This window comes from Equus asinus, chromosome 1 (assembly GCF_041296235.1).
Source record: "Equus asinus isolate D_3611 breed Donkey chromosome 1, EquAss-T2T_v2, whole genome shotgun sequence".
NCBI lineage: Eukaryota > Metazoa > Chordata > Mammalia > Perissodactyla > Equidae > Equus > Equus asinus.
In genome coordinates this window covers 134,023,067-134,095,155 of record NC_091790.1, presented here as the reverse complement: position 1 = coordinate 134,095,155, position 72,089 = coordinate 134,023,067, and the positions used below count along the sequence as shown (strand labels likewise).

The 72,089-nt window shown below is 38.1% G+C and overlaps 2 protein-coding genes across 7 annotated transcripts; both read right to left on the bottom strand.

Annotated features, from left to right (window-relative positions):
* Nucleotides 1-26,846: 26,846 nt before the first annotated feature.
* CLDN12 (claudin 12) lies at nucleotides 26,847-41,501 on the bottom strand. Of its 5 annotated transcripts, XR_001398355.3 has the most exons (5): nucleotides 41,361-41,499; nucleotides 39,831-39,920; nucleotides 31,010-31,166; nucleotides 28,976-29,037; nucleotides 26,847-28,455 (listed from the first exon to the last, which is right to left on the bottom strand). XR_001398355.3 is itself a non-coding variant. In XM_044767554.2 (4 exons), exon 4 carries the CDS (start codon nucleotides 34,672-34,674, stop codon nucleotides 33,940-33,942), a length of 735 nt encoding a protein of 244 aa, XP_044623489.1. In that variant the 5' UTR covers nucleotides 34,675-34,707; nucleotides 37,120-37,371; nucleotides 39,831-39,920; nucleotides 41,361-41,499; the 3' UTR covers nucleotides 31,397-33,939. The 5 variants fall into 5 exon arrangements, 4 of the variants coding, with proteins under 4 accessions (XP_044623489.1, XP_044623488.1, XP_014698406.1 ...); XM_044767554.2 differs by lacking the exons at nucleotides 26,847-28,455; nucleotides 28,976-29,037; nucleotides 31,010-31,166 and adding exons at nucleotides 31,397-34,707; nucleotides 37,120-37,371; XM_044767553.2 differs by lacking the exons at nucleotides 26,847-28,455; nucleotides 28,976-29,037; nucleotides 31,010-31,166 and adding exons at nucleotides 31,397-34,707; nucleotides 40,723-40,910 and having other exon boundaries at nucleotides 41,361-41,487.
* Nucleotides 41,502-49,578: 8,077 nt separating this feature from the next.
* On the bottom strand, nucleotides 49,579-71,621 carry GTPBP10 (GTP binding protein 10). 2 transcript variants are annotated; one of them, XM_014842917.3, is made up of 10 exons: nucleotides 71,443-71,621; nucleotides 68,574-68,767; nucleotides 65,185-65,276; nucleotides 64,344-64,488; nucleotides 59,920-59,993; nucleotides 58,340-58,392; nucleotides 56,246-56,353; nucleotides 55,610-55,687; nucleotides 53,344-53,467; nucleotides 49,579-51,004 (listed from the first exon to the last, which is right to left on the bottom strand). In XM_014842917.3, the coding sequence occupies exons 1-10, from the start codon at nucleotides 71,473-71,475 to the stop codon at nucleotides 50,745-50,747; spliced, it is 1,161 nt and encodes a 386-aa protein (XP_014698403.3). In that variant the 5' UTR covers nucleotides 71,476-71,621; the 3' UTR covers nucleotides 49,579-50,744. The 2 variants fall into 2 exon arrangements, with proteins under 2 accessions (XP_014698403.3, XP_070364230.1); XM_070508129.1 differs by having other exon boundaries at nucleotides 64,344-64,485; nucleotides 71,443-71,593.
* Between the last annotated feature and the right edge of the window lie 468 nt (nucleotides 71,622-72,089).

The window sequence follows — 72,089 nt, the reverse complement described above, 5'->3', positions numbered from 1 at the left end:
AATATTACTCAGCCATAAAAAAGACAAAATCTTACCATTTGTGACAACAGGGATGGACCTTGTGGGTATTACACTAAGGGAGATAAGTCAGATGGAGAAAGGCAAATATCATACCATACCACATATAATTTCACTCATATGTGGAAGATAAACACAGATAAGGAGAACAGATTGATGGTTACCAGAAGGGAAAGGGCTGGGGGGAGGGCAAAAGGGGTACAGGGGCTTGAGTAAAGCAATGGATGGAAACTAGACTTTTGGTGGTGAACTGACGCAGTCTATACAGAAGCTGAAATATAATAATGTACACCTTAAATTTACACAACATTATAAACCAATGTGATGTCAATAAAATAATTTTTAAAAAAAGAAAGAAAGAAACTCTATCCTGATGTGAAGGTTAAATGCAAGCACAAAGAGGAAACTGCCCCAGGCTAGCAAGCAAACCCTCAAGGGAGGCCCAGGACAGGCTGTACCAGGCTTTACCTCACAAAGGGAAGCTGTTTCCCTCAGAAACTTGACCAGGGTTGTTCAGCCCTAGAACTGAGCTACCTAGAATCAGACACTTCAGTCTTTGAAGACCAGACTACGTTATTCATGATTCTTGATTTGTTTTGTTTACTCCCTTTTTGTTCTTCCTCAGCATTTTAAGGAAGTCTTTTGAAAAATTCCAGTTGACTCCTATTTGCTAGGGAACAAAGAGAAGGATTTGTTTCTCTGCCTGGCCTGTTTTTAGGCACTGTTTGTCGGGAGAACAGGGTGGGGATGGTACTAGACACTGTTCCTCTGGAGTATGTATGGGGATGACCAAGAGGTAAAGAAAGAGAGAAATCTATGGGAAAGATGAAACCAAAGGAAACAAGCTAGGCTTTTTGATTCAGCCTCTCCCCACCTCCCATCCTCTCAAGGGAGTCTCTCATTTCAGGGCAAAGCCGAGAGCTTTGGGTTTGGTTTTAGTAAGGAAAATTTATTCCCTTACAGATACAAACATTCTTTTAGACTCCAGAAACCAAACAGCAGTAACTATTCTTATAGTCTTAATAAAAAATGGTAATCTTGGCTTTACAGGGCATTTGCCAGGTAATTCAAATCCTGTCCTTATTCTATCTATACATTCTAATTTATGATACTAAAAATCTTATTTCTTGTTCAAAACCCTATTCAACTCTGCATGACTTTTAATGTTTTAAAATTTCTTCAGTTGGGGAGGGGAACCAAAGGAAGTCTCCAAACAAAAGTAGTAAATTTCTTAAGACCCAAATTAAGCAATTTATTAACTAAGACCTTACAACACTAAGAAAGACTAGCTATGGCCATTGAGTGGAGTCTGATTAGAACAAACCCAACAGCTTATTCACAGCATAAAGCTTTTATGCTATAGGTTATGCAAAAAGTCAGGGAGGGGAAACACAGTTTCCCAAATTTAAAATTGTTTTAATCCACTTATCACATTTCAGATAAAGCAAATTAATTCAAGACTAATTTACATGGATTTCACCAAAAATGTCAAGAGCCTTTAAAAATGTCTTCCCTCTAACACCAAACAGCAACTTTAGAGATGAAAATCTCAGCCTGCCAGGGTGGCACAACCAAAAGGGAATACAGCCAGCAGAGGCACGTGTTGGGCACCAGCCTCTGGGCTAAGGATGGCTCACCATCATCTACAGATTTTGTTCTCTGCTTCGCCGTGTAGCTGGAGATTTGGGAAAAACCATTCTCTGAGAAGCTGATAAGCAGTTGGATAAGAAAGAGGGAGAGGAAAACTGGCAGGAGGATTTGGCCCAATGCCCGCAGCCAGCACATCGCTCCTCAGGTCTGGGTTCCAACGGGTCCTGGCCCGTGGGACCGTGGCAGGCACCAGGTACAGAGTTGGATAGGCAGACCGTGTTCAGGGACTAAGACCTGTCCTAGTCACAGCCCCTTTCCAGGCCTGGGGCCCAGCATAATTCACAGAACCTTAGAACTCCTAATGTTCCGGCCAGAACATGGAATGCTCACGATGCAATCCCAGTCCACCCTGGGTGGGGCTTCCTAGGCTCCTGACTACCCAGGTTCAGCCCCTGGACTTGAAAGATCCCTGCTACACCACTGTTTTAGGAGAAAGGCCTGGATTCTAATTTCTACCACTCAATAGCATGTAACACAGTTGCACCTTTCTGTGCTGCTTTCCTCAGAAGAGAAACAACCTACTGTTCACTCCACCCATGGGGGTTGTTGTGCCGTTAAGTGGTGAGGTCCTGAAACTCACAGCCCTGTAAATCCTTGATCTCCTTGAGTAGTCTGTGACTCTTGAGCATGTTCCCAAAGTATGGTGTATTTTAAGTGGTATGCAAATGAATATCTTTTATTTCCATAGTTATGCATTTATTTTCAATGTGTCTCAGAAAAATATAGCTAGTAATTATAATGATATAATGGCAACAATATAAACTTTCTTTTAAAATAAATCTATGTTAAAATGTCAAGTTTTAGAAATATAAATAGTAGTACATGATTTAAGGGATATGGCAAAATTGTGAAGGTGGTTCCAGAATAACTGAAATTTGAGCAATATTGCCCCAATGTATGTGAGGTGGAAGGGCATAGGGACCAGACATGGAAATTTGACCTTGACCAGGGTCTATCTTGTTTTGTTTTTCAAAACTGAAATATATGCTGGAGTTATCCCACAGCATTCCTGGCATATTGATCTACACTGCACCCTGAGGACTATGCATCCAGTATAAAGATGAAGTAGGGCAAGACATGTGCACACTTCCACACTGCTTTTTCTTTGTCCATTTGCAATGTAGAGGACAGACTAACACCATATTAGCTACAATATAAAAAGTGCTCTTACAGACTGACAAGAAAAGGAAAAAAAAGGAAAATGGACAAAGGATGTGAAGAGTCCATCTACAGAAAAGCAAATCCAAGTAGCCAACGAATTTGTGAAAAAAAATATTTTAAAATACGCTAGTACTAGGAAATTGTAAATTGAAGTAATAATGAGCTAGCTCTTTGTATCCATCAGGTTGGCAAAAATTTTAAAACAAAGCTAACATACATTACTAGCAAAGATGTAGAGAATTTGTACCCTTATATCTTTTGGTGGAACTGTGAATTGTTATAATGTCTTTGGAAAGCAATCTGGCAACAGCCGTTAAAACTGAGAATACATATATTCTTTATGTGCATGTTTCTGTTTGGGAATCTGCCCCTCACTGCTTCTCAGGTCTCATGCTATAGGTGGGGCTCCAATACCTATCCTGGGAGTGGAGCACGAAAACTAGACCTGAACAAATCAGAACATGGCATTTCCCTGGCCACCATGACTGGCTCAGAAGTGGGCAGATGACCTAAGCTGGTCCAATTCAAGCCAGTCTCAGGCTTTTGTTAGGAATGCTGGGACAAATAGGCTTATCTTTCTCTGGATGCAAACTTGGAAGGATTTAATCCCCATAGCTGCTAAAAGCCAAATTGAAACCATGCAGAGTATGGCCATGCAAATGCCCTGCTCAGAGCATAATTGACTGATGGCCTCAGCTGTTGTCCCTCAGATTCCCCCCTCATATTTGTGCCAAGGTCATGCTTCCTACATGCTTCTCCCAGGCAACACTAAACATCGCAGGAACACTAGTGCAGAATGCCTCCAATGGAAGATTTTGGCTTGAGGACTCCCCATCAATCTGGTTGAAACTTTCTTAAAATCAGGCTGTACTCTGAAACTCTACCAAACAAATCCTTCTTCCTTCCCCTTTTCTTTACAGGTGTCATACCTGTATCACTATTTGAAGGTTCTCCTCACCTTCACCAGCTCCCTCCCCTTTATCTTTCCCAACTGTTTCCCCAGTAAACTTCTTGCACTTCTAATCCCATCTTGGCAGCTGATTCTTGAAGGACACAAACTAACACAAATTCTACTGTAAGTGTTCTGAGAAAACAAGTGGTAAGATAAAGCTTTGAGACTGGTTCACTTTCTATCCAATGAGTAAAGAAGATGCCATCTGGAGCAGTACGTGGCATATGGATAGTCCCTGAAAGAGATGACAGCTGAATTACTAAAAATTTCACTGGTGGTGAAACGTTTTCCACCTGGGAAATGAACTGGTGGAGGGGAATGCCCTGGTAGGTGTAATAATTCAATCATTTGAAAGACACAAGGGAGCAGTGCCTACAGGGACAGCAGAAATGGTTGGTTATAGAGTTGTTCGGATACCCTGCAGAAGGATAATGAGAAACCAAGTGCCATTGACTAGCAGTTAAAGACTAAGTGTGAAAGCCAGAGGACCCCTTTGGTAGCCCTTATCCATTGTAGTAGAAGAGGGGACACAGGTTAGCAGCAGACTGAGGACCTGATAGTTACAGAGCTCCAGTGACATTTACTTGCTCAGCCAGGCAGGTCTCACGCTAAGCCCAGAGCTCTGGCTGGGGAAAGCTGGGACCCTACAACATATCTTTGGTATTTAAGTGCCACCACCTGGCCTCTATTACTCTGGGAACCTCATTATTCCTGTGGATATTAATGAACCTAACTCTGTGACTGCCTTTACTGTCAGTTTTGGCCTATGGATGAGAGATACTGAACTTCTTAGTGATACTGGTGTCCCTTTTAGCACATTCCTGATGGCCTTGGTGTACGGATGGATGCTCCTAAGCATGTGATATTGACTCTGCAGGTCTCCCTGAAATCTCAGAGCCTGCAGAGGTGGCCTCCTCATGTGCTAGAAAACAAGGATCTCTCAATGGGTGCCCTCACAGGAGCTCCACTCTGCCTCATCCCCTGGCTGATAAGCCAATAACTAGAGTTAAATCCCAGTAGAATCCAGCTGGGGACATGCTGAGCCTGATAATACAGGAAATAAATTATATTCCAAAGTATAATTAGCTTATATTGGCAGGACCCAATGAGTACCACTAACAGTGAATTTTGAGGGTGCTTTATCAAGGGGCTAGAATGGTAAACTGGATAAGCAAGAGTTCATCGACTTGGGGGTACTTTCATAGGAGATGAGACAATATCATGGCAAGACTCTAGGGGATGGGGCAAACTCATTGTTAGAGTGGCTCTTAGAAGCCTGAAGAAAGTGATGGCCAACACCAAGGAAAGTGGAAATGCCTGAGTTTCCCAGGCAGAAAGAAGTGGAAGAAATAAAAAGGCTGAGAGAATTAGGCTTACTGAAGTAGATATATTATGTGAGTGCAGAAAAACCACCAGATGATTATGATCCAGGAGAGGGTCCAGAGAAAACACCGTTCACCAAGGCCAACAGGAATGTGCTGGTAAGAAGGGCACCAGCATCACTAAGAAGTTCAGTGATGGCTCTCCAACGCAGGCCAAGACTGATAGTAGAAGCATTTGTGGAGCTGGGCTTCCTAATACCCAATGGGAATGATGGAGCCCCTGAGGTAATAATGGCGAACTTGTAGTGCTTAAATGCAAGAAGCCAGAAGACCACAATTACTATAACACCTGCCAAAGTCAGACAGGCAGCCATTGAGGGTTTGTCCTACAGGGGCTTATAGAGATAGTTAACAGAGTATGGCATCCTTAGAGGCAAAATAGAGGGGCCGTCAGCAAGGGTGTTGCTTAACATCCACAACCAGAAATGGGAAAGCATGGAGGAGTAAGAAGCTGAGAGCATTAGCTCCAATAAAGAGTCATGACCCTTTGCTCAGTTCCCAAACTTGAGCCAATTTTCAGATCCAGAACCCACTGACTGAAGAGTTGTCTAAGTTCTAGAAGGGACTCCACCACACTGCACCAAAAACATACCGTAATAATTCTCCTGGTCCTTCCCCAAAGTGACCTACAACCATTTACTAGGGTGATTGTACACTGGGAAAAGAGGAACACCTGACATCTTGAGGACTTTTGGACACAGGGCCTGAGTTGACATTGATACATGGAGAACCAAATCATCACCCTGTCTAATCCTGTCCTGGCATCTGCTTCTCAGAGGATTCCACCTCATACGCGAACAGCAAGCACAAGAATGGAGTCATTTCAGAACAAGAAACAGGTTCCCGCTGATCCATCTGGACACTGGATCAGACAGTCCTTGGAGTCAAATTCTTTTATTATCCAAGTCAATAATCCCCCTTTTGCTTAAGCCAGTTTGAGTTATGTTTTCTATTTATTGACAGCAACATATCAAGACTCCTCAGAGGAAGGAAAAATGGTGATAACAGGTTTTTGATTATTATTCTTAAGCAAGGTCCCTGTGCTCCTTCCCAGAGTTGATCTGAATACCTGCAATGAGGAAGGGGAATACATAAGTCTACAAATCCCATTTATAAAGCTCCTTTTGTTCATAAATCAAGCCTGCTCTCTTGCTTTTTCTACCTTTATATACATTTCCATATACTTATGTGTATATATATATATATATAAAATATATACATACACAAAATTTAAAAAAATTATCTATCCAAATAAAAGATAAAGGGAAAAATTTTTTTATCTTGTCCCAAATTAAGAACAGAAGATTGTGATTAGGGTCTGCTACGAGACTCTTAATATCCAGGGCAGAACAGTAGCAGAGGTCAGAACACTCCCCCGCTCAGAGCATCAGTCTGCTGTGCCCACCCATGCCTACCGTAACCCAAATGTGTACCTCACAAGCTCTGAGTCCCTGAATCTGTTTAGATAATTGCAACATCCCACCTCAGGCAGAGGGCTGAGAAAGTGATGTTACCACCCCTCCTTGGACTGACCTCAATCATGAGTGAAGTTTCATTGCCTCATCAAAAGTAACATCCTGCCCAGAGAGGTAGCCCCAATTCTGGCTGACTTGGAACCAGTAATCTCATATGCTCCAGACATAACAACTGCCACTTATTCATCACCCTCCCAAACCACTCTTAGCTGATGACCTTGTTTACTACCTCACAGAGAAAACAGAGCCAGTCAGAAAGAAATTTACCTAGATTCTGCCTCCACACTTACCTCAGGGTCTGCACTCACATTCTCAGCTTCCCTGCCTGTTACTACAGAGGAATTATTCATGCTCCTATTCAAAGCCAAACCTGCTCCAAGGTCGCTAGATCTCACCCTCCTCATCTCTCCAACAGCATCACTGCAGCAACTTTCCTCTTGTTCTTCTTCATGTGTTTTTCAGTTTCTATTGGATCATTCTCAATAGTATATCAACATGCTATTATTGATCCTGTCTTTAAAAACACAAACAAACCTTGTTCTAACTCCATTTCCTTAACTAGCTATCACCTCATTGTTCCCCTTGGCAGAAAATTTCTCTAGTAGTCTATACTCATTGACTTCAATTCTCACCCAATTGTCTCTTAAACTGTCTGTAACCAGACTCCCCAGTCCCTATTCCAAAATGGCTCTTGTCAAGGATACTAATGACCTCCATGTGCTAAATCCAATGATCAAATCTCAGCTCTCATCTTCCTTGATTTATTACCAACATTTGGCACTGTTGATCACACCATCTCCCTTGATATCCTTTTTTGCTTGGCTTCCAGTTAACCATGCTTTCACCATGCACCATCACATCTTGAATGTCCCCCTACCTCTCAGGTTGTTCCCGCTGAGTCTTCTTTTTTGGATGCTACTTTTCTCCAAGACCTCTTAATATTGGAGCAGTCCAGTCTGAATCCTTGGTTTTCTTTTCTAGGTACATTTATTCTCTTGGTAATCTCATCCAGTCATATGGCTTTAAATATCATCCGTGTGCTGCTGACTCGTAAATCTCTATCTCCAGCTTGGACTCCTCTCCCAAACTCCAATCAAATATATCAAAATGCCTACTTAATATCTTCAAATGATGCAAACAAACATCTCATCTCTACATGTTCAAAACTTATGATCTTCCCTTCCACCCATTTTCCTATCCTCCTGGTTTTTCAGTCCTCAAAACTTGAGGTCATGCTTGACTCCATTTATCCTCTGAAACTCCACATCCAATTCATTAGCAAATCACCTCTACCTTCACGTTAGCAAACTTCTACCTCCTTGTGTGTAACTGCAATAGCTCCCTAACTGGTCTCTCTGCTCCCACCCTTGTCCTGCCCTACTCTCACAGCCTATTGTTAACACGGCAGCTAGCAATTATTTAAAATAAAAATCAGACTACCTCTACTCAGAACCTTCCATTCACTCAGAGTAATAACCCAAGCTCCTTATGAAAAGCTGACACCTATGTGATCTGACACTTCCCCACCTTGCCTCTCCGGCATCATCTGCTATTACGCTCCTCTTGTGTGATTAGACTATAGCCATGCTGGTATCTTTGCTGTTTCTCAAATACACCAGGCATGCTGTCACCTCAGGGCCTTTGCAGCGGCTGTTTCCTCTGCCTGGAACACACTTCCTTCAGATAGCCCCATGGTTAACTCCCTCAGCTCCTTCAAGTCTTTGCTTAAATACCATCTTCTCAATGAGGCTTAACCTGAACCACCTCGGAGAATATTGCAACCCGCAGCCCCTCATATCAGCACTCTCAGTCCCCTTGGGAGCTCTTTTGTTCCCAGGCATTGGATTACCTTCTAAAGTACTGTATAATTTACTTGTTATGTTGTTGCTTTTTTCCTTTCTCCTGTTCACTAGAATACAAGCTCACCGAGTAGAGACTTTTCTCTCTTTGGTTACTGATGTAACCCAAGCATTGGTGCTCAATAAATATTTTTGAAAATTGAATCTATATCCCCAAATCATTTATCACCTTAGTTCTGGTCTTATATTGCAAGTTCTTTCTAGAAATCTCTACTTGAATGTCCTTCAGGTACTTCAAACTCAGTATACCCAAAATCAGGCTCATCTTCCCTATCAAATTTGTTCTTAATCCTGTTTTCCTAATTTGATTCATAGCAGCAATATCCATCAAGTCACCTAAATGAGAAGCCTCAGAGTCATTCTTCATTTTAAGTTTTGGAACAAATTCCTAGCCCTCTCCTCAAGCTAACCGGCATTAATGATATTAATTATGATCCTTTAGCCACACACACAAACATTTTTTTCACTGCCTCAGTCACTTGCCCTAGTCTTTTGTGGATTATTGTCTATTGGTTAGTGCATAAATCTGTTCCGGCTGCCGTGACAAAATACCACAGACTGTTGGCTTAACAACAGAAGTGTATTTCTCACAGTTCTGGAGGCTGGAAGTCCAAGCTCGATGGCTGGTTTCTCCTGAGGCTACTCTCTTTGGCTTGTAGACAGCTACCTTCTGACTGTGTCCTCACATGGCCTTTCTTCTGGGGTGCACACTCCTAGTGTCTCTTCCTCTTCCCATAAGGACACCAGTCATAATGAATTAGGCCTCCACCTTTATGACCTCTTTTAACCTAAATTACCACCCCAAAGGCCCTATCTTCATATACAGTCACATTAAGTGTTAGAGCTACAACATATGAATTTTGGGTGGGGGGGGACAATTCAGTCCCTAATAGTCAGGCATACTGCTTTTCCCTTATTGCGTGACTCACTCTTTGTCCTTCAGAATTATTCCTGTGGAAAATTCACTCCTTGTGTATATGCAAACTTTGTTCTTTTCTATTTTGCATTTTTTCCAAATCATCTTTACTCCTGCTTTCATCAATAACAAATGCGTGCGTATTAAAATAGTTTTTTCAACACTTTCACTGCTTTTGCATTTATCAGGTGGATAGAGCTAATGTTTGTGAAACATTTTAAATGTAGAAAAAATAGCTCTTTTAGGTTTTGGTCATCAATTTCAACATGAGAAGGGATTCCCCCCCACCAAACAATGCTCTGGACACCAGCTGGGTGTCCTATAATTCAATTCAATTCTGATGCTATCTACCCAGAGACAGCATCAGATCCCATAGGTTAAGCGTTCAGTCCTACAAGACTGCCTCCCACCCCACTTCAGATACCAGTTGCAGCCCAGATTATCACCCGTGCATCTGACCAACCAGCTATAAATGAGAGGTTTCCAAGACCCCCTCCTTGGGTTCGATTAATTTGCTAAGCAGCTCACATAACTCAGAGAAATATTTTACTTATTAGATCACTGATTTATTATAAAAGGATACAACTTAGGAACAGCCAAATGGAAGAGATGCATACGGCAAGGTACGGGGGAAAGAGTGGAGCTTCCATGTCCTGTCCAGGGGAACTACTCTCCCTGAATTTCCACATGTGCACCAACTCGGAAGCTCTCTGAACCCAGTCCTTTTTGGTTTTTATGGAGGCTTCATTACATAGGCAAGCTTGGTGAAGTCTCTGGCCATTGTCAATTTATTCAAATTTCAGCCCCTCCACCTTCGCTGGAGGTCGAGGGGTAGGACTAAAAGTTCCAACCTTCTAATCACATGTTTGGTTCTCCTGGCAACCAGCCCCCATTCCGGGGTGGTAAGTCATGTCATTAACATAACAAAAGACACTTTTATAGCTCTCCTTGCTTAAGAAATTCCTTTTAGGAGCTCTGTGCCAGAAACAAGATGAAGACCAAGTATATATTTCGTACTATAAATCACAATAGCCAACAGACTCAAGACAAGAACAATGCACGGTCCTAAATGACTGACATGACTGCTAATGCTCTCTCTGTTGGTGGCAACAGAAACGACGTGTTTTTAGTCGGTCAGTAGCTTCGCTTAGATCTATGAAAGTGTATATGTTGAACATTTGAAGGTAAACGAACCTCAGTACTATCCTTCTGACCCGCTGTATTCGTCTCTGTGTAGTCAAGGGCCCAAGGGGAGGGTTAAGTGAAGAGGATTCAATGAAGAGACTAAATACAGAGGCACGGGTGGGAGAAATAAGAACAAACAAAGGATGGTGAAGCACCCAGGAAATAAGGACCAAGGGAAGCTATTACCAGCCCTGGAACTAAAGGCACAGAGTGGGACCAGAGAGGCTGAAATCCAGAGAGAACTGGAGAGGGGCAGCCTGATAGGAGCTGTGGTCATAAGATAGAGAAAATATAGTTTGGCTGAGGGAGTAGGGGGAATAAATACCCTGACTTCTCTCTTCTCCTACTACTATCCATCCTCCCAAAGCCAGAGGGGCAAAGAGGGGCAGGCAATACAACCTGTAGAGGCCACGGCAGTGCAGAGAAGGATGAAGAATGGATGTAGAGGGTTGGCTGGTGAATAACCAGCATACCTTTCCTTCACAAAACCAATTGCCCTCTCTTCTGATTTATACATTTATACATAAATAATCACCTTGTATTGTGGATATTTATTTTATGTATTTGGCTCCCTATATTAATCCAAGATTGAGTTCTTACAAGTCTCATTCATGGTGGTTAAGTATTCCAGTACTCATCATAGAAGAAACACATAAATAAATACTTTTTGAATACATACATGAATGAGTGAATACTCATTATTTGTCCCCACGACTTAAAATCTTGCTGGGGGAAAAAAGGGCACATGTGCCCTGTTTTATAATATGTCTTAATGTCCAGTGAATTCCATCTGGTTCCTGAATACAATAAAGACATCAATAAAGGAAACTGGATAATTTTTCTGGATGGTTGGTTATAAGTTTATGTGAGAAACAAATAGTAGAGTCTAAGAGAGTTTCTTCCATGGTTAGACTTTTAAAAATAAAATTTGCAGTATATTTTAAAAATAAGACTAACTCACTTATCTTTGCTGCTGGCTTTAAAAGTCCACACTTTTAAACGGAAGTGGAGAATCGAGTTTATCTCCAAAAGAAGCACTAAAATCAACATTTAAAGCATTCGGATGTAGTCTAACAGCTGAATTTTAATAATTTAACAGCCTGTTGAAGGAAAGCAGATGGAAAGTCTCCAGAATACTACCAATTAATTAGTGAGCACTGTTAAAGCCAGGGCCTCTGCCCCCTTGCCCCAAATACACAGAGAAATTACGTCTATGGTGACCGATATTCCTTTTTTCTGACCATTGTACCTGTCGATCTCTGAGCTGTGGAAGTGTCTGATATGACATTTAAGACAAACATGTGAGTGTGCTCATCACTTGCTGTCTAATTACTACAGTGAGCTTAATGACAGAGTTGCAGCAATTTTTCAGTAGGACTATAGCAGTAGAGCAGATAGTTTTCTAAATGTCATATTCCCTTTTACACGCCCAACCAGGGGAAAGAGAGCATGGTGGAGATTGTTTTCTTGGTATTCTGTTGTTACAGAAAAAGGAATGTTTATAATCTTTTAGACATTTTTGAGGGTACATATAACATGAAGAGGACGTTTCAATGAAAAATGTATATTCTGGTTGGTTATCGTTGTTAAGCGCATTGTTCAGCAAATGTTCTGCTATATTGAGTTTCAGGCATCAGTTGAATTATATTATGCTGAACTTTGTGATGAAGGCAAGCTAACTCAAAATGACAAGCCAAGGGCTTTTAAAACCCACATTTCAATGAAACCTGGCAGCACAAAAACAGCTGCTCTAAGTCCACTCTTCTAATATTTCAAAGGAAGACTAGCAATGGATTTCTGATACCATATGTGCCAACTGCAGAAATTCTAGAACAGCCTGAAAGACCCTGGGTGAAAGGTCGCACTCTACCTTATACAGATGGCACGTTTAATTATTAAACAGCAATTTTAATCATTTAATCATTTCAGACGCTGAAATGAAAGGTCTTCTCGGGTAGCTTGAAGCTCGTTGCAACCTAAACTCTGCTATCAAACTTGTGTGGAGCCAGAAAGCAGCATATGTGACTTCATATCCTAACTTGATTTACATTCTCATGTGAATTGAATTTTTTTGCAGGCTCTAAAAGACATTTCTTGGAAAATAAACATTTGAAGGTCATGTCTTTGGCAGAGAATTCACCTACCCTTAGCAAGAAAATTAAATCTAAATCCTTGCTTCAGACTTAAATCAGGCTCAAATTTCTCAGGATGGCTGAATGGCCCCTTTTTTCAGCAGAATTGTTTGCAGTTCTGCTGTAAAACTTTGCATCTAGCCTCAAAAAATTTTTCAGAAAAGTCTCCTTAGCTTTTGTTCATTACAAAAAATAAACAACTCCAGCAAAGTGTCTGGTAGGTAATGTTCATAAATGTTAGGCCCTCCTCTCATCCTCTCATCAACTGTGTGCATGCACACATTTGTACACATACACTGGAATTCAAGTTTATGTAATTTGGCAAGAACTATGGACTAAAATCAAGGGTAATTCCACCAATATTTAAAGGCAAAATCAAATGCAAATCTCAAATTAGTATGTCTATTAGATGAAGAAAATGATACTATTACTGAGCCAATAATAATAGCAAATATTTACTGATAACTTATTCTGTGTTAGGCACTGTGCTATGCCCTTTACGTGTTAATACTCATAACAGTTTGATGGAAAGGTGCTATAATTATCTTCATTTTACAAACGAGGAAACTGAGGCATAGAAAGGTTAAGATACTTGTAAGTTATACAGCCAGTAAGTGGTGGAGCTGGAACGCCAAACCAGGTCACTGAAATTTCAAAACCCATAATTGTGTCAATACCCTCCAGGTAAAGACCACCAGGAACACACCTCTAGATGAACAAGTTGGGTTTATTTCTTTTTACAGGGAAGGAGGATGTGTGGCATGGGGAAATGTGGGGTGTCTGAATAAAAGGGTGTTTGAAAGGGCTTATGAAAGGATTTGGTCTCACGTGAGGTGACTTTGGAAGGGCTTCTCTCTGGATGGGATGCTATTGGGAAATGGGGGTAACTGCGTGATTGGGTAACAATAAATCTTACTTAGAAGGAGGGAATATTAAAAAACAGTAAGTGGTAAAGCAGCAGCAGTCACTCATATTAGCCAGGAGAGGGCTTAGAGGGTCACCCAGAAAGTAGACAGAAGAGACAGGATTTGAACCCAGGTGGTCCATTCTGGAGTCCGTACATTTACCTGCTCTACAGGCAAAAGCAACAGGAGCAGAAGCAGAAGGAAAACAAGGATGGTGGGAGAGAAGTTTTAGAATATCTTGGCTATGTAGTACAAAGAAACCTTGGCTATGCGGGGCCAGCCCAGTGGTGTAGTGGTTAGGTTTGCACACTCTGCTTCGGCAGCCCAGGGTTTGCTGGTTTGGATACCAGGCGTGGACCTATGCACCATTTATCCACCCATGCTGTGGTAGGCATCCCACATATAAAATAGAGGAAGATGGGCACAGATGTTAGCTCAGGCCTAATCTTCCTCAAAACAGAAAACAAAACCTTAGCTACGTAGTCAAGCCAAGATATCAAAATGGGAGACAGGTACCATAGATGTCTCCTGGAGGAGCTAACTCCTCTAGCAATAGTCTGAAGTTTAAAAAAGAAAAAGTCCCTTTAGGGCACCTTTCTGCTTTCCTGGAAGGCTTCTAGGTCAGCCTACCCATAAGAACCCATCAAACAGACTCTTCTCAGTTTTAAAAGTCTCAGCTCCATTATTCATGTGTGTGAGAAAGCTACTTTCTTCAGGAGGACTCAGGCCATGCTCACAGCCTGAGGTCCCCAGTGGACTTGATGGAGGCCCCCTCCCAGAATTCTCAAGCCTGCTTTCATAGGAGTCACCCACTCTGGGGTCCTAGACCCCTGATTTCCCTTGAGAGCTTCCCCTCCCCAGCACATATAGTCCTGGAAAGACATGGAAATGAAGGTGCCCTCTCTGCTGGCCCCCTTCAGCCCACCAACACGCATACCAAGGAGAGCCCACCTGGCACCAGTCATGCAAATCAGTCTTTCTCTTCCAGGAGTCTGGGTCTTGAGTGGAGTGACGTAGACAGGAATATGTGTAGAGCTGACATGTGGCAGTTCTCTGCAGAGGCTATCCATTCGTTCCCGTTACCCAGATCCCCAGAGCTGCCTTCATCCCCTTCCTTCCTGAGGCCAAATTGTTTAACATTTCCTTTGACTCTCTGAGCTACCTAGAATATTTCCCATAAGTTTTTTGCTTAAGTTAGTCAGTTCCTATTATTTGCATCCAAAGAACCCTAATTGACACATAGAGTTATTTGATTATGTCTTCTATTGAGCAGAGTTTGGGGAAAATGTCCTTTAATGATGTCAGTTCAAAGTAATGAGAAAGGACATCCAGTTAAAGCTCTGACTTCCAGTTCACATGGCAACCAGACTATGCTCTCCCAGCAGACTCTTCTTTTATTAAGACTACTAGTCTTTTTGCCCAGCACTGATAGGTGGACAGAATAAATGGCCCCAAATTAATGGGTCATTGACCTTGATTTTCATTATGTGACTCTTTACTTTTCTTCTCAGTGGTAATAGAAGATGTTGAATTTTCAGCTCTTCTCCAACTTGTTTTTATTTTATTTTTTATTTTTTTAAAGACTGACCCTGCCAATCTTTTTTTTTTTCTTTCTGCTTTATCTCCCCCAACCCCCGCTGTACATAGTTGTATATCTTAGCTGCAGATCCTTCTAGTTGTGGGATGTGGGACGCTGCCTCAACGTGGCCTGACGAGCAGTCCCATGTCCGCGCCCAGGATCCGAACCCCGGGCCGCCGCAGCAGAGCGCGCGAACTTAACCACTCGGCCCCGGAGCCGGCCCCAACTTGTTTTCATTGCCAAACAAAAATAGAACACCTTTGTTTCATTCTATTTACAGAGAAGTGTGATTAGGAGCTTCCTAAATCTAAAGACTATTTCTCCAAGAAGTCCACTGTTGTATAAAATCACAAGCCTTCTTAAGAGGAATACTATGCCTTTCCTGAAATAGAAGCCACTCTTTTGCTTCCAGTTCTTTGGTGCTCCATTTGAAATCACATCAAGTAATAGTCTTTGGGTAACAGAGCAAGAAAAAACATGGTTTTAACTATACCTCTTGAAAAACATTCAGGATGGGGATTGGAAGGCACTTCCTGAATATCTGCATTGGAACATAGGCCCTGCAGATATTGGAGAATGATTTTATTTTAGAAAGCAGATATCCTGGGAGCTTTTTATTCTGTAAAACATGTCACTGAGAAATTCGATCATTCTAAAAATGCTTGCCTATTCTTATTTTCAGATGATTGCCCACATGGAAAATCCACGCTATGAGAATTAAGAAATGAGTTCAAAAATTTTTCTTGATTCCAAATCAATCGAGTTCTCATATACTAGTCATAACCAATTAGAAATGTAATTGAAATGAAGATTCCATCCACAATATTACAAAAGCTAAAGGTATAAATCTATTAGCTCTAAATATCAACATAAATTCCAAAACTACATTAAGCGTAAAAAAACAAATTTGCAGGGGGCTGGCCTCATGGCTGAGTGGTTAAGTTTGCATGCTCCGCTTCAGCAGCCCAGGGTTTCGTGGGTTCGGATCCAGGGCATGGACCCAGCACTGTTCATTGAACCACGCTGAGGCAGTGTCCCACGTAGCAGAGCCAGAAGGACCTACAACTAGAATATACACCTATGTACTGGGGGGCTTTGGGGAGAAGAAGAAACAAAAACAACAACAAAAAAGAGGATTGGAAACAGGTGTTAGCTCAGGTGCCAATCTTTAAGGAAAAAAAAAATTGCAGAATGGTAGATACGATATTTGTATACATGATAAATTTATCTTTTATATAAATACAAAAAAATCTTGTATTTAAAAATTTTTAAATGCTAACGTACTATTTAAACATTTATAGATTAACATATAAAATTTAGGTTGCTGGTTATCTCTGGGCAGTGCAAGAAAAGAATGGGATTGGGGAAACATTCACTGGGGAAACAGTAAGAAAAAATCTGAGCAAACATATGGCAAAAGAGTAAGGAGTGTTGTAGCTGGGTGGTGATTATCATTACTATTTTCTTCAAAGGATCATCATTATTCTTCATAACTTTATTTATAGTTCATAATAAAACATTTTAAAATACTATTGTAATTGTGAGGAATAAGACAGAAATTTTCCGTATTGTTCTCTTATGCCAAGTAGAGAATCTGAGAATGAAATAAGAATCCATCTGAATATGTGAATGGTTTTGTTTTTCTTGGGAAACTTCACCAACAATTTAGCCAGCAGGTGAAGTTATGCATGAAACAAGCTGGAACAAACCTACATGACCAGAGTTGATGCTCCTTAGATAAACAACCTTCTATGTCTCCCCTTATGGACAAAACTATCCTCAAGCTTCTATAAAACAGAGGTGGTTATAGTGGCCCTGGACTAAAGGAAAACACGTCTTGAGTCTTGGTGCCAATTTCACCACTACTTCATGACTTCGAAGAAGTTACTTTCTCTTTTCCTCAGTTTCTTCATTTGTAAAATGTGTGTTCACTGTGCCCCTTTTTCACGGGTTTGTTGTGCAGAGTAAATGAGGGAATATAAATGCAAGACTGTTTATTATTATAGAAATGTTGGAGGATTCTGTGTACAGAGTTTTCCCTGATTTTCAGATTGAATTTCAAGAAAAGCCAAACATAGTTAAGAAGTCAGGGAGTGCAATCACTTTTTGGGGAAAAAGAGTAAACACCTAATATTGAAAGCTGGATATCAAGAGAAGGCTAATGTGCGAACAGGACTGAATCCCAAGGATTCTCTTTAGAAGAAAGTGTACAGAGATGTTATTTTAGTGGTTTTTTCCTAAGTTACTAGAGGACTTTATTTGAAGAACTTCATTCTTCTCTTATCAGACTGAGATGTTTGAAAGAAATTAAGATGCCTTAGGTTATTTTTGTTGGGATAAGGGCTATCCTCTGGGATTTACTTTAACTGGAAAGAGAATGACAACTATTTTCTTATTTTTATCCACAGATGTAGAAATGCAGTGGTTAAAAGCACAGACTCAGTAGTTCCACTGTCTGGGTTTGAATCCAGACTTTGCCACTTGTAACCTCTCTTTGCCCCAATCTCTTCTTAAGTAAAATGAGGAGGATAACGGTACCTCCCTTTAGGCTACTGGGGTTTTAGGAAGGCAATCAATCATACTTCTCTCCAGAAGTGGACCTAGGTTTTGTGGGGTCTGAAAGTTATGTTTTTGAGGGGTCTCTTTAAGAGAAAGAATATAAAATTATAAATACAAAATAAGTTATAAGGCCATAGAAGGAGCCCTGAAGCTTCAGCTTTTTACCTTCATGGTACATCTATATCTGCCTTCTTCCACTCTGCCAGGCAGAAAGAGTGAGACACAGAGAAAGGAGACATGGGAGTCAGACAGTTGGAGATGAAATATAGCCAAACAATCCTTTATCTACAATTAAAATCCGAAAAGTTCTAAAAACTTAATGTGTTTTTGTAACTCATTTGGCAGCAAAATTCAACATCATCTGAACTCATTTGACAGTAAAATCTGATCTGAATTGAAGTGATATAGTCTTAATTTATCCCACTCAGTATGAATATTCATACCTTTTATTGTAGAAGTAATAATGTGTTTGATGATAGGGAGTTGTCCCAGACCCTGTAAATGAACCATATAACCTTTCTAAAATCTAAAAATATCTGAAGTTTGAAATCCACCTGGTCCCAGGAGTTTCAGATGAGGGATTGTGGACAGTGTTAGGTTTATTACTGATAAAGCTGAATTGAGGAGCACATCAGAATCCCAGAAATGCAGGGGCAGAGCTTTCCAGAGCAAGCTTGGTACACAGAGGGGCAGAGAATCCCCTGGGCTGGGGAACAAGCCTCCTGGGGTAAGGAGCTACAGCTGTTCTCCCTTCTCTCAAACTCATCAACTCTCCCAAACTTGTCCTGAGGAGGAACAAGTTGCATAAAGGGGCAGATTTGAGAGACCCAAAGGGTCACTCCCAAATGTTTCCCTCCTTGGAGTCGAGTGGAAACATGGGAAGCAGGAATAAATGTTCCCCACTAACAATGGGGTTATTGTGAAGTTTAAATAAAACCATGATTTAAAGAGCTTAGCCTTGTTCCTGACCCATAGGAAGCCTCAATAGATGCTGCTGTCCTTGTTACTGTCACACATAAACTTCATGCATGGGAGTACTTTCCCTCCGGCCTCAATCTCAGGCCAGTTTGACCCTCCCCAACTCTTGTCTCCTTCTTAGGGGGTGAAGGGGCTACTTAGAAGAGTCAGATCGCCCTCAAGAAGAGTGCTGGCCCTTAAAGGATAGATTTCATCTTCTTATTCCATTTTCTCTCTCCTCTCACATTTTCTTTGTCCTAATTTGTTCACCAACTTATTTTACTTTTACTTACCTGGTTTATTTATTCCTAAACTTTGTGTTTTTACTAACTACTTTAAATCCTTTCTGGAACAAGGCTGAGTATAATTACATAAATAATTTTAAAAGAATTCAAAGAATGTCAGAAGCGTTTGCTACTTATTCCACATAAAATTTAGATGAAATCAGTCAAGTATGGGAGAGAAATCCAAGGATTAAGAGGTCTTGCATGACTGAAATGTGGTGGAAGAAATAACCTTCATGTCAGATATTTTTGTATCCAATTATCTTGTGGCTCCATGAACCAGAAATTTTTCCTTTTAACAGTATTAATGAAGTATATCACCTTATTTTATAAGAAATGCCTGATGAATCAAACTTTTAAGAATGAAATAGGTCACCAGAGTGGGGAAGAGGGAGAAAGGCAGTGCTGGCCTTTGGGTAAGTAAAAGATAAGCTACATGAAATTACAGTTAAAGTATCTTACAGAGATCTACATGCAGGAATTAATCAACTCTGATACAATTTTTTTTAATTTTATCATCACAAAAGTAAGATATGTCTATTGTAAAGTGTTTAGAAAATAAAGATTAGTACAAAAGAAAATGATAAAAATTACCCAAATCTTTCAACTCTGCGATCATTGCTAATATTCTGGTGTATATCCATCCAGTCCTTTTTCTTTGCACAGATAATTTTTTTTATTTTCTAAAGTGAGATATTTTATTTATTGTTTTATAACTTGCTTTTTCAGTTAATTACGGATCCTAGATATCTTCCCATGCTACTAAAATATTTCTTTAAAATAATTTTTATGACATAAGTAACACATGTTCATAATAATACATTCAAATAATAGAGAATTTTAGAGACAAAAGTAAACTTCTGCTTATCTCACCAATGTCCCACATGTACTCTCTAGAAGTGTCCACTGTTAACAGTTATGTGTGTGTGCATATGTGTGTGTGCATGGGTCCTTTCAGATAGTTTCTGTGCTTTGCAGGGGAATAATTTTTCAACATAAATGGAATCATATTATCAGTGTTCTCCTACTCTTTGCATATTTTTGACATCTTTTCTTATTAGTATAAATACTTATCTCAATCTTTTTAATAGATACACTTAGATTTACCAATCTCCTTTACACTGTTAGGGGGAAAATGAAGTTGGATCCCTACCTTACTCAGTTTACTAAAATACCAGATTGATGAAAGGCTTAAATGCAAAAGATAAAACTACAAATAACATACATGATTATATACACAAATAAACGTACATGATTTTTAATTTTTATCCTCTGGGAGAGGAGATGGCCACTTTAAAGATAAAATAAAACTAAAATTATAAAGGAAAAAGCTGGTATACCTGACTACATAAAAATTAAATATTTGCAAAGCAAAAAACAATCACAAAGTATAAACAATAAATGACAAACTAGGAAAGATATTTTCAACGCAAATGACAGATAAATGACTAATTTCCTCAATATGCAAAAACCTTTTACAGATAAAAAAAGCTCAAGAACCAGTAAATTTTTTAAAATGGGATAAAGATGTCACTGATAAAGAAATATAGGGGCCAGCCCCATGGCTCAGTGGTTGGGTTCGCGCACTCTGCTTCAGCAGCCCGGGGTTTTGCCAGTTCAGACCTGGGCATGGACCTGACCACTCGCCAGGCCATGCTGAGGCGGTGTCCCACACAGCACAACCAGAGGCACTCACAACTATAATACACAGCTGTGTACTGGGACTTTGGGGAGAAAATAAAAAGAGGAAGATTGGCAACAGATGTTAGCTCAGGGCCGATCTTCCTCACCAAAAAAAAAAAAGCATAAAAAAAAAGAAATACAAGTGGCCAACAAACACACAAAAAAAACCAAAAGGAAAATAAAATTTTAAAAAAGCATAAGAAAATGAACTGCTCTATTCATAACGAAATTAAAATTAAAACAAAAATGAACATATTTGGTAATATTCATTGTCGGGATGATGTGAAGAACTGTTCTCAGTCACAGTGGAAGCATAAACTGTGCAACCTTCTTTGGAGGGTGAATTGGCAATATCAACATTCTAAAAACACATGCCCTTTCATTCAGGAATTCTACTACTTGGACTTTATTCCATAGAATTAAATATGTAAAGAGATATATACAAGGATATTTGTTACAGTATCGTTTGAATAGCAAGTTCTCATATTTAAATGAATTTAAGGAAGGAAAGTAGCACGTAAAATTATTCCTTGGAATTTCTTAGATTAACCACTAGATGTCATAAGTGTTCTACAAAAATAAAGCTATAGCCTTGTAGATAATTGAATATGAAGGTTAGAAAGAACTTTCCATATGTACTCTTTCACTTTAAAATAATTGGTACATGTCACCCAGTGCAAGTCTAAGACAAGGACAATTTTCCATATCACAAACTACTTTGCAAAACAGAGCATTTCACAAAGTGATCTGCAAATTGTCTTTCAAAAAATATTTTTTCTTATAAAGCAGTCTCAATAGGTTTTTATATGCTTTTACAAGGCTTTAGCCTAAAATGCGCTAAACTTGGGGCAGCTCATATGGTATGATTTGGGAGTTTCCAGGAGGAACTCAGGCTTCAAGAAATTTCACCTCTAACATGCATAATACCTAAAATTTCACTGTTGAAGATTAATTTTGAGAAATTTAAGAGTTTACAATCTTTAGGAGCGGCACCTCTGGATTGTAAAATACCTCTGGATGGAGTGACCCTTCAAGCACTACTGCTGAATAGTTTTAAAGATTCATTGGGTTTTGCCTGGGAAAAGAGATGCGGTGGGGGTGACAGCACACTACAAAGAGGTGGCTCCCAGCCTGGGCTCCGCATGTCCAACTCGTTTGTCCTTTATGCTAAATGCGACACAATTCCGTGTGATCTTACTACTGAGAAGTATGAATACATTGGGAAACCTAAGACCTTAGACAACATTCAGCTAACCAAAATCCATATTGTCACAGGTATTTCCTAATACTCTTATATTGAGCTGCACACTTTATGTTGATCTAAAATAAATAAGCACAAATACATTAGGAAACAGATGTCATTTGTTTCTACACTCATAAACTAATTGCCAAGGCAAATATTGAAACCAAATCCACATTTAGTTTCTGATTATAGAGTTCTGAGTATAAGAATTGCACATAGACATAGGGCTAAATAGACGTTTGGTTTTAGAATACGAATTTCTTCATCAAAGAAAGAAGCGGGAGATGCAAATTAAAGAGGAAAGAATCAATAGTGTTAGGTGCTAACTTTTAGAAATATCTGCTTGTTAATTTAGTTTTATATCAAATATAAAATAAAATAATAATGAAAATGACTGAGAAGACCTCATCTTGGCAAAACAAAATGTGGAATACCAAACCTGAAGACACAGCTGCTTTTTACACATCTTTTATTTGAAAGGAATTATGTTAACAAAGTGATATTTGTAAGTACGTATAAGATTCCAGTCAATTCCTAATACTTTCTGTTCATAGTGCATTCTACAATTTTCAAAGCAGGTTTTATTTGATTTGATTTTCTCCTGAAGAATTACTTTTTTTTGCATTGATATAAAAAAATACTAAAAGCCTATTATCAATTTTCTCTAGGCAATCTATAGGTTCAACTAAATTAAATATCTTTAACCTTAGGCACTTCAAAAAGAGGAAAGTTCACCTACTGAGTTTGCACAAATTTTAAAAAGCTAGAAATGACATCAGTGCCAGTCCCCTAGCCGCCCCTGACCTCAGAGCAGAACCCACTCACAGTTCTGGCTCATGTCTCCCTCGGATGGACATGTCTTACAACTACTGAAATAGGAAGGCCTCTACCTGGACCATGACGGTATGTTCCATATTTCCTGCCCTAGAAATACAAGATTAGGGCTTAGGGCTGTGTCTTTATCCCAACATGATGGAAGAACAGTGTAGTAGCTCTAAATTGGCCAAGGCTGGGTCTTTCATTTTTTAAATTTTTCTTCTAAGTCATATTATTGGAGAACTGTGCAATACAGACCCTTGTCTCTTTTAGACCACAAGTCTCCTAAGTGGGATGCACACATAATGATCCACCAGGGCAGGGGTCTGCAAACTCTAGGCCAGCCAAGTCCAGCTCACCACTCGTTTTTCATTTTTTGTTTTTTCTAATTTCTTTTTATTTTGGTAAAATACACATAACATAAAATTTACCATCTTAACCATTTTTAAGTGTACAGTTCAGTGACATTGAATACATTCCTAATGTTGTGCAACCATCACTAAGGACTAGGTCCTTTGTAGCGCCTCCTCCACCTACCCTAACTTCTGTGCATTAGAGAGGAGTCAACTTTTCACTAGGCTCCCTCCCCCAAGGCTGTTACATCAGAAGTTGAATGTTATTTCTCATTCCCATATTTCCCCCTAAAGTCCTAGAAGAAGTAAGGGGTGGGTCTATTGGCTCAATTATCTTATCTAGGAAAGCTAGTTTAACCAGAAAATCTATATATTGTGTTCCCTTATATTTGCAATGTTTTTTGAATGGAAATATACTTATTATCCAAATCCAAAAATTAGCATGGACTTGGCTTTTTTTTTTCCTGGGGAAACAAATCATCTACAAAGGAAGATTCTGACACACGATATGACACCTGCTTCACCTTTTCAATCTCAGCCCCAACATTAGGTAACAGTAAGCAGAACTTAAAGAAAAATCCATTGCACCCTCACAACCACCCTTTGAAAGAAGTAAGGCAGGTGGTATTGGTCTCAACGTACAGATGTGGAAATTGAGAAACAGGGAGTTTGAGATGTCTACCCAAGGTTGCCCAGCCAGTAAGACAAGACCTGAAACTACAGAAATTTCTCCTAACTCCATGTCCAGTGCTCTCTCTGCTGTGTCCTACTCGGAAAGGAGAGGAGAGACAGCCAGATCCTACATCTGTGCGCATCTCTTAACCAACCCTCTGGATTTGTTTTCTCTTCAAGTCCACTAAGGTAGTGGAATTGCTCCCTCTCAACTTCTACACAATTGATTCTCATTATTGGTGGATTCCATATCTGTAAATTCTCCTATTCACTAAAATTTATTTGTAAACCCCAAATCAGTAATCATGGGCTTTTGTGGTACTGGGGGCACAGAGCTGAAAAAATTTGAATGGTTCGACTTGCTTGTTCCTAGCTGAGGTCAAACAAGGCAACCCTCTGCCTTCTTGTTTCACTTCTCAGACTGTACACAAGTGTCCTTTTCATGGTCTATCTAATGCCACATTTTTCACAATTTTAGCTTTTTCTTGGTAATTTCTCTGTTTAAAAGGGCCTCAAGCATAGTCATGGAGTGCTTTCTAGTGCTCCTAAGTGTAAGAAAGCTGTGATGCTCCTGATGCAGAAAACATGTGTGTTAGATAAGTTTGTTCAGGCATGGGTTATAGTGCTGTTGGCTATGAGTTCAACATTAATAAATTAACAATCTATATCAAATAAGGTGTCTTTAAACAGAAGCATACACAAAACAAGGTTATGTATTGCTCGATTGATGAAAATGTGCCCAGAGGTTTCCAGGAACCTAAGTCTGTATTTCTCCCAGGAACAATGGTTCAGTATTTGCTAATTCTGTGGTCACAGTGACCTTGTAGAACCTAACTACAGTAAATAATGAGAATCAACTGTATTTAGACACAATCTCAAATGTGTTGGTTTGAAGTACATCATCTCAATCCTATGTAATGTCAGGACCTGTCTTGGCTTCCTGTCCTCTCCCCACAGTGGGGACCACTTGAGCTCATTAAGGTTTGGTTTGGGTTTGGTAAATTGGTGCTCCAACATCATTTTTTCTTTCAAAGCAATGAACAAGGAAGTAGGTTTCCCTGTCTGCAGGTATTTTGGGGCTGACTTAAGAGATGAAGTAATTTGTTTGGTCACCTTATAAAGTTTTAAATTTATATTCTCTCCAACCAGAGAAGGGGCCTGCTGCTTTGACAGTGGGAACAGAAAAACCCTTTGTCCCAGGCTATCAGAAAGGGCATAATATCTATTTTTTAATTGTATATTCTAGTTACCTTAATATCTCCTTGAAAAATCAGGGGAAACTCCCTGACTTCCTTGTTTCTGGAGTGGAATCATGAAGAACATAGCTACTCTACATGAAGTAGCTAATACTTAAGAGGATTGTTAATTTTTTCAGTCTCTACTAATGGCTCCAACAGAAGTAATAAGAAGACGTGAGGGTCCTGGCAAAAGTGATAGCAGTGGCAATGTAAATCCACGGCTGTCTGTAAAATGTAAAGCAAAAGTAGAGATCTGTTTTTATAAAGATACTTACTTTTATGACTAGCACTAACATCATTTGGGATCTGATATCTGGATTTTGCTTTTATGAATAATAATTGTAGTGAAGCCAGGCATACTGTACTAGGAGCTTAACTGTATTGCTTCACAACAATGTCTAATCCTCACAGTCATAGCCCTAGGGGGTAGACGGCACTGTCCTTGTTGCAGATGGAAATCTGAGGTTCAGAGGATAAGTAATTTTCCCATTGCATGGCAAGTATGCCTGCCTCCAACACTGGGATATTGCCTTCCCCAGAATGCCCTCATGAAGAACCAACTATCTAACTTGTGGGGACCAGTGAAAAATGAAAACACAAGGCCCCTTGTTCAAAAATGAATAATTTCAAGATGGTGACCACAGAATATTAAGCCAAGTGCTTCTGAGCATGGGGTCTTGTGCGACTGCACAGGTCTCATGCCCATGAAGCCAGCCAGTCCTGCCCTCATGTCACAATGCCTTCCAAAAGTACAGACACAGCGGGAGCTGGGGGAGGGGAGAGGGAAGTGCTTCTTATTTGTCTTTGGTATGAGTCATGTCTATGCCACTGAGGAAACATTGCTAATTTCTCTTAGCAGTCTGAGCGACTTTGCTTCTAACAAAAAATTCAGAGGCATCCGTAGAAACAAATCTATAAACACAGAAAGATAGGCTGCCAGTCTCTTGATATGTGACTCACAATCACAGGGTTTTTAAGTAAAACATAAGAGTAAGATGATTGTCTTTCTTCTTTGCCATTTTTCTCTTTGGAGCATCTTAAAAGTTTGATTCCTTTACTTCCATAACACTCACATACGTCCTGCTCGTCATTCTTTCACGGTATCACTTCTAAGGGCACATAATTTCACCTGACTTGAGCTGAACTATATATAATTCCCATTCACCACAAGGTTTTAGGACTTCCCTAGTTCCTGTGCTGTTCCCTGTCAAAGCTAGCTTAATTCCACTGGCATTGTGGGAATACCTGAGGAAAATTTACTAGTCTCTCTCTACTCCTACTTACTCTCTACTTTAAAGCCTCTCTACTTTAGCATTTATGACTTTCCCCATCTTAGTGCCTGACAAGTTGGACAGGCTGGGTGGGGAGAGAGGCAGCCTAAAAAAAGTAGGAAAACTTGGCTTTCAATGCTTTCCATCGCTGAGCCATCCTCTACTTGGGTCACGTTTTTTTCTATGAATCTTTCATTCTCCAACCAAGGAGCTCAGTGTCTTTAGGCTGCTCCCCTCTGGAAGTCCTAAGCCACCTAAGTTTGTCCCCTTTTCAGGCCAAGTGTTAGGGAAACAATCAGATTAAATTCACTGTACTGAAATGTCAATACAATTCAGCTTCCCTCTCCCAACCCTTATCTCACAACTGCTGTCAGAGGCTTTTATCCTGCTATTTGTTCTACTAAAGGGAGGCATAGCTTGTTAGCTCAACTGCCTAACAAGCCTTAGAATCAGCTATTTCCTCTCCTGCCTGGGAGACTATCAGTTTTATTTTCTTCCTGAAGGGCTGACCCCAGAAATAATCGGATGGTTAGATTAAAAAAATGACGCATTTTTTATATGTATGGTTTATTTGTTCCTGGTAACCATATAACAACATAACCACTATGTATTTCAGATTAATTTGACTGTAAATGTCTTTAACTTCTATTCCAAACTCCATGTATGTTTATTCCTCAGTTTATTTCTCTGGTAACAAAAGCAGTCACTCACAACCTAACAAAAATTAGAGAGAATTCTGCTCCCAGTCTAAGCGCAGATCTTTCTCACCTCCCACCCCCAACAAACACTCTTCGCATCAGGCTCTTTTACCATATTTTGGCAATAAATATGCAGCACTTTCCAAGGGAATTTGGGATCATGAGAGAGATTGTCTGATATGGAAAAAGGAAAGCTCACAACAGCTCTTCATGGTATAAAAACAAATATTCCTCAAGATTGGTTCCTTGCATTTGCTTTATGCTCTTTGTATTAGTCATCTACTGCTGTATAACAAACCACCCCTAAATTTAGCATCTTAAAACAATAATAAGCATTAATTCACATAGTTTGTGTGGATCAAGAAGTTGGGGGCAGCTTAGCGGGATGATTCTGGCTTGGGGGTCTCTCAATCAGGTTTCAATCAGGATGTTGGGCAGGGCTGCAGTCATCTGAAGCCTTGAGTGGGGTTGAGGAAATCTGCTTCCAACATGTTTCTCTTCTATGGCTGGCAAATTGGTACTGGCTGTTGGCAGGAGGCCTCAGTTCCTCCTATATTTACCATAGGGCTGTGCATGTCTTCACAACACGGCAGCTGTGTTCCCCCAAAGCAAGTGATCCAAGAGAGACAGGCAGAAGCTACAATGCCTTTTATGACCTATAACCTCAGAACTCACCCACTATCATTTCTGCAAAATCTTATCGGTAACACAAGTCAGCCCTGCTCATTGTGCGATGGAACCACACAAGGGTACAAATAGCAGGAGGCAAGGATCATTGGGGGCCATCTTAAAGGCCAGCTATCACATTCATCATGCCACTCTTTCCATCATACAGGAAATAGAGATTCCTTGAATAATGAATGTGACCAATCTAGTGGTCCCTGAAAAGGGATAATCATTATTTATTTTTGAATTTGCATTCTTTGTTACACATTACACTTACATGACATTGTTAGTCTCAATAATTGCTAAAAGTCTGATCAGCTACAGGCACAGTGAAAAAAAATCTGCTTCTAGATAGCTCTGTGCTGCTGTGCTAAGCCAGGCAGTTTGCTTTTCCTGGCTCTATATTCTTTGATGTACTCCTGTGTGTACTACTGAACAATACTTTGCATTGAGTCTTAAAGCAGGAGCTTGACTGTTCTGAGAGGTAGTTGCTGAATTATTTTAAGTAGGGGAGCGACTAGGTCATATTTGCACGTTATTAGGCTTATTCTGTTGCCTGTATGCAAGATAGATTGGTGGTGGGGAGGCACATAGAGCAATACTGGAGATAGACAGTACCTTTATCACAGATAAAAGTTTTACAGCTCTTGGGGCCGGCCCCGTGGCCGAGTGGTTGAGTTCGCACGCTCCGCTGCGGCGGCCCAGGGTTTCGCTGGTTCGGATCCTGGGTGCGGACATGGTACCGCTCGTCAGGCTATGTTGAGGCGGCATCCAATGTGCCACAACTAGAAGGACCTGCAACTAAGATACACAACTATGTACCAGGGGGGATTTGGGGAGATAAAGCAGAAGAAAAAAAAAGTTTTATAGCTCTCAGCACTGGCTGTGATTCCAGATTTCCTCATCAACGAACCTGAAGCTTGGCAAATTACTCTTGCCTGAGCAATGGTTTGTGCTGGTAAATATTTAACAGCTAAAAAAGGAGAAAGAGTGAGAGAAAGAAACCCTAATTTGTACCATTTGCCAATTTCTGTGGCATAAAGACTTCCACCATGGCTAATTTTGAGCTACCAATATTATGTCATTGGACAGGGAATTGGGAAGAGGTGTGCACAATTGGCCAGTACCACCTGGCTTCGGCATCCACTGCCATCTTTGAGCTCTTGAAGCAGCAGCAGTCAGGAGCAGGTCAGCAGGTCAGGAACATGAGGCACCAGTTGAGCCAAAGCCCTTGTTCACATAGCCAGCAAGGGGGAAGATGGATTCCTAGGCACCTGCTCACCCCAAAGTGGGGATGCCAGGACCTGAGGGTCCTCATTACCTGCAGCGGCCTCTTGGTGCTCAAAACCTCCACTTGGATCTTCCAGACCACAGGATTAGCCTCTAGGAGTGAGGGCAAGAAAAGGGACGTGGGGAGAGAGGCAAAAATTATTTAAACATCTAAGTCTTGATTTATTTACTAGAATTATCCTTTCAAACTGTTGAGAGTGAATCTTGGAGCGAGGCCACTAGACATAATCCAGTTGAAGTTATCAATAACGCCTTTTCTCTTAATGAGAAGCTGTTGCCTTTTTCTATAAAGCAAAACCCTGGAGAGACGAGTATAGATTCTTTCTACAGATGGTTTCATTTAATGAGACCACTCAAAATCATGATTCCTAGTCTCCTGCTAACAGGACCCAGTCACACTGGGTTTTTCCTACAAAATAAGGAAAATCTTGTCTCCTTTCCTCTTCATCCACCATCTTACTTTCTTCCTCAATCTTTGCTGAAGAATTTGTATTATGGAACAGGAAAGTTGGCATATTTCCAAACAAAATACAGCAAACAAACTTCAATTCCCCATTAATAGCAGATTGAGATATGAATACTAGGCAGGCTATAGTTGTTTTCCTCCCCAAGTTCTACAGTCCTGCAGTGAGGTTTAAAGGGCTCTGGCATGCTACAGCACTGACATAGAACTTTCCTGGGCTGGAGGGTGGTAAGACACCTAGCAGGTACAAGGAAAATGACCTCAAAAGGTTCCTCCAATGAAGGGGTGGAGAAGCAAGGGGAGAGACAACCCCTAAGCTAACCTGTCAGTACACTTTAGGATAGAAGATATTGCTAATCAATGGAAATGGGACAGCGAATTAAGATCTCATCAGTCCTGTGGTGGTGACTTTGATTTACATCTCTTCTGCAGGGACCTTTCCTTTTTAGTTTTTCAAGACAGAAGACCTGATACAAGCTCTTCAAAATCCCTCCTAAAACAGCTATTTTATAAAATATTTCAGAGGCAACCTAGACTGTAAGTTTTTAAGCTTCTTTATACAAATAAAGAAAGATGAGATCAGGGGAAATAAAGAAGGAAGCAAAAAGAAAAACTTAATTGACAAGCTGCATATGCTTCCTCAAGATTAGACTCAAGCTATGTATTTTTAATGGAAATACCACAAAAGCAATGGTGTGTGGCCTTCTCATTGCATCATATCAGGAGGTGCTTGATGTTGGCGTGTTTCATCATTGGTGACAAATTTGATCACTCAGTTAAGGCTGTATCTGCCAAGTTTAGACAATAAAGTTACTATACTTTTCCCCCTGAAATTATTAAGTAACTTGTGGAGCAGTACTTTCAGACTAAGTAAATATACTGTTTTTCATTAAAGTTTCACTGACAAGCTTTAATTCCACTGATGTTTTGCTAATTCCATCTTTTTTTATATATTACTTGGTTTTTACTCTAAGAAATAGCTTTTCTTTCTCCCATTTATTTATATCACTATGGACACACGAATTTTTGGCTTATTCAATGGGTTATGACCCACTACTATTATTTACCTTGATGCTCAGATTGTCCCAGATTTGGCCAGTGGGAACCTCTTTAAGCTGGCTCCTGGGTAATTTGATAAGCCCTCATCATTCTTTGAGCATCTCCTTACCTTCTTAAGGAACAAGAAGTGCTGGGCTCATCTTGTACTTTCCCTACCCAAGAACTGGAATCAATCTTTTCTCTAAAGGGCTCTGTGCATCATGTATTTTTAAAAATTAGTCTGGGATAATGGTTGCAAATAATCTGTATTTCCCATTCTGCTTGGTAATTGAGTCTCGTGAATTTGGTTAGCATGAAGGGATTCTCTTGCATTTAGTCCCCCTCAGTGAACCTGCCCAACTGAGGGGCAGACTCTGGATTGTGGTGCTTTAGTGTAATCAGATGGGGATGCCCAGCCTGACGCAGCTTTAATTTCCAGTGCAACATATGACTCTGCCATCTAATGTACTATTATAGAGCTGTGGGTTCAGTGAGGAGTGCATGTGAGAACTATTCAAAAAACTAAAGCTCATCCCACGTTTCAGAAATTTTAAGGTGACTTACCTGTCAGGACAACTTCTCCTGGCAACTCAAGTTCCAAAGAGTAAGGAAAAGTCCTCCTACTTAACCATTTGAAAACTCCCAATCTCCAAGATCACAGACCATTAGAAAACTCCAATGATGAGGCAAATCTGGCACATTGACTTCATTCAGAGCTTTTCTGTGGAATGTTAAAACAGCCCAGTGAACTCCTAGGACCATTCTTAGAAATGAATGAAGGGTCTTGATGCTTCTGGAATAACAAATATATGTTTTTCCATTCCTTTCCAACTGCTACTCTATAAAGCTTTAAATGAGGCTGCATCTTTTTCAATTTACATATATTTGGGAAACATTTCTCAAAATATTTCACCTTAAAACATTAAGGAAAATAATGATAGAAACAGAAACTTGTAAAAATACATCTTTTAATAAACATCAAGAAATACAGTGCACTTTTATCGAGGTTTTACAATGCAGTTTACAGCAAACATATTATCTATTATAGTGTATATTTACAAGTAAAGTAAACTCATGGTTTTTTTCTCCCACGGCTGGATAAACCATATCTGGTGCATCATACGACATTTAAGGTTGTTTTCCAAGCTGGCTTCTATAAAACGCCCTTAACATTAACAGTTCGTAACAACAAAAAAAGATGTCCCCCATCACAATGAGCCTGATGAGTGCTCAAAAGTTACTAAAAAGAAATGTAAATACTTGCTTTCCTTTGATGGCTTTGAAGAATAGCTACTGATAGAAAATCTGAAATATTAAAGACAACAAGGGAAACAGCTGTTTCTTTTGTCTACTGAATCCATAATAAATACTAATTTGAGGCCAAAAATTATGAAAAGAATCCAAAAGATTCTGGTAGGAAAAACTTAACATTTATATTTATGATCCCATGGACTAAGAACTGTCTAGCAATATTAATGGCTGAGTCTACTTTTCTTTAACATTGTTTAGGTAAAGAACAGGTGGACGGTGGAATTCTTGACACTTCTGGACAAATTTAGTGAGAGAGGGAACTGAAATTCATTAGCAAAGGGGGAAATTAATATTAATCTCAAAATTCTACCTGCCATTGTTTTGGAATGATCAGGATTCAGCTACATCCAAGAAGAGTTAAAAAGAATGGAACTGAAGGGAACTGGAAGCTATAACTAAAAAACCATAGTCTTGCATGCTTTCTACTGATGGCATTTAAAAATTACATAACTGGATTTATTTGCTATATACATAAACTAGTGTTGGAATTAGAAAAAAAGCATCACTCACATCCACAGAAGTATCAGAATCATACTCAGATTTGCAAAGAGGAATAATAATCTGTTTATCATGCAACCAGCTGTGAAATTTATAATGGTTAATAAAACAAAATCCTTATGAACATAGTAGTAATGTGTAGCAAATTATAATAAGTAAGTAAGCAGCTCAAATTCATAAGGGTGAAGACTCATTATCCCTGAATTTCTAAACATTCATCTCAGTGTTAACATGGTTTCATCTAAACGTTAGCCTGTTAGAAGAGAGATTTTAAATACCCCTCCCTCTTCAACACACACCTTCAGAGGTGAAAAGGGAACAATTAAGTCTCTCTACCACTTTCACCCACTGTCATGAATCTGACAGTGTTATTACAGTGTCTAAACTAAGGTAGGTGCTCTAAAGGATCGAATGAATTGAATTTCTAGGTTCCAGAATATTGCTGGTATTATACAATAAGCCTGTCTGCCACAAAGCCACATCTCTGGCTGAAATAAACTCCTGGATCAATGATTGAGAAGTTAAGACTAGCTGCCAACGAAGTCAGACTGTTCCTTAATTGTCAGATAACAGTTTGATCTTCTCTATTAAATTAAAATTTCTTAGTGGATGGGACCAGATCTCATACTTTTCATGTATCTTCTATAGCACCTACTAAAATGTTGGGCAAAGATAGAATCAGTGATGGGGGTGGGAACTGAATTAAGTGTGAAATATGGTCATGGGGAAGCCATACCTTACTTCACCCATCATTCAAAAGGCAGTCATCAGAGTGAATTTCTGATGTTGTCACTGAAGAAGAGATGTTTGTTCCCTACCACTGTCTAAAGGAAAACAAACCACTTGGGCCTCCTTATTTCTTTCTCTTAGTTACTAAGAGATTATACATGGGCATGAGTACCACTTGGTGGATGACACCTGGAATAAAGGTTTTCTGCCTCAGAGGAAGCACCAATCCATCACATGGCACATTTTTAACTCCAATAATACATTTATAGAATCATGAACTTTTAAAATTATGTTAAATGTTATTCATACTAATAGACATTTAAAATGTTAGGCATATTCTTTCTGGTATCATTTAAAATGCATTTTATTTTTAAACACTGGCATGAGGTAGAAGACAAGGAACTCACAAAAGAAAGTAATCTTCAAAATACCAAACTCTATTCAATACAATCAGCCCCGAGACAGAAGTAGGAAAAGTTACAGCCTTAAGCTGGTAGACTGACTACTGTTAAAATATTACCCTTACCTGCAGGAAATTTCTTATATTTGAAATTGCTACTTTTTTGCCCAGTTTAAGGTATTACGGAAAAAGGACAAGTTCTAAAATATTCATAAAGATTGTATATAACAGCTTCTCTTAGCCATCATTTTTTACTTTACCATGTTGCCCGAAATCACCTCAATTGAGACAAAGGTCCTTCGCACTTGAAGAACTGATGAGATATCAATATGGAGGTTAAAAATCCTTCTAGCATAAGAAGCAAGATAAAAGGAATGATTCACATTTAAAATAGTTTACTTTTCATAAAAACTAGCAGCACTGCATTCTACCAGGACATACAAACTTGGCTTCATTGACTGGTCAGAAACAAAGCAAAACATATTATAGGTCCAAAACAGTTCCTTGCACAAGGGAAAAATGAGGATACAAGTTTTCTTTAACAACTATTTCCCCATCAGGTGGTATGTGAAACTACTGGAATGTCAATTTCAATGGCAGAAAGGCGGGAGCGTGCTGAATAGGGCTGTGAGTAAGTATGCATACTGGGAGGATGGGAGTACAGCGGTTGCCAGAAAGGAGAAGGCAAAGACTTGCATGCACAATACCAAATAAACAGCAAAAGGGAAGTCATAAAAAGGCCCCCAGCACTAGCAATAGTGACATAAACTGCATAGTCAAATGTAAAGACTGGCTCAAACTTCTTGTTCAGATGGATGTTATAGAAGATGACCCAGATGGATGGGGAGAGGCTCACAGTACCAGCCAGGAAAAACAGCAGTCCGGCCACCAGATGGCAGCCTGCACTATTGACCAGACACTTGGCCAGTTTGATGTTGGGCACTGAGGACCTGAAGGCCGTGTTACACATTCCAATCAGGCAGAGCAACAGGGCACCCATCGCAATCAGAATGCTGAGGGGCAGGGCAAACTGGAGGACTCGCAGGTCCAGCTGGTCAACTGATGAGTACCAAGTAGCATCGTACATCAGGCAGTCACTGCTCCCATCATACCGGGCACATTTCACCCACAGGCCTGTGTAAACTGTCAGGTTCTTCTCGTTTCTGTTGAACGTGATCAGTCGTAATTTTCTCCAGTTGGGAAGCAGAGTCCCTGCAAAGAGGCCTGCTACCGAGGCAATTCCACACAGGAAGGAGAGGACTGTGGCTGCATGGACATCCCGACAGCCCATGGTAGGCAGGCTTGTGCAGTACTGTCAGCCAGACTAAGGGGTGATACACAAGAGGACAAATCATGAGGGGACAATAGGAGAGCAAAGCAGGAAGGGTGGTGCTGATTGGCAACACAACTAATGATGTCAATGAGAAGAGGGAAATTCTGTCCCTTGTTTCTTCTCTATGTACAATAATGTATATAAACACATGTGCATGTGACCTCAGAGCAGAGGTACACACACACATGCTTGGTTCCCACTGACTGGGTTATATAACAACTGAAGTCTTCAGACATGAGTATTTTTATTCACAGTGAATCTGAGGAACAACTATAATAATTTCAAATTCTCTTAACATCACATTTGAAATTCTCTCGGTTGTCAATAATCACTAATTCAATACACATATATCAAGCATTTTCATGTGTCAGGCTCTCAAAATATATAGGTTTAGAGCACTCATCACCTACCAACTACAAACAACACAAATTCAGCCTCAAATGCTCATACAAATGTAAAATGAGGCTAGCAGACAGCAGAGAGGAAGGTGGCTCATCAAGAGACACAGGTGTAGGAAAAGCAGCGCTGGGGGACAGAAGAGTGGTTGAAGGCACTCAACTGAGCCAGACTGCTTGGGTTCTAATCCACATTTCCTCACTTACTAGCCGAGTGACTTTGGGTCAGTGACAGAACTTCTCTGTGCCTCATTTTCCTCATCTGTAAAATGGGAAAAATAACAGTGCCTACCTCGCAGGGTTGGTTGTTCTAAGTATGCAATGAGTTAATTATAATGTCAAGTGCTTAAAACACGTCTGCCATGCCGTAAGTGCAATGCAAGTGTTGACATCTTAGCATCAGCGAATAGCTCAGTGCTTGGCATACTAGAGCAGTTCAAAGAGCATTTGCTGAATAAATGTAAAATAAGAAGGCAAACATCTCAATCGTATATACTAGGCACACTGGAAAATTACAAAACGTAAATGGACTCCTCTCCAATGAGTTAGTCAAATGAAAAGAAGAGAACAAATGTCTCTGACGTCATTCTGCTAACTACTTCCTGGCTGATTCAAGATAATTTGTGTGCTTTTCATGTTATTATACTATTGGCTATTGGTTATACTATTACTGCTCATTTAAGATGAAGGCAAAGATTTCTGAAGTAATGGCAACCTATCTCTATCAATGCAATTAAGAGGAAAAGAAAAAAGTAGCCAGGCCTTTCTCTCATCCCTTTTTCTGTAGATGACAAACTATAAAAACCAGTATCTTATTCAGCTTTAATTTCTTTGGAGAGTTTGAAACTCACTTTCCAAACACCACTCAAATGTATTTTCTCTGCCTTCTACCATGCTCCCTATGAGGCAACAGGACAGACTAATAAGGTAGTACATTTACTTCTTTTAGTCAGACCATGACAAATGGGTAAAGTTGAGAATATTCTTATTTCTGGATAGAGTACATATTTAGAGAATCTATCTTCCTTTGCATAGTCAAATATCATCTGCTGAAATAGTGGCATAGCATTCCCCGGAGTTCAGGGGTCAGAAAGAATGCCAAAATGCTAGGAAGCTGTGATCAAATGTGTTCGAATAGGAGGGCACAATGTTCTTTACGTATTTGTATATTTAATCCAATCATATAAACTAAGAAAAATTTTACTAGCAGAAAATATATAGGTATGTGTACATACTTATATACACACATATATACAGCATAATATAAAATCAGAGTTTAAGCACAAGTGACCATTTTTTAAAGTTCTCAGGTTAAGCATAATTTAGTTCTAAGTTTTATCATTAACATCAGTCAACTATTTGTTTATCATATTGTCTTTTGTCAATATTACCAGAAGTAGCAATTGCTTAAGAAAGTGTTATGGATGAAAACAAAACACAGGAATTATAGTCCCAATTTATTTTTTTCATGCAAACTGGGGAAAAACTTGTCTTGCTTAATTTTAGCAACCAACCACCTTGGTCCAGCAATGAAAACTCTGGTGCAAGTTTTAGGAAGTTTACACTAAAAAGGCTACTAATGATGTCAAGCTCCAGAATTCAGCTTCCTGTTGGGTTGTGCTCAGTCACCTCTCTTCCCCATACACTGTGAACAACTTGTACAGTGCCTTGCACACAAGTGATTCTAAGAATATTTGAATAAAACAGTAACTCACAAAGGCAGGCCATTGATAATGTAGAATGGACAAGAAAGTAGCCATTACTAAACAATCATTCATTCAACATGTTTTTACTGAGTATGTAGCACATGCAAAACACTCTGTTAGGCCCTAGAGGGATACTGAGGCCACTAAGATCTGGACCTTGCCCCAATGTATTAACAGTCAGACTGAGGGAAAGAATATGTTGTTTTATGAGAACTCAAAATGCTGATAGCAAGTTAGTTGTATGACTACCACATATCAAGTGATTGTTGTTAGGTATTATGCAAAGTGAACCAACAAGGTACCTGTTCATAAAAGTATCATCCAAGGTTAGAGAAAGACTGAGCAATAAAAGAACGATGATTTGATCAAAGTTGTGAAGATATAAGAAACAGGTTCCCTCTATTTCTTTTAAAGCTTCAGAACGCCTTCATATAAGCCACTCAGAATCCTAACCCAATCACAATTCCTTCTTGCTTTCAGAAGTAGGGGACAAACACTTGGAGGATCAACATAACTGAGATTTCTCCACTCAAGCTGCCCTGTACCACTGATTCCTACAATGCAAATGGAATAAGAAATAAGATCAGGATGAATGACTTTATTATTAATAATTAATAATAAATAATAAATTAACTAAATAATTAATTCCTCTAGTCAGCCTATAGACTATCAAACAACACTAATGAACAGAAGTGGGTCAATATTTATTTAAGTATCAAGCGTGTTCAAATTTATCAATACAAGTGTTATATCAGTCCCCTGAACTTGCTTTTGTTGAAGCATTCTTAGCTCTGATCCCAGAGACTGATCCTCAGTCCTATTTATAGAGCCAACAAGGATACCATGGTGTTTTTCAGAAGGGAAACACTATTAACTTCAATTCTTTAGCTAAATTTCAACCTTGGTGCTGGAATTAACATGCTTGCCCTTTGTAACTTTCTTCGGCTGCTTTACTTTTTATGCCCTGTTCTTAACTCCACATACATATGATCTAATAAGTCATATATCGCACTAGATGGATGAAGTAACATTTTATAGGGATAGCTGGGAGAAGGAATACGTTTATTGATTTAGAAGTGAAAGATAATGCTGACTCTCAGGTTAGGATCTGTCCATACTGGGAGGGCAAAAAGACCTCTACTCTTATGCTATGCCAATTAATTTTGAATCCAGAATAATTTTTTTCAAATGCAAATCTGATCATTTCACTACATTTCTGAAGATTCAGTGGCTTCCCATTTCCCTCAAGTTTCTAAAGTTTCACATCTTTCTCATGGTCTCCAAAGTTTCAAATCTCATCATCTAGTTCCTGCCAAATTCTCAATCTCCTTATGTATCTCTCTCCTACCTTACACACTATAGTCTACACAGCCATACTGCTTTTCTTTAAACTTCTCAAATTTTCCACTTATTTTGGCTAAAGGCTTTTCCTCAAGCTGTTCTTCCTGCAAGAACTTTCTTAATCCTATTCCATTGTTTGCTAAACCAAGACGTACTTGTCTTTCTAGTTATATGCTCTGGTAGCACCTTTGTACTTTTTCTTTAGTAGTAGTGATTATGTTTCTAATTCCTTGTTCAGTGTTTCTCTTTCCCACCAGACTGTGAATTCCTGGAGGACAGAGAGCCCTCTGTTCTATTCACTCAGGCACACAGAAGGCACTCAATTATTTGTTAAATGAATGAACAAACAAACAAAAGGTCCATATGAATATGGTCAGGATACAGGGAGAAAATTATAGATTTGCTCTATTATCAGTTCCATTCATTTCATTCATTCATATCCTGTGTTCTGAAGCCTGTGAGCTGCTTCTAGACTATGCCTCTGCTTCTACTCTTTATTGGCCAAAGTCACTCCCTTTATTTTAAAACAAAGTTCATTTTCTTCCCCCAGGAAGTTCCCAAGAAAGATGAGGTCATTCCCAGGCATTTACATACAGACTATGCTTCTAGAAAATCATATGTAAGTTTGGCAACACTAGTTAACTTTCACAGTGGTTAGGGAGTCAATCAATTATGACTATGTTGATTCTTGTGTTTTCAACTTAATAGGTATGTGACATATTGGATATACTCCTCTTCATTAAGGGGGGTTAATATATCAAAATAATGTTTGCCTATCAAAGCTAAACAATTTATTATATTTGTATTTATATTTGGGCTTGTTGTTTCCACCTGAGAGGCAGCTTGGTATTGTAGTCCAGGCAATCCAATACCCAAATGCCAGTCATAGCCTACCATTTACAAACTAGATAAGTCACCTATGTCCTCTGAACATCAGTTCTCTCATCTGTAAAATGTCCTCCAAGGCAGTGATGAGATCAGGAAAAGTAAAGCCCCTTGTAAAACACAATATGGTCAGAAATTTTAGTTTGTAATGATTGTTAGTAGGCTTATTTACTTTCCTTAGCTAGGAACATCTTTTCTTCAATCCTCTCAGCAAATAACCACAGATGATTACAGCCATATAACAATAATGATAGAGCATTCTTTTTGGAGTAGTTACTAACCAAACCAAATAAGAACTCTGCTTCCAACCAACCACTTCACATTTGTCATTTGACTATCTGTTCCACCATGACTTTCAGAAAAGTAGATGGCCAAAATTTGGCACAAAATTAAAGGTTATCAAAGATATAATTTCAAATAAAAATATTTTCAAAAGGATATCTGTTCTGTGGTTCTGAATAGAGTTCAAAGAAGTCTGGAGCAGGAATATCTGCGAAGGGCTTTAAGAATTCACAGACCCATTACTAGGTATTTTTTCAGGGACAATTCTGAGGAATAGCTATATGAGAATACATGTGTAAGAGCAGCTGTATAATTCTTGATGGTACACTAGCACTCCTTTCTACCTGCAATTTGGGCTTTCTTAGAAACTGCAGGTCATCAATCATTGAACTCACAAGCGAGGTCTGTCCTATAACTTTATTTCAAGGAACAAGAGAAAAATGTGTCATCTGCTATATGGTAGCAAAAGGAAGAGAAATAAGATATAATCAAAGGATGTACTTACTCTTTGAGGCAACTGATGGTTCTAAAACAACTTTAATCAACTTAGAAGAAATATACGCACATCCGAAAAGACAGTAGAGATTATCTGGGCCTAAACAAATAGTAAAAATGCCCCAAATTAATATATCTTTAAAAACTTAATTTGAATTCACAAGGAATTAGAAAAAATAATTAGCAATCATCCAAAATCAAAGAAATTTTATACCAAAAAAGAGGAGCAGTAAGTCTTCTTTTAAAAAGGCAGTTTATTCTTAAACTTACACATGATTTATATGTAAGATACAGAAGAAAAAAACCCATTTTGTGATTTGAGAAGATAGGAGAAATAGGGATAAAAATCACTTTACTGTCTTGGAAATAAATTATCATTATTTAATGAAATTTTTAGATCCTTTTCATGACTATAGTGAAAGAATAAGGAGGGCTGAGGAAACAACTGTGTAGTTAGTTGTCTTGGAAGTAAAAGAAATTCATTATGTTTCTTTTATACTTTTTAAAGGAACACTGACAACAAAACTAGGCAAAGGCGATCTTCACTGTGTATCCTAAAATTCCCAACTAGAACGCCTTTTTGAGTTTACAGTTCTACCAATGGTTCAACCTGCCATTTAAATAAGTTTCGATGTATCTTCTTTAAGCATCAGCAATTTCTTCTTCAAATACTATTTATCTCAATAGGTAGGATGAAAACTTGTAAACGCCTGAGAACTTCCTGGATAGAGGCGTTTATCACTAGCCCTATTATGATCGTTGCATAGAATGCTGTCTGAGACAGTCTGCACAGAAGAGATTTCAAATGGTTCTTTTGTAAATGTATGTTTCTTGAGTTGGTAACAAGCATAATCGCTCACTCCAGAATTACGGGAAATCGTTTTACAATTAAAAACACACACCAGGATCCCTAAGCAATCATTTTAAGTGGGGTCACCATGTCTGGCCTTTCTCTAAGGTAGTGATGGACCCCTTCCAACGCCTGTAACACAGAACTTGGGCTCCAGAGGAAAGCAAACCAAGGTTCCTGAGCACCAGCGATCCCCCTCCTCTCCTCTCCCTTCGAGCTGCGTCCTGGGGAGCTCCAGAACTGGCAAAGAGAAAGAAAAGGGGGAAAAAAAAAAAAAAAAGCAAGCTCTTCTGGTTAGAGCCAATGGAAACAGACCGCAACAGTAACTGTTCACGCTCTCAGAACAAGCCCATCCCTGCACCACTGAGTGGGTTTGAACTGCGAGCAGGTCATCATTACACAACCAGCAGCAGCTCGTGGTTCAGAAATAGCAACTTGCAGCTCCACAGCGCAAACCAGGCCGGTCGAGGCCCCAGCCCGGGCTGCTCCAAGATACCTCGACATTTCCATACTCCTGTGTACAAAATAATTTTTTAAAGCTTTATCAAATACCTCTTCCTAAATTTTCACGTCCACAAACGTGGTCAGCATTTTTCAATGTCTCTGGATTCCCCTGGACATGGCTTTACACAAAATCCTCAACTACTTATGCAAAAGACCCAGAATCAGAATATTCTTGACCACACCTACCTGTTTCTCACTCCCAAGTCATCTTACTCGCCCACACTGAGGAGCCTCTTACAGCGTCTCCCTCTCAGCGTCCCAGGAAGTGCGTTCCCAACGAGCCGCACCGGAGGCTTCTGGGAGCCTTAGTCGCATTCTCCCTAGGCCCTAAACAGGAATGCCTGGATGACTGGGGGACTACAATTCCCAGAATCCACGAGGCTGCCGCCGCCGCAGGCAACATCCTGCGACCACCTCCCGCACTTCTCCCGCCCCTCACTTTCCGCATTTCTCTTGCACCTTCAGTTCCGAACCTTCAGGTTTGGGCTATAGGTCAAGAAAAAACACACAAAAAAAGCTAAACGAAACCAAATTAAAAATAGTTTTGAGTTGGATAACCAAGTAAATGTTTCCTACTAAATATGATTTGCCTGTAAGGTTTGTTAGCAAAAATCCTTAAATACTTTTTTCCACAAAGTATTTACTGAGGCACAAAGTGGAAAAGAGCTCAGTCTAGAATTTATTTTGAAATTTTTCAAAGGTACAGAGAATTTGAATGGTACAATGAACACCCATATAGTTATTCTCTAGATTCAACAATTATCAACACTTGCCACATTTATCTTATCTCCATTTATGCGTGTCATCATTTGAAAGTAGTAGGCATCGCGACACTTCAGCATCCTTTATTTAAAAAAAATTTTTTTTTTCACTGTTTAACTGCGTAGGTTTATATGGGGCTCTGCTACATATTAGTTGGGTGGCCTTGGGCAAGTTACCTCTCTCTGAGGACATCTGTAAAATGAGGATGCTAAGATTATCCATGTCATAAGGTGGTCTTGAAAATTAAGGGGCTTAATATAGGCAAAGTGCTGAGCACATAATTAGCTATTAGATATTTGAACTAACTTTACTCTCTCGCACAATTTCAACTATCCTATCTCTTTCTTTGTGGCTTCTCCTAAACGTGAAGTCCTGTATTAGTGAATATCTAAATTAAAATAAGGATTCAGAAGTCTTATATATAACTGATCTGATTTTTTAAAAATAAAGGATGCTTAAGTGTCATGATGCCTACTACGTTCAAAGGATCAGACGCACAAACATAAATGGAGATAAAGTAAATGTGGCAAATGTTGATAATTGTTGACTTGAGAGAGTAAGTATACAGGTGTTCATTGTACTATTCAAACGCTCTGGACATTTGAAAATTTTCAAAATAAAGTTTGAGAAAAAGTATCATAGTTTTTTAAACAGAAGGGAAGGATGGCATCCATCCCTATCCCACTCTGCCCCCGTATGACCTTGGGCAAGTTAAGTAACCTCTTTGTGCCTCAGGATCTCATCTGTATAATGTAACTACATAAAAAAAATTATGGTGAGGATTAAACAAGTTACTATTCAGAGAAGTTTACAAGAGTGTCTGACACACAATAAAAACTATACGTTTGCTATTACCATTTTCCATTTTGTGTTGCTCTAGTAAAAATGGGACTGCTTGTCAGTGATGGAAAAAGGGGAAAAGGTTATCTGTCCACTGCTATCACCTTCTCATCAGCCATACTGCTTCAGAGGATGGATAGGGTTATCCAAGGCTAGAAGCAATCTGGTCCCAAAGCCAGACTGAGAAATGTAATAATGAGAAAGAGAGAAAGCGCATAGGGTGGTAAAAGGATCTTCTCTGGGCACAGACAGGCTCTGGCCTTCAGACCTGCTCTAGCAATAGCAGATGAATGATGACAGTATGACAGTATAACTCACTTCTTTGCTCTGAACTTCAGTTCTGTCATCTATAAAACTGAATTCAAACAAGTAACTGTATGCAAAATCATTTTATAACTTATTTCCCAATCACTGATGAATACTACCTGGTTAGCAAACTTCAGCTGGGATGTAAATGTAGTTTATTATAACAAAAAAAATAACAGTTCCAAAAGGAAGGGAGGACAATCCTATTTCTAGACTTATTGATCTATGGTTAGCCTGCATCTGTTATATCAAAGAAGGAGCAAAATACTTACATGCCCTAATGCGACTAGAATATTGGATTATCATTCTCAGAGCTACTTTAGGTAAGACTTTTGATCAGCAATGAACAATTCTGGCTTTCCAGTTTTTCTCCACAAAGACTCTTTAAAGGTTAAGTCAAATCTTAAAACAAATTCACTGCAATACACCAGCACCACAATCCTACAAAGATTTCCATTTGGTTCCTATATTAGTTTCCTATTGCTGCTCTAACAGATTACCACAAACTCAGTGGCTCCTGCTCTGAATCTTCTCTAAACTACAGACATCAATCCCAAATTGTAAACTAACTTGCACATATTGCTCCTTTTTATGTGTTAGTCGTACCTCACCATAGTATTTCCAAGTCCAAGACTGAAATTCAACAAATACAGATGATTGAAATAACTCCCCATATACTATTTTTTAGAGGAGCCTGTAAAAGAAAAAATAATAGTTAACATTACCTATTAATTGGGAAGTTGGGAAGTGTATTATAACCATTAGTTGGGAAGTGTAGAGAGAAAAGTAGGGAAGTGTTATGGGTTGAATACGTCCCTCAAAAATTCCTGTGTTGAAGTCCTAACCCCTCTCAACAGACCTCAGGATATAACCTTATTTGAAGATAGGGTCTTTGCAGAGGTAGTCAAGTTAAAAAGAAGTCATTAGGGTGAGCCTTAATCTAATATGACTAGTTTCCTTATAAAAAGGGGGAAGTTGGACACAATCACTCACAGGGAGAATGCCATGTGACAATGAAGGCAGAAATTGGGGTGATGCTTCTGTAAGCCAAGAATGCCAAAGACTGCCAGCAAACCACTAGAAGCTAGGCAAGTGGTATGGAACAGATTCTCTCTCACGGCCCTCAGAAGGAATCAACCCTGTCGGCACCTTGATCTCCAACTTCCAGCTTCCAGAACTGTAAGACAATAATTCTGGTCTTTAAGTCACTCAGTTTGTGGTACTTTGTTACAGTAGCCTTAGCCAACTAATGGAGGAAATAAGGGAAGAAAGTTCTGGGTAAATCAAGCAGTGAGATGTCACTTTAAAAACTGTTAGGCAATCTTGCCATTTGCAACAACATCGATGGTCCTTGAGGGCATTACGCTAAGTGAAAAAAGTCAGACAAAGACAAATACCATATGATCTCATTTATATGTGGATTCTAAAAAAACAAAATAATGAAGCTCATAGATACAGAGAACAAATTGCTGGTTGCCAGAAGTAGGGGTGGGGTGGCAAAATGGGGGAAGGAGGGGTCAAAAGGTACAAACTTCCACTTATAAAATGTCATGAGGATGTAATGTGACTATAGTTAATACTACTGTATTGCATATTTGAAAGTTACTAAGAGAGTAGATCTTAAAAGTCTTCAACACAAGAAAATTTTATAACTGTACATGGTGACAGATAATAACTAGACTTATTGTGATCATTTAGCAATGTATACAAATATCATTATGTTGTACACCTGAAACTAATATATTATATGCCAATTATATCTCAATAACAAAACTGTTAGGAAGATGTAGTCTACTATAAAAGAGGCAGGATGACAGCACATGTTTCTAACCATCTTTAATAAAGTTACTAGTGAAGGGGGCGGGGGAGGAAGAAGTTTGTACAAAAGAATTGGCTTAAAGTAGGATAATTGAAGGCTTTGTCCTGAATTGCATTCAGGTGTTTTAAATCTTATCTTTTACCATGGCTATTACTCCCTCATCCCACCACCACCATTTTTAACTCATTTTTTTTGGAATACCTTAAGTAATTTATTTATACGTTTTCCCATTTGTTCATGCACAAGAGTAATTTTTTTAAATCCATGTGTAAATAGTTGATTTTCTTTTCATGACGGTGGTGGTGGTAGTGAAGGAGGGAGCTAAATGCCCAAAGGATTCTTAATCTCTGAAGTACAATATACTAGGATATTTCTAATTATTGATCATTTGTATCAGATTTCTCTTGGAACTCAATGTGTCCTTTCAGTGTTTAGACTTGACTTTAGGAAAATATATTTATGTATCTTTTCCCTCTGTTACTCAGTGTTCTAGTGTCAGCCTTCATAAAAGCCTACGGCATAGTGTATCAAGGATGCCAATTATTCATACGTTGGTTCTTTGTCTGCTATCACTATTATTTTTCTAACTCTTTTGTTTTTCTCCTCTTACCTCTTCGCATTTTTTATTTTATTGCTAAGATTCTCTTTCTGAGAAAATCTCTGCTGTTTCTAGTGTGCCTCTCTGGCCAACTAATTTTCAAATTCTGTCTGTTGCCATTACTATTCCTTGGATATTTGTATCTTTTCTCTGAGTTTTTTTTAATTGAGGTTATGATAGTTTGCAAGATTGTGAAATTTCAGTTGTACATTATTATTTGTCAGTCTCCATATAGGTGCGCTCCTTCACCCTTTGTGCCCACCTCCCAGCCCCTTCCCCCTGGTAACCACTAAATAGTTCTCTTTATACATGTGCTCATCTTCCACATATGAGTGAAATCACACAGTTTAACCCAGTTTTTAAAGAGAAAACTGTATGTTAAACTTTTGATGAATGTGTTACAAATTTGGCATTATGACATTAATGGTTCTTTAAAGCAAGTGAGTTTTTCTGGTTCATATTTTTATAGGAAAGGCCATGTGTGCTCATTATATAGTTCTTACAATTTCTCTTGACCCCGAAGTAGTACCAGTTCACGGAAAGATTTGTTTTTGAAACTCAGGGTCAATTATTATATAGTACTCTGATTCCCTCCATTAGGATTTGGTTGACCAGGGACTTTTATTTACTTTTTTTTTTCTTTTTAAGATTGGCACCTGAGCTAACATCTGCTCCCAATCTTTTGTTTGTTTGTTTGTTTTCTTCTTCTTCTCCCCAAAGCCCCCCAGTATGTAGTTGAAGATTCTAGTTGTGAGCGCCTCTGGTTGTGCTATGTGGGATGCCGCCTCAGCATGGCCTGATGAGCAGTGCCAGTCTGCACCCAGAATCTGAACCAGCAAAACCCTGGGCCGCCAAAGCAGAGTGCGCAAACTTAACCACCCAGCCATGGGGCGGCCCCTACTCTGTCTTTTAATTATGTTTCCAATCCATGCAAACGCATAAACTTTCTTCAATGTCTGCTCTTGATTTAAAATATTTCCAATCTCCCTCAATTTGTAGCAAACCATATACAAACAAAACTGAAGGTATATTTTAGCTTTATAAGCATATTCTTTTTCTTAATACAAGAAAATTACACCATGTTCTTAAAGCCCTTTATATAGAAATAATACCAATTATAATGTTAGGTAAATAAGAAAATGAAGGCACTGGTCAGAAGATACTGACAACTTCAATTTCCTCTGAACTAAACTGAAATACATGCCACAAGCAATGGAAGCTTTGGTTCCTTCACTTTCAACTTTCAATGCACTCAGAGTTTACCACATAAATAGAAAAAAATACTACCTTGCCATATATTGCTTCAAAATTAGTTATAATATAAACTGCAAATCCTGTTCTTCAAATTCCAAGTACTTCAAAGGACTTGATTCTTCTAATAGCAATGCTTCACTTAGCTTGGTATCTGGGCATCCCAAAGGATTTAATTTCTATTATGAACATATTAATAACATATACAAAGGTGATTACTTCCTCTGAAGTCTTCCAAGTACCCAACAGCTATTAATTAAGCAATTGTCATATAATGAGAAACATAAAAATTTAAAAATTAGAACTGCCTAAAATTAGTGGTTGGTTATGGTCAGAAATGGTAGTTGAAATTGCCCCTGGCCTTTTCGTCCTTGTGATAGCCAACTGAGGTAATAACCCGACCTGTTACTCCTGTGTTGTCCATAGGGAAATACTACAACTTTCCAACACACATACTTTTCTTTTCTCTTCTCTCTCCTTTTCTCATTTCTATTACCTATTTAACTTTGCTTTTCTTTCAGCAGGCTTGTGACACCCACTCAAAGCTAAAGGGATTCCTCTGATACTTTCCCTCTACTTGCCAAGCTCCAATCACCAAACAGAAAACAAAACCCTTCTCTGAAATATATTAAAAAAAAACCAGATGTTTATTTTTCGTTAGTGTTTAACTTTGCAGTAAAAACTATAGCATGTTGTCTGCCAACGTTTGTCAACTACGTCTATCTAAAAGGCTTAATTCCCAAGGTATAAACTTTGGTTAGGCAAAGGCTTTTGTTTTAAATGGTAAAAATATTTGAGACTCTCAAAAGATTAAAAAAACAAAAACCCCAAACACTCAAATACCTACCACCCAACTTAAAAATAAGAAATGACCAGGAGGCAATTAAGTGTAGCATTTAAAAAAGAGAATACGTGTGAAACACTCGGCACAGTGCCCAGCATACAGAAATATTACCATGTTAGATATTATGATTATCAGCACAGACCATGTACTCAAAGACATTTTCTATTTTCTGGCTTTGTTTCACTTGTCTGTTTCATAAGGAGGGACAGATTTAAACCAAATTTGGGATACTCTTAATGGTTTGAAAATATACATTAAATGCAATTCACAATTTGGTCTTCAAACAAAATAATGCCATATTTTTTAGATAAAGTGTCCTTTGTGTAAAGTTTACAACTTATATTATTGCTAATTTTCATTTTACTTTTTAATCTATAGTTTGTAAGTGTATATATATATATATATATATATGTAAGTATGTAAGTAATATATATGCTGTTGCTTTGAAACACTGTTAATGTACTGTAATGATATTACTAATTTCTAGATGGAACCTATCTTTGTTAACTGAGTTTTTTAATCTGAACTTAGCAACTCCTGTGAAACTGCTTGGGAAATATTCCATGTGTTTACATGCATTTTTGGCAAGAAAAAAAATTTGTAGCTTTCAGTAACTTTCTCAAAGGAATCTCTGAACTCCATCCTCCCAAAGCAAAGGAACTCTGAGCTAAAACACATAACTCTACAAGAAAACTGGATAAAACCTGAAATAAAATACCCTCAACCTGATTTTTCCCATTATGAAAGCAGACTTTACCCCCGATTATATAACTAATACATGTTTGCCACTTAAAAGAAAACATTAATTTTGCATAAACTTCATCTTACTATGATAAAGAATAATAATATGGATATATATCACAAAAGAACAATATAATAGGTTTCTGGAATTTTTTTTTCATAGGTGAAATCTTCAGAGCATAGGTTCAACTTCATAGTAGGATATAGTTAATACTTGACAGTGTCTGGTAGTATAAACTTGCAATTCATGATGGTAAATGAATCAAGATAGCAAGCTCTGAAAAAACTAAAAGAACTATTGGGACTCAGTAAAAATTTGTTAGACATAGAGTATTGATATTCTGGCTACTCAGTAATATAACAATTAAATATTCCAAAAAGTATATATTTTGAAAGGTAGAAATAAAAAATTCTTGCTTAAAGACAAAATAAATGGTATCTGAGATGACGTTAAAAGATCTATTTTGAAATAAATCTTTAAGTTCTTAAAATTTTTTATAAAATAAAAAAGGAATCCAGATTTTCTCTTTTTGTTTAGAATAAAAATCAATTATCATAAAAAGGTACATAGAGTACACTTTCAGTAACTAGAAAATACAAATAATGGAACATTTTAGTGAGTTACATAAACTGTTTCAGTTAGTCTGGAGTAGTAACCTGAGCATTACTGACAGAGCAAATAAGATACAATTCCTGTTAATCTTCAACACACATCTATTATCCTTTGCCACAGCAAAAAATAAGATTATGGTGTCAGTGCTTCAGAAATTCACCTAATGGAGTCCTCACATTGCTGCTTGTTTATATCCAGGAAGTAATAGAAATAAAAAAAAGAAATGACACTGAAGTCATAAATGTAAACATACCCAATATGAAACACGGTCACTATGATCAGTATAGATGTTGAAATTCCAAACACTTTCCTCACTCTTATTCCTTTATTGTAAAGTGGAACCTCGCTATTCAAATCCCCTGCAGTTTCTGCCATCAAATGTGAGACCCACGAGGGCAGCAGGCCCGTCTGTTTTCTTCAACACTGTACATGCAGCACCCTGCACAGTGCCCGGCACAGGGGAGACACTCAATAAATACTTGTGCAATGAAGGAAAAAGATATACAAGAAAAGCCAGTAATCTGGGGACTGGGATGGGAGGTGGGAGTGGGGAACAGAAAACAGAACACATCAAAGTGAAACAATGCTTGCAAGAAGTCATTCACATTGTCATATCAAAAGAAACTTAAGTAGAACAATACTGACATCATTTTTATTCAATACTTAGAGCCACATGTAAAGGCTTCACTGAGCCTTAAATTCCAAAACAACTCCTAATAATTTAAAAGCAGCATTGAAGAATTTTTTTTTTTTTTTTTGGTGAGGAAGATTGGCCCTGAGCTAACATCTGTGCCAATGTTCCTCCATTTTGTATATGGGACACCACCTCAGTGTGGCTTGATGAGTGGTGTGTAGCTCCATGCTGGGGATCTGAACCTGCGAACCCTGGGCTGCAGAAGCGGAGTGTGTGAACTTAACCACTACAGCACTGAAGAATAATTTTTAAAAAGCTCATTAACTTGCTATTTTGTAAAACAAAACAAAACAAACTTGGAAAATGTTTGTATAACGAACTCATGTGGGTAAAAATATGCATAAAAAAATTCTGCAAGAACATAAGAAACTATTAACAGTGGGAAGGAGTGGAGGGCCTAATGTTTGCACTGTTTAAAATCAATTAACACGTATATTTTATACTAAAACTCATGAGGAGAAAATGTCTAATTTCTAAATATTTTTGAAACTCAGGCAGAAATTTAGAAATTATAATCTTAAGAATATACTGATGATCGATAATACTGGTAGAAGTTTGCACTTTTTTTTTTATTCTGTCTTTATTTACCAAAGCAGAAAGAAAATTTCCAAAAGCTTATACTTAAAGAAAATTTCCAAAAGCTGAAATGGCAAACATTTATCTGCTGGTTTCTGTTAAATATTATCAGTGATATTATTTATCACTGAATATATGTTTAAATTTACGGTTTTGAGGTTTTCCAAAAATGAGAACTATTAGATATTTAGTGGAATTAGGTACATGACAGACTCAAAAACAAATAAACAAAACCTAGCTGCTCATTCTAACATTCTAGAGAATCCTTTTATATAATTTTAAAAAATGATCTCAGTAGAGACATCATAAGTAGAAGAATATCAGAGGATTTTATTACAGGTGGATTGTCTATAAAATTATAAATTGTCATTTTTAGCTCTCAGTTACTTTTTTTTTACTGATGATACACTTTACTACAAAAACACTTAAAAAGGTATGGTTCTTGAATGATGGCGTATATATCAGGCTAATACCTAACCCTCTAAAAAATAGGTGTCTGTGGAAAAGTTTTCAAGTGAACGCAATTTCAATTATCCATTCTGGGACTAGTAACAGTATTCTTTGATGGTGTCTCACTGTAAGATACTGTATTGGAAATCTGTAAATTAAGCAACTGTTTCTTATGATATGCATCATTTTCCCAGTTGGCATGTTCATCTAGAGACTTTCTTATACAGTTCTTTAGTTCATCAATTCCTTCTCTGGTAATTGCAGAGATGGGGATGATGTGTTGGAATTCTATAGTCCTCTCTGGAATCATGTTTTTTTCAAATACATGCAGAAAATCTGAAACAAAGAACACAAAACTAAGCTGATTTTCATTGTCTTTGAAAGTAAATCAAAACTATGTTAGAGGTTTGATTTGTGAACCAAGGAACCGAAAACTTAGCATTTTAATTCCTTTTTTCCTTCTCTAATAAGCACTCAGAACCTCTGGGGGGGGGTTTTATGTTTGTTTTTGAGGGAGATTAGCTCTGAACTAACATCTGCCACCATTCCTCCTCTTTTTGCTGAGGAAGATTGGCCCTGAGCTAACATCTGTGCCCAGGTTCCCCTATTTTATATGTGGAATGCCTGCCACAGCATGGCTTGATGAGCAGTGTGTAGGTCTGCACCCAGGATCCAAACCAGCAAACCCTAGGCTGCTGAAGTGGAGTATGTGAACTTAACTGCTGTGCCACCAGGCTGGCCCCAGAACCTTTCCTTTTTTTTTTTTTTGAGGAAGATTAGCCCTGAGCTAACTGCTGCCAATCCTCTTTTTGCTGAGGAAGACTGGCCCTGAGCTAACCTCCAAGCCCATCTTCCTCTACTTTATATGTGGGATGCCTACCACAGCATGGCTTTTGCCAAGCAGTGCCATGTTCGCACCCAGGATCCAAACCGGCGAACCCTGGGCTGCCGAGAAGCAGAACGTGCGAACTTAACCACTGCGCCACCAGGCCAGCCCCCAGAACCTTTCTTTTTCACTAGTGACAATGGTAAGGTTCTTGGCACATGATCGGTGCTTAGTAAATATTTGTTGGACGAATACATTTTAAACCAAATTAAGTATAATAAAAGATGAATCACAGAAGATGATTTACCTACAGAAGCAATAAATTTTGTTTTGGGGGGAGGGTCAATTAAGTGAGACAACATTCCTGATTTGGGATATTCTAGCTTGCCTCAGCACACAGGTAGCCTTTAACTGCCCTGAAAGTATAGGCTTATCATCCCTGGTGCCAGGAGCCATACTAAAATTGAAAAGGGTGTAAGCATAATTCATTTCAGAGGTCATTTCAGATGAATCCAATCTATCACCCAACAGGGGCAGACAGCTGTTATGTTACTTTTTCCTCTTCCCTGCCACCAAGGCAACGGGGGAGGGGATGGCATAGTGATGGGATGGGTTAACACTGGTACGAACTGGAAAGGCTGGACTGGAAGAAAATGGAGAAGCCAATATGGAGCTTAGTTTCTGAGATTCATATGCCTGCAAGGAAGTCCAGAGAGGCTACCTCAGGAATTATCACTGGAGGGACTATATTTTGTTTTATGATGGTCCAAAATAGCCACGAACTCTTAAGTTATCCTCCCTTCTGGCACATCCTCTGAAAATTCCCTTTCCTGCAAGGCCAACTAGCAAACAGATCTAATGACCTCATAAGGCAAATGACATTAAAGAATAAAGACTATTTACTAATTCCTGGGAATATGTATATCTCAAAAGTAACTTCCTAACTCAAGGACAGCTCCAAAATGTAAATTACACATGGGAGAGATTTTTGAGAGGGGAGAAAGGATCTTTTAGTGCTGTCTGGTAGTCCTAGTACGTTATAATTTATTATCCTCAATTTTTATCCCAAGGATAAAAACAGAGAAATTAGTACTATTTAAAAACGTTAGCTATATACCATTCTCCCTACTTTTTCCTCATTTGTGCAAGAGGTCGTCCTCTACTAAATTCAGAAAAATGAAAGCATCGTCACTGCAGGATCAAGTGTTCTGCAAAGGCCAATATTTAAAACTATTGAAGTTTCTTTAAGTTCCTTTACACAAAGTGGTCCATTTAGAAACAAATTTCAAACAAATAAATCCTTCTGGAGTAACAACATCTATTATTCTGTGTCACACATACATAGATACTCAACTTCTTTTTGGAAGATCAGTATTTTTCAGAGACCTATAGAGCCAGCAGTGCAAAGATACATACATCTTTAGAACCATCAGCTCTGTTTTTAAATTTGTAGTGTATAGGGAAACAAAGTCCTAGAACTTGTGAAATGTTACTGAAGTGAAAGACTTCACAGGTGGATGCTGACATTGTCCTCTTCTGATCCAAATCCCATTAACTCTTTAAATCAGCCCAGTTTAAATCTTATTTGTTCATGAAGCTGACCTTTCAGCTCAAATTAATCTTTCTTTTTTTTTTCTCCTCTACCTTACTGTCCATATCACACATTCTGAAACTTGATAATAGTTTTGTTACAATGTTACTTAAATGTACCGTGTATGTTCTTTCTTCAAACATACTTTTTTTAAGAGTAGCAACTGTCAGTTTTCTTTTCCACGGATTATAACTCTTAGCATTCTCTGAACCTAGTAGGTATTCATTAAATTGGCATTAAACGAATGAGTGACTTTACCTTTAGGATTCTGGAGTTGGTTCATCAGTACACGGAACTTATCTTGTGCATCTGGCAAGTCCATTTTATTAACTGCCAAGAGTGCAGGTTTTGTCTGAAGTTCCTCTTTGTATAACTCCAACTCCTTTAAATCAAAAGAGAAAAACCAAATAATTTTATTAAAATATCTATAAAAACTACCTCTTTGGTAACGTCGTTCTTTACTTTATAGGTCCAAGTAATCTAGAGCTTATTCACAACTCTGAAATGCAAAAAGTCCCAACAATCACAAAACTAATTAACAAAGGAAATTCAGAAAATGCTTACTGGTTAGGTCATGTGATAACATATTTTAGCTCACATGACATCCTATAGACTGTGTAGGATGATTTTGTGCATAGAGCCAAATACAGATATTTGGACTTCTTTTAAGCACACAGATAAAATTCAGAAGTAAATAATGACAATGTAATGCCAAACCTGTATTATTCTAGGAAAAAGAGTAAGTGTGCTTAGGAGTAAATATTTTGACCATGGATTAGGCACTGTTTTTTAAAATATGACAGCAAAAGCACAAGCAAAAGAAGAAAGAGGAAAAGGAGACTTCATTAAAATTTAAAATTCTGCACTTCAAAAGATATCCTAAAGAAAGTGAAAAGACAACTGACAGAGTGAGAAAAAATATTTGCAAATCATTTATCTGATAAGGGACTTATATCCAAAATATAAAGAACTCTTATAATTCAATTATAAAAAGACAGCCCAATTTAAAACGGGTAAAGAACCTGAAGAGACATTTCTCCAAAGACACACAAATGGCTAATAAGCACATAAAAAGGTGCTCAACATCATCAGTCACTAGAGAAATGCAAATCAAAACTACTATGAAATACTACTTCACCCCATGAGGATGGCTAAAATAAAAGACAGACAATAACAAGTGTTGACATTAATGTGGAAATATTGGAACTCTCACACAATCGTAATGGAATTGTAAAATGGTGCAATGCTGCAGCCACTCTGGAAAACAGTTTGGCAGTTCCTCAAAATGTTAAACATGGAGTTACCATATTATCCAGCAATCCCACTCCTAGGTATATATCCAAGAGAAATGAAAACATGTCCACACAAAAACCTGTACACAAACATTAACAGTGGCATTATTCATAATAGGCAAAAAGTGGCAAAAGAAATAAGATATACAAAGTCCTAGAGGTAAACAATATCTTGCTGTGTTAGAGTGAAATCATATGGCTGGATAAAGAATGTAAGGGTCAAGGGACAGAGATGGACTGCTAGGTAGGAGCCCAACCTTGCCAGACCTCATAAACCATGTTCAGGTTAGCCTTTAACCCAAGAGCAGTGGGGGACCATCAAAGTGTTTTTAAGAAGGGAACAAACATCAGCTTGTCTCTTTTACAAAGATCACTCTGGCTGCCATATAAAAAATGGACTGGAGAGAAGTGAGATTGGAAGCAGGGAGAACAGATAGGAGAGACTGACAACATTCTAGTGAGAGCGGTTGATGATTACAACAGTGGTATGGATGAAGACAATCAAGTGAATTTCAGAAAGCTTTAGGATAATAAAACTGACAGGACTTGATGCAGGTGGTGAGAAAGATAGAATCAAGACCACTACCCAGGTTTCTGGCTTACATACTCAGTAAAGTTCTGGGGAAGCTGGAGAGTTTAAAAAAAAAGTTCAGTTTTACACATACTAAGTTTGAGAAGTTAACGGGACATCCAATCAAACATATCAATAGGCAACAGGTCTTAAAGCACAACCAAAAGATCTGGGTACAGATACAGATTTGGCAGTCATCAGTATATTAACTACAACTGAATGCTACTTAAAAAATGAACAGAAAAGAGCCTAAAAAGTAGACTGAGAAATAGTCTAAGAAGTATGTAAGAGGAATTTGGGATCAAGGAAGGTTCTATCAATTATGACAGTGTGAGGAGCAGGTGAACATTGAGGAACTGGAGACAGCAAGTTTAGATAAATTTTTTTTTTTTTTTAAAGACTGGCATCTGAGCTAACAATTGTTGCCAATGTTCTCTTTTTTGTTTCTTTTTCTGCTTTTTCTCCTCAAATTCTCCCAGTACATAGTTGTATATTTTAGGTGTGGGTCCTTCTAGTTGTAGATAATTCTTTAACTGACATCAAAGTTTTAAAAAGTACAGGTGGAGTATATGTTTATTCTAATTATTATATATTATTTCATACAGTCCTATATGCCTACATGTTAAACCAAATACAAAACACAGTAAAACAGAAAACCTACTTTTGTAAGCAGTATTATGGTTTCAAAGGCAGTTCTGTATTGAGTTTGAGAAGAAAGCTGAAATCCAGAAATATCAACCTTAAAAAAAAGGGGAAAGAGACAGCCTATAACATAAGAACATCAGCTATATATTTTATATTTTGAAATGCTTTACTCTCTCAGGCTAAAAATAATTTCTCAAGCTATACTCTCTTGGTATTTTAGGAATTCAAAATAAGTAAAAGAAATCGTGGTGTTAAGATAACTAAAATTATTCTAATAAAATGACAGTCATTATTAAAATGAGAAACTAGTATAGATAAGACAATTTATACCAATATGAACAATCTCATATATAATTCTAACATCATCAATGAAGTAGGAAAGAGATAGTCTGTAATACAGATGTTACAATTCCTGAAGAATTAAACCTTGATAAATATGGCCAAATTTACATCTGATATAATAAACAACGCCATTTCCATCCCCATATTATAAATAGATTACTTACTGTGTTTGACCCCCATGTAAACAGACTGAGTGGTGTAACATGCTACTACTTCGTCTTTAAATCTTACTATAAAAAATTTCTAGGAAAACTAAATTCATTGATTTTCACATTCATTTGAACATTACATTGATATGCAGATGACTTACAACAAAAAGCAGTTGTCTAGTTCTTTCTATATGCTTGAGGAATTTGTGGCCCATTCCTTTGTTCATATGTGCTCCTTCTATTAAACCAGGAAGATCAGCTACTGATATCTAACACAAAATTAAATGATTTGATAAAAAAGAAAAATATATGAAAACTACAAGTACATTACATCCAAAAATTTTCATATTTCAATTACAAACAGTTCCTAATTTGTGATTACCACTGCATCTTTATAAAGCCAGGATACCTTTATAACAAAATAAATGAATTAAGAATCAAAATCCTTTGTTATCAGAAATTAGAGTCCCATTTTTGCTTATTAATCTAACAGTCTAGGAATTTTAGAGATTAGTTTAACATTTATTGATCTCATAAATTCTCTTTAGAATTCCATAAACTATATTGTCCGATATGAACTTTTCATAGAATTTCAACTTGCTAAATTCTTAAAAGTATACAAGGATATTAATTGAGCAGACATCTACTTAGTGCAGCTCTGTAGGTTTAAGTTTTAAATTCTATATGTAACTGATTATTTGGCACCATTGTTCCTTTTCTGTTCATATTCTACCAGGAGGACTATAAACCAGTCTTAAGAAGTAAAGGATACAGTGTTCCTATGCTCCTTTTGGAGTAATAAAAATTGTTAACCATCATCCTACACCTACACTTTTCAAACCTCACTGCATATCATAATCACCGAGGGAATTTTCAACTACAGATGCCCAGGCCCTACCTCCAAGGGATATGGTTTCAAATCTCTGGGACCCAGGCTTCATTTATCATTGTCGTTCTTAAACCACCCAGATAATAATTCTGATGTGCAGTAAGGAATGAGAAGCACCGCTCTACACACACTGCCAGTGTGGGTAAGCATTTCAGGTTTGCTTTTTTTTTTTTTTTAAGATTTTATTTCTCCTTTTTCTCCCCAAAGCCCCCTGTTACACAGTTGTGTATTTTTAGTTTGGGTCCTTCTGGTTGTGGCATGTGGGATGCCGCCCCAGCATGGCTTGATGAGGGGTGCCATGTCTGCGCCCAGAATTTGAACCGGCAAAACCCCCAGCCGCCGAAGTGGAGCGCACAAACTTAACCACTCAGCCACGGGGCCGGCCCTGCATTTCAGAGTTTTAAAAGAAGTTGTGACTATGGGACAAAGCAGTATATACAACAGAGGTCTCATGTCCTGAAATTTTCTTCAGAGGTTCTCTACTGATTTCCCTTAAAAATTATAAACAGTGTTCTCTTTTCCTCTAAACATTGTTTACTATATTTTTATTATCTTGTATTTGTAATTTCACTTATTTAGTATTCTATATAACTGCTGAAGTTTTTTAAATTTTTATTATATCACTATTATAAATGAATATAAATCTTTTACGCCTTCTAAATTATGTCAGTGGATTATATAAAACCACATTGATACGTCGTCACCTTAAGTCCACACTTTACATTAGGGTTCACTGTTGGTGTACAGTCTATGGGTTTTTTTTCCTTTTTAAAGACTGGCACCTGAGCTAACATCTGCTGCCAATCTTCTTGTGTTTTCTTCTCCCCAAAGGCCCCCAATACATAGTTATGTATTCTAGCTGGAGGTCCCTCTGGCTCTGCTGTGTGGGGCACCGCCTCAGCATGGCCTGATGAGTGGTGCTAGGTTCATGCCCAGGATCCGAACCAGAGAAAACCTGAGCCACTGAAGCAGAACGCCCAAACTTAAACCACTCAGCCATGGGGCCAGCACCCTGTGGGTTTTGACAAATGTATAATGACATGTAACCATCATTATACTATCATACGGAATATTTTTATTGCCCTAAAAGTCCTCTGTGTTCTGCCTATTCATCCCTTCCTTCCCCCAATCATTGGCAACCACTGACCTGTTGACAAACTGGACCTAAACTTTCAAAGAACAAGAAGTTATATTCTTATACAGTATTTACTATTATAGTGCTCAGCAGAATTGATTTGATCATAGTTTCACTTATTAAAAACAAAATCTTGCTACTTTTTTCCCCCAAGACCACAGAAATAGTCAAATACTATAAAGACCAAGTACATTCACTTCTAACCAAGTGTTTTATTTTAAAAACACCCACCTGTTTGAAATCATTATACATAATCTTTCCAAGTTCAGGCTTTAATGTTGTGACTATAAGAAAGAACAACAATAAATTAAGGCTAGATAAAGGCTGGTACTCTCAAAATTGTATTAGCATTATGTATAAAATAAACAACATTTCTTTTCTGTGAACAATTTAATTCAGATTATGTTCTCATTTGTTGAAATTGAAGGTACAATTATCTTGCTATGTATGATATACTTGGAAAAGGACAAATACAGATTTTTACAATCTGTGTAAGTCTAATTGAATTAGTGGGCTTCAAAGTTCATCTGTTGCACTTTAAGCAGCATGGTAAAAAGGTATTAGGGTGGGGGTTAGCATTTAGGTCTGTGGCTCAAATTTGTCTAGTCCTTTCTCATTCAGTTATCCCCAAGTCTCACCAATCCTGCACTAGCCTCCTTCCTATGACTTTTTGCTTTTCTTCTTCTTTCCTTCTCAAAAGTCCCCTGTGTCTGAACAATATCGGCCACGTAATTTATAGCACTTAGTACAAATTAACTCTACTTTCTCAGAGATTAACTGTAGAAAGGCTTAATGTTATCTTCCTGGTTAACGTCACTCTGTGCCTTTTTGTTCAATGACGGCAGAGATCCTACCATATTCATTCACTACTCTTAGTCTGAGCTTCCAATATGTCTCATCCAGCTACTGCAAAAGCCTACTAACTGTTCTTCCCAGATCCATTTATGTTCCACACCAATCCATTTTCTGTATTATACGCAGAGAGATCTTTTTGAAAAGCAAACGTAATCATTTTATCCCTTGCTTAAAAGTCTATCAACTGCTCTTAAGATATAAAGATCAAATACAGCCTATGTAGCCTATATGATATAGTCTCTACCTACCCCTCCAGGCTCACCTGGATTCCCTCTTTCCCTTACTCACGTTCTCCAGAAACACATGAATCTACTCCCTGCCACTACAGAGCTTTTATGTACATGCTATTTCCTCTGACTGAAGGGCTTGTCCCCTCCACTGTCTGTCACTGATTAACTCATATTTATTATTCACATCTCAGCACCACCATCACACTCCCTCAAAGAAGTCTAACGCAGTCACCTACACTCTTTCATAGAACCATATAATATTTCCCCATGTTTGTTAGTGAGCTATCTGCCTTCCCCCACTAGTCTGTAAGCTCAGTAAAAGTCAGAACAGTATCCGCTTCTGCTTACCGGTCTTTGTAACCCCAGAATCTACTGCAGTTCCCAGAAATAAATACTTGCTAAATGAATGAAAGAATTCATCTCTGCCCTCCTAATATTTATCAGAGTGCTTGATGAAGGGTAGGTGCTCATAAAATCATAACTAAACCTAAAAAATTATTATACAACAGAAAAATAAATGCAACAAAGTAAGTGACAAATACTAGGAATTTTGTTGAGGGCTACAGAGGTTTTAAACATTAATGAGAAATGCACGTATTCTATCTGCCATGAGTTTTCAAACTAAGGCTACCCTCAGAGTTGTCATTTTATTCATAGTAACTCAAAGAAAGATCAGTCTTTAAAACTTTACCTCCACACATTCCAATACATACAAATTATACTTACAAGCATAATCTGCAATTGCAGGTTTTGCGTGAGATATCTGACTTAGCAAAGATGATTTGCCAGCATTTGGGAATCTGAAATGAGAAAATGAAGTTATACATTACAACAAATAGTATCATTAATACTATCTTATCTCTGAATTCCTAACATTTCAGGAAGTAGATTTCTTAAATATTTCTGGAATTAAGAATGGAATATAATTTAAAAAAACCTTGAAAAACTTGAGGAACAAAATATACTTATGAAAAAGGTAAAGGTAAATCCATGCTAGATACTGATGATGTTTCAGTATTGAGAGCAAATAATTCAAATCACGAAAACAACAACAACAAAACTTGTAAATCACAGAAAAACAAAAAGAAACTAATAAAAAACGCCTGCAATCAACTATCCCTAGCCAAACACTAACAGAATATTACTTAAATTTTGCTGATTTTTTTAATTTTATATGGACATTCTGAAACATACAAAAGTAGAGAGGAGTGATGAATCCCATTTAGCCATAGACTAGCTTCAACAAACTTTAATACGTTCTCAATACTTTTTTAAAAGTTGCTTTGCCTGAATAGGGACCCAAATAAGGTCTGTGTATTACAATTGGTTGATAGGTCTCTCAAATTTCTTTTGGTAAAGGCTCCACACTCCATCTTGTTTCCCCTTCGCAATTTTATTTTTAAAGAAACTGGGTCATTTGTCCTGTAGACTTTCTTTCCCACACGCTGGATTTTTATGCCAACAGTCTCCCATGATATCATTTAACATGCTCTGTTGCCCTGGATTTTCTATAAATTGGTAATTCAACAAACAGCCTTGATAAAATTCAGTTTGATTTTATTTTTTCTGAAAGACTATTCATAGTTGATAGGCCCCCTTGTTAAAGTGAATTGTATAAGGTGAACACCTTTCAAAGGTGCACTGTAATTTACTTATTTCCTACTGTCAGGCATTTAGGTTGTCTCCAATTTTTTACTACTAGAAATAATATTGCAAAAAATATGCATACAGCTAGAAAGACATACACCAATGTTAATAGTCATCCTGAATGGTAGGATTAAAAGACAACTATTTTTTTCTCTCTGCAAATGAGCATTTATTATTTGTCTAACTTTTCTGCTAAAAACTTGAAACGCTGAGGTGACTATCCTTGAACCTTTACACACATCTTTAATCTCCTTCTTGAGATAAATTTCTAGATGAGGAAATACTGGACTAAAATACATGCTTGTTTTAAAGGCTATGATTTTATTGGTCAATTTCCCTCAAGAAAGGTCCACCATGCATGAAAGAAAGTACTAGGAATTTGGGTCACTTAAGAGATGATTTCCTAAATTTCATTCAGATAGTTTCATTAAATTTATTCAACAAATGGGAATGTAAATTGGTGCAGCTACTATTGAAAACACTACAGAGCTTCCTCAAAAAACTAAAAATAGAACTACCATATGATCCAGCAATTCTGGATATACCACTGCTGGGTATATAAATGAAGAAAATAAAAACACTAACTCAAAAAGATATACGCACCCCTACGTACACTGCAGCATTATTTACAATAGCCAAGAAATGGAAGCAATCTAGGTGTCCATTGATGGACGAATGGATAAAGAAAATGTGGTGTGCATATATACACATACATACACAATGTGTATATATAAAGATATATACATACATACATGATGGAATACTATTCAGCCATAAAAAAGGAAATCTTGCTATTTGCGACACTATGGATGGACCCTGAGGGCACTGTGCTAGATAAAATAAGTCAGACAATGAAAGACAAATGCCATATGATCTCACTTACATGTGGAATCCAAAACAAGCCAAAAAATCCAACTCAAAGAGAACAGACTGGTGGCTGCAAGAGGTAAGAGCTGGAGGGGTGGGCAAAATGGGCGAAGCAGGTCCAAAGGTACAAACTTTCAGTTACAAAACAAGTAAGTCATGGGGGATATGATGTACAGCATGGTGATTAACTAACTAGAGTTAATAATACTGTACGGCATATTTGAAAGTTGCTAAGTAAGTAAATCTGAAAACTTCTCACCACAAGAAAGAAAAATGTAACTATGTGTGGTGGTTGATGCTAACTAGACTTATTATGGTGATCATTTCACAATATATACAAATACTGAATTATGTTGAACACCAGAAATTAATATGCCAATTATATCTCAATAAAAAAATTTACCCAACAAGTATTTATTGAGCATTGACTTCTATCAGGCAATATTCTAGGCACCAAAAATATAGCAATCAATGTGACAAATGTGATCCCTGCTTTCACAGTTTTCCTTGGAATTTGAGCAAGCTCCTCTTTCAAAACTCTGCGAAACTTTCATTTGGAATAATGGTGTAATATTTTGAATATTAATTTAGAATTCTATACAAATTTATGAGCTCTTAATGGGGCTCTTTTAACAATTTTTCTCATTAAAAATATTTCTATGGGGGCTGGCCCAGTGGTGCTGTGGTTAACTGTGCACGTTCTGCTTCTCAGTGGCCCGGGGTTCGCCGGTGCAGATCCCAGGTGCGAACACAGCACCACTTGGCACGCCATGCTGTGGTAGGCGTCCCACGTATAAAGTAGAGGAAGAACAGCATGGATATTAGCTCAGAGCCAGTCTTCCTCAGCAAAAAGAGGAGGACTGGCAGCAGTTAGCTCAGGGCTAGTCTTCCTCAAAGAAAAAAAAAATTTCTATAATGAATTAAGAATAAAATTACGTGAGATTTCTTAATCACTCATTTCCTCTGGAAATACAGTATTTTCTTATATCCTGTTATACTCAAGCTCCTGTAACTTTTTGAAAAGCAAACTGCAACCATTTTTGTCTATGATTATCACTAGTTGGAGCTGCTTATTTCTTTCCAATATCCTCATATTTTCACAACAGTGATTAAGCACAGAAAATGCAGGCAATTATTTCCAAAGAGATCAAAGTGCAAGAAGAAAAAGGATGCTAATGGATGAAGAACAGATGGATGCTTGAGATTTTTCTTGAAAAGTACCTAATGAAAATTCTAGAGGCTGAAATCCAACCTACACAAAGATCAGATGTGACAACAGCAGTACAAGTGTATCAGTTACCTGATACCATGCTTCTAAGGTTCAGTTCATTCCTGAAACCAGCCAAAAGGTATCTGCTTATGCTGGTATTCATATTAGTAACTTTTAAAGAATAGTTGCCTGATAGTTGTAATAAAATACATGTTAAACATTGCAATAGAATACATGTTAAACATTGTGCTTAAGAATCGTGATGCTTTAATTATCGACTGTAATTTTAAGTCCACTTCTGAAAAGGTTACTACTTCAGTATATGAGTCACCAATAACTTGGCAATATAATGATGATGATGATAGCAGCATTCATAAATGCAGAGTATGTGTTGTGCTGCAAATGCAATATCTTACTCATCAACAACATTTTAAGGTGACAATTATATCCAGCCACTTTTAAACATGAGAAAACAAAGGCTTAGGGAGACTGTACAACTTGTCCAAGACCAGCCAGTCTGGTAAAGAAGCAGTGAGATAAGTGGAGAGGAAGATGAAAGAACTTAGAAAGAAACTACGGGAAGGGAAGGAATGGAACTGGCAGTTTGCAGCAGGGCAGCAGTTTTCTCCACCTTTTCCTTTGGCCTTCCATCTGACCACTGTGTAATGTTGTAGTGGAGCCAGGGAGAGGAAGAGAGAGAAGGAGAGGAGAAATGCAAAGCTGAAGTTTTCCCTTCCTTTATCTACTCTCTATCTCCCTCCAGTCAGGTACCAGCACTGCAAACCCCACAGCTAAACAGCATTGTTGATGAAAGAAGTGAGGCTGGTGGAAGAGGACAACATTGTAAGGTCTGCAGTACTGAGAATGGACAGAGATCCTAAGCAGAGCATGAAGGAAAGGGAAACAGTCATAGCAAGATCCAGCTTGGTACTTAGTAGTACATAATTCTGATGATTGAGACTGTCTGCACTGGCCTCTAGCCGTCTGATTAATGATACCTCAATATCTCTATTAAGATTTGTAGAAATATCTTAATCATTTTTCCCCTTCTTTTTATTTTCTTCTATCCACTTTTTAAAATGTGGTTTGTTTGGATTTCTAATTTTATTCCTTAATATCTGGTAACATTCTTTTACCTTTTTATACAACTGCATTTAATTGATTTTTCTTTCTTTATTCATTCTAACATTTCCACTGGCCTATTCAATTGCTATGATCTTTAACAAATCAATAACTATGAAACTCTAGTTGGCAATATGAAAATAACTACATTTAGCAGCATATTCTCAAAGTTCACAGTGTACAAACTCCATAAACTAGAAATAATGCTGGCCCCAAATTACCGTTTACATTTATTTCCTATTCATGAACTATCTCTCTGAAAGTATTAAAAAAGTATAAAAATAAAAATATGAATTATACTTACCCCACTAGGCCTATATCAGCCATAAGTTTTAGATCAAGGTGAATAACTCGTTTCTGGCCTTTCAATGGTAAGAAATTTGTAAGTAATTTACCACCAAGACCTCCTTCAGCTACCAAAAGTCTGTCTTTCTCTTTATTGAGTTCTCCTTAGAAAGAGAGACAAATATACTTAGAGCAAAGATTAGTAAGTAGAGCTAATCACTAATGACATTCTTCTTTCAGAAATAGATGCCAGGAAATTCCAATTTACAAATCTACAAGGGCTAAACAATAGGAATAAATTTCTATTGAAAGGTTGATGCTAGAAAAACACTTTTGTAAGAGGGTGACTAGTTATATGTTTTAAAACCAAGTAAATACTCTTATATCTTTAAAATAATCTTAAATCTAGCAGTTAATTTTGAGCAACTTTTAAGTTTTAAAAAGCTCTTTAGGGCCGGCCCTGTGGCTCAGCAGTTAAGTGCGCACGTTCCGTTTCGGCCGCCCAGGGTTCACCAGTTTGGATCCCAGGTGCAGACACGGCACCACTTGACAAGCCATGTTGTGGTAGGCATCCCACACGTAAAGTAGAAGAAGATGGGCACGGATGTTAGCTCAGGGCCAGTCTTCCTCAGCAAAAAAAAGAGGAGGATTGGCAGATGTCAGCTCAGGGCTAATCTTCCTCAAAAAAAAATTAATTAATTAATTTAAAAAAAAGCTCTTTAATAAATTAGCAGCTGAAATAGTGAATGTTTAAAAGAAATTCTGACACTCAAGAGGTATTGAGCTATTCATCATAGCTCCTAAACAATTTCATAAAATGTGCACATTTTTCACAACCTTATAATCTACAGTACACTCACCTATAATTTTACCATTTTCATCAGTTACTGAAATACCCACAGGTACAGGAATTTCACAGTCTTTTCCTTTGGAGCCTTTCAGTGCACTAACCCTACAAAAAAAAAAAAAAAGCTAAATTAGAATAAGGAAAACCCACTAAATTAAATGGTTTATGCTTCAAGCAAATATAATAGTTCACCAAGAAGACTAGCAACCAACTCTTCTAATGCAGATGTTAAGTGGTCAAATATTAGGGGAAAAATAAAATTATCCCTAATTATTTATTTGCATTGTAGACTACCATATCCCAATAAAAATAATATTAATAATTTAAGTTACCAAGCTAACCACCAAAAGTCATTTTAACTCATAATGAACTAAGATACATATACCTGAAATGAAGCGATCACTGCTAAAAGACCATCAAATTAGAAAAAATGGAAAATCCATCGAATAACAAAGCTTTTAAAAAACTGACCTCAAATGAAAGTATTTTAATTATAGGAGGCTCATCTGGCTACTCTCAAACTGCTCATAAGAGAATAAATTAGTACAAACTTCTAACTAGTAATTCCACTTCTGGGAATTTATCCTAAAAAAAAAAAAATTGAACCATCATGTAATATACTATATACACAAGGATGTGTATTGCATTGTGACTATAATAGTAAAAAAAAAAAATCAATAATTACCTAAATAGATGAATGACAAAATAATTTATGTTATTTCCAATATGATAAAACTATGCAGCCATTCTAAACAATTTTCGGGTATGGAAAAAAAGGCTAAGTAAAAGAGGAGGTTGGAAAATATTGTGCTCCTGGTTTTGTATACCCAAATTTTATATTCATACACAGTTACATTTGCACAAACACACAGAAGAGTCTTAGAAAAGTTTAATAGTGGTTATCTCCGGGTGAAAAAATTATAGGTGGTTGACCTTTTCTTTAATCTTTTTATTACTGATCTGTCCAATTAGCTCAAATTCCCATACCCACATACATGTGTAGGAACTCATTCATAAGAGTTTTCACAGTTATAATTTTCCATTTTTCATGTATTTGATTAATGTCTGCTCTCCTACTAGAGTAGTGTAAGTTCCACGAGCGCAGGGAACATATCAGTTTAGATCACCATTTTATCTTAGACATCTGGTACAGTGGTTAGCACATAGTAGACACTCAATTAATATTCATTGAATGAATGAATCAGACTGACATAAATGGATGAATTCGAAATATATTAGAGAAAGATTTAAACAGAACACTTCTCTTACTGGGATTCTGTGTTGCATATGGAGGCAAGATCTAATTTCATTCTTATTTGTTACTGTTGGTGAACTTTCTATTAAAATATTATTTTATTAAAAACATTTACCACTTAAATTTCAAAAGAACTTTGAAAACAGCTTTTTAAAATAACTGAAATGGTACTTGATAATTTTCATAGTTAAGTAAGCACAAATAATTACTGGGAGATGATTTCATGATGAACAAAAGCAGTCTAATGTTTAGTAGGCATTATTAGATTATCTGAAATTAAAATTTTACTTGATTACCTATATTTTGGAAGTGGTACTCAAACCAAGTCTTGAAAGAGGAATAGGACTTTGCCAGACAATCAAAGCATGAAAGGATGTGTTGGCAAAGTGAATATATATATATATATTATATGTATATATACACAGACACATACATGCACTGGATTAGGAGGAAACAAGCTGTGTGGTGAAATAATAAATAGTTATTTCTAGCATAACCCTGGTACAAGTGGGGTGTCATGAAATAAAGACACTGCAGTTCAAATTGTGAAGAGCTTGATATACTATATTAAAGACTTTGAATATTATCTTAGAGTAATGAGGAATATTTAAGGATTTTAAATAGGCAAGTGACATTAATAAATTGGTGTTTTAGAAAAATCACTCTAGGGATAACTGGATAAAGAATGGACTGGAAGTGACGATTGAGACTGGAGACAGGAGACCAATTTGGAGAATACTGCAGTATTTCAGAAACGATGAAGGTCTGAATTAAAGTCTGGCCTGTACCTATCTTTCTAGTCCCATCGTTCTCTACATTCCGTGTTTTGTGCATTGCAGCCACACTGGCCTTCTTTTAGTGTCGTATACTGGTATTTGTCTTCTATCACTGGGCCTTCAGTGTTCATCTTGTTATCTTTCCTGTAATGCTTTTTCCTTCCCTTCATCCAGCTGGCTCCTATTAATCCTTTAGATTTAAGTCTCTACATTCTAAAAAATTGCAACACACAATCCCAGTAAGAGAAACGTTCTATTTAAATCTCTCTTAACATTTAAATGTTATATAGCATCTTTAGTATACCACTGATCTGAACACAGAATAAAGTTGGAATTACAGCAACCTTACTTTTCAAAAGAAATTGTAAAATGATAATTCTAACAGATATAGGGCTCTCAAACTTTGCCCTGCAAAGTGATTTCAGTCAGATCATTCATAAAACACAAATACGGAAAAGAAATTTAAGGGTTTCTCCAAGGATTCCTTTTAACACCAGGGGATGCTGCTGGATATTTTGGGCAGAATAATTTGCTGTTGTTGGGAGTGTTCCTTACTCTGCATGACAGGGTGTTTAGCATCCCAACCTCTATCCTTTGCTTACGCCCATCCCCCAAGTAAGTGCCACATTCCATCCTCTAGTATTATGACCAATAAATATACCCAGACACTACCTTGGGAAGGGGAAAGAAAAAATGGGACATAAAGTCTAACCTTTATACTAACACTTCTTAAGGAATAATGGCACAATGAGAGTCCTGAGGAATCATAGCCTGCATTTTGATAAAAGCTTTAAGAATTTTTTATTCATTTTCTTTACAATGAAAGAAAAAATTCATCTCATATTTTGAGGCCAACATAATATGTTCCATAGAAAATAACAAACGTTAACAAAAAACAAACGTGAGATTTTGCTGTCACAGAGAGAAGACCAAAAGGAAAACACAGAAGAGATGTATCAGGGAAACAGGCTCTAAATTTTAAGGACTGTCTATGAGATGCTGGCAAAACTACTGGTGGTCGTCAGATGGAGGAGCATGGTTGAGATTTGAGGAAGGATTTCTAAAGATTGTCAAAGATAATTTAAGAAGAAAACAGTGGAGATTAAGACCATCTTCTGTTTCCACAGAGGAAGTACAAAAGAATATAAACAGACATTGGGAGAAGAAAAGGATGAAAAATTTAAAAGTTCCAAAGCATTCCTTAGTACCTTTTATCTTTACTAGAGTTGAGATAAATATTGTAGATTTTTGCTCAGTTACAAATACAGGGAATAATTTACTTCAAATTGCTAAATAAATTTTTAGCTTTTAATTTTTTTTTCTCCCAGTAGGGTTTAATTTTATAAAATCAGTCATTCAGTAAATACTTACCGACTGTTTGCTCCTTCTCCAGCCACAAACCGTTTCTGAGGATATTTATCTTTAAGTTGTTTTAAAGTCATTTTGTTATGGGCTACAACCCAAACGTCACCACCTTTTCCACCTTCTCCACCCAAACGAGGGTAACCCATTCCACCACTTCCTCCTCTGGTGAAGAGTCTGAGGTTATCGATGAAGTTTCCATACTTAAAGAGAGAGAGAAAGAAAATATTTGTATACCAAATGCACTTACCAACTCAGAACTCCTTTCTAGTATTTTGTTGCCACTAAAATTCCTAAAACAAGGAAATCAACAATGGCTTTCTGTATACCAAAGCTATAGTCTTTTCTTAGCTCACCTCCTGTATGACCTCCCTTTCCCATTTGATGAACTATCTTAAGATCCTTCAATTATCATGGTTGTCCCATTTATCCTCAAGATCTCTGACATTAGCCCACTTTTCAGTTTAGACTTTCTTCCCTGGGTGATCTCAGCCTGTACCAGTAACTATCACCTGGGTGAGATATCCTCTATGTTCAGTCTCTTGACCCTCTCCACCAGGAGGTAAACTTAATAGTCTAAAGCACCTAAGAGCAAGATCTGTATTTAATTTATATTTGAAACCTCTCAAATATGTAACTTATTCTTAGGTATTAATTGAAAGGATAATAGTCACCTCAAATACAACATGTTCACATGACAAAACCAAAGTTTCCCCCAGGTAAATTCTGTTACTCTGATGTTCTCTCAAATAATAGAACTACCATTGAGACAGCATATGGGAATCTTTGACTATATCTGTTTCTTTTCCCAAAGCCCTACTAACTATAAATCTCTCTCTTCTGGTACAACTGCCCTAGTGTCTTGACCATAACATTAGCTCCTAACTAGTCTTTCAGTGTCTAGTCATTCCCTCCTCAACACGTCCTTCATTTTGCTGCCTATTTCTGTGAAATTTCTTTCAGAGCTATTTTTCTGAAAATGGATCTGATCTCTAATCATGTTTCTCCCTACTCAAAAAACATTCATGGTTTTTTGCTCTTTATAAAATAAAGTCTAAAATTCTCAGTGCTATATTCAAAGCTCTTAACCTACACTTCATTTTATTCATTCAACCCCTTCCACCTCCCCTTCCTCTCTCTGCTTTCACTACATGATATACTGTTTGTTATGTCGCCATGCCACTGCTTGTGCTTTTCCTCTATTCACAATGTCATTTGTTCTATTCTATCATAAACCTACCCAAATGTCATATTTTCTGATGTCTTTCTTAATTCTTCTAAACAACACTTACCACTGTCTTTGCCGGGCTCTCTCAGCAACTGGATTATACCTCCACTATTACACTTTTGAAATCTTATACTGTAGTGTTTACTTTTGTTTCCCTCACTAAATCAATAACTTCTTGCCAGGTCAAGAACTATGTATTAACCTCCCAGACTATCAAAATTCCTTACAGCGTAATTTCTTAAATTCATAACCTTCTTTAGTTATTTAAGATAGTTCTAAATATCAAAAACATCTGGGAACTTTTTTCAAAATACATACAGTCCACTGACCATTCTGATATCCTCTGGAGGAGGGGATGAGGATAGGTCAAACCAGCATATTTAGTGAAAGCTCCCTTGGTGATTCTGATGCAGTCTAGATCTGAGATTGTGACGGATGAGAGCACAGCAAAGACTCAAAGTGTAGGTTTTCAACTGAGTATGCAAATACAGTCATGAAATAGAATGTTGTAAGGGAACAGGGTAAAAGGAATATATAAAAGATGAACTTGAGGGCTAGCCAGAGTATTTTTCTCTGGGGGGTGAAGAACTCATGCTTTGATTCTGTGAGACCAGATCAGAAACGCATCACATCCAAGTGAGTCGATCCTCCTCGAAAAATGACATTGACTGGAAGTGACTGTTCATGGCAATAAGGCTACACAAACAGCCTCTAAGAACCACAAAAAAAGTAGTAGTTTCTTCTTTTAGTTGAAGAATTGGTTACCTCATACACCCAAGTACTACCCTCCACAAGTCTTTTTGACTATCTATTTTCTGGAAAACAGAAGGTTGGATAAAGTATAATTTCACTCATAACCACGCCTCTCCCTCCAATAAAAAGAAAACTCCTGTTTTTAAAGTTCTGTTTAAAGTGTGACACACTTTTTACTCCTCTAGATTTATCAGATTCTGAGGTTTAGACGCCAAATTTAAAAGGAGTATCTCACTCTCCTCATCTGTCATAAGGTAATGGCCAAACTATGATGCCAGCAGGTTTCAAGAAAATATTTCTAGTAAGGCTCTTACAGAGGTTTTTTTAATGAGGCAGCTATAAATTTTTACAGAAACGATTCTAAAAGCAGCCCAGCACAAAAAGTGACCTAAATGTCTTGCAAGAAGGCAAGCCAATTACATATTTTCGTTTACTGATCAAAAGCCGTCTTTTGAAAGCTCTTAAAAACAATGCATTCGAGGGAAACATATATACGATTAAAAAAATAGACTATGGCTATTATTACTTAAAAGAAGAAAAATATACTATTACAGACCAAACAAAAAGTCAACCCTACATCCTACATATGACATACTGTGTGTCTAAACGGCAAGCAGGCCCCCAGCTCCTCGTCCCAAGTCACACAATTCCCCCGAAGAATCTCAAACCCGGCCCCCCAAACGACCATCCTCACCGCGCCAGACAGACACACTCTTCTCACCCCTCCCAGGCCGAGCCCGACTCTCGGAGGGGCGGAGAGGACTACGGTAAAACCAAGCAGGAAAGAGGCCCCCGAAAGAAAAAGGGGTGGGACGGAAGCGAAGGAGAACCAGAGTCTCAGGTGGGGCTAGAGGCAATAGCCTCCCAGGCTCAGAGTGAGGGGCACCAGTCACGGACCTTTCTTAATAACACACAACTGCAGCGAACCATGACTGCGAGGGGTCAGCATTCACTCCCGCGGAAGACGGACACACTGAAGCGCCGCGCGGCATTTTTACGTCACCGCCGGACGCCGGCGCTATTTTTCCTCGCACGCTCCCGGGCAGACAGCCGCATGCGCTGTATGGTCCACGCCCACGGGGCCAGGCGCCGGTGCCCTGCGGCACGCTCTCCGAGGAGGAGGAGGAAGCTGTTGAGGCGTTGAAGCAACATCAAAGCTGAAAAAAGTCTTGAGAGGCTCTGTGACAAGGGCCAGTGAGGTGCAGAGCGCGTGCCTCAGGAAGTCACGTTTTGAATTGGAAGGCACTGGCGACTGACCTGGCTTGTAGGAATTTTTACGCTAATTGAGGAGTGAAAAAACTCCAACAGACAGTAAAACCAAACGCGCAAAAAACACGGAAATTCAAGCGGGAAAAAAAGAGTCCGAGTAGCTGTTCGTTCATGGAGAAGCTCTAGTAAAAGCCCCCAGGAGACAATGAATTTAACACTTGGGACACAAATGTCAGGACCTGAGCTGTGTAAGAATTTCATTTTGCTCAGCGGGGAAGGAAAATTGCCTTCAAGTGTTTGTCAGAGAGTGGCTTCTTGGAGTCGGGTAGACGAGA

Coding starts and splice junctions, on each gene's coding strand:
- CLDN12 (XM_014842920.3), bottom strand. CDS start 34,674: ATGGGCTGTCGGGATGTCCATGCAGCCACAGTCCTCTCCTTCCTGTGT.
- GTPBP10 (XM_014842917.3), bottom strand. CDS start 71,475: ATGGTTCGCTGCAGTTGTGTGTTATTAAGAAAG. Junction 68,768..71,442: donor GTTGTGTGTTATTAAGAAAG/GTCCGTGACTGG, acceptor TCTCTCTTTAAG/TATGGAAACTTCATCGATAA. Junction 65,277..68,573: donor GGAGAAGGAGCAAACAGTCG/GTAAGTATTTAC, acceptor TTTTTTTTGTAG/GGTTAGTGCACTGAAAGGCT.